We start from the raw sequence: 72,089 nt of genomic DNA on the forward strand, positions 1-72,089 counted from the left end.
GAATTTTAATGTGGACAAACTAGCATTGCAGCAAGGTTACACCAAAAACGCTATTAATTAATGTACTTTGTTTACAGCTTCAGGGTTAACCCTAGATGGACCTGGCACCCAGACCACTTCATTGAGCTGAAGTGGTCTGGGTGCCTATAGTGGTCCTTTAAAGGGACACTGTAGGCACCCACACCACTTCAGCTCATTGAAGTGGTCTGGGTGCTGTGATCCTTTTGCACTTAGTGCTGCAATGTTAAACATTGCAGTTCCAGAGAAACTACAATGTTTACATTGCAGCTCTAAGTCTGCCCACACGGACTCTCGGACCTCTAGTGCCAGATTTATTTATTTTTTTGGTAAATACGATTTATTGGTGTTTGTGTGTTTTTTTTTTTCTTACAACATTTATATAGAGCGATTGAGTAATTGAGTATCCAAACAGTGAGACGCGCAGGTCTCCAATAAAGCGGATAGCTGTTGATGTGTTAACGTTGCATATATTGGACATACAGGTCCGCAAGAGTAATGCATGACATTTTCGCATTAATAAAGATATGGTATCCATCTGCAGGTGTGTAGTGTTCTTATGTGGAGTGTAGTGCCTCCATTGTGATGTGAAAATGTGATTGCATCACTTATATATAGTGAGTGAGCATCCAAACAGTGAGACGTTCAGGTCTCCAATAAAGATGGGTGCCGTTAATACGATGGCTTTGCATAATTTGGACTCGCAGGTCCACAGTAAGAATACCTAATTTTTTGCAGCGTCAGATTTTCCCCATAGGAAAGCATTGAATAATGGAGAGGTCTAATGCACGCGCGGTCATTGCCGCGCATGTGCATTAGGTATCCCGCGCCAGCTAAGGAGCGTGGGCTGACCCAGCGCCGAGGGACATGGCGCTGGATTCAGGTAAGTGACTGAAGGGGTTTTAACCCCTTCAGCCCTGCGGGAGGGAGGTACTCCAGGAGCCTATAGAGTCCCTTTAATACCATGCCTAGAAATGGTCAGGCATATCCTCTCACCAGGCAAGTGGTAGAAGTCCAATGAACCCTTTCAGTGCCACGACAGAGAGCATTGTAATGCACGGCTTTCCTTGGAGGAACTAAAAATGAAACTAGACGGTTTAATACATGCTGGGGTCTGACAGATCCCAGCATGCAATTCAAGAAAACGGATTGGCTCTTACAAATAGAAAGAAGCTGAAGTCAGGTCACTGGACTTATAGGGGTAGGCAACCTTCATCACTTCAGATGTTATGGACTTCATCCCCCATAATGCTCTTACAGCCATAATACTGGCAAAGCATCACGAGAGATGCAGTCCAAAACATCTGGAGTGCCAAAAGGCATCACTAATCTCTGCTGGTAGCAGACTGAGAATTAAGACAGACAGACCATGGACCAGAACGAAGAAGTCAAAATATATTTTAGTATCACGATAACGAAAGCAAATACACTCCTGCTCCAGACAGTAAAATACAACGGAATGTTAATAGGGGGTTGGAGGAGGTCATAGTGGGTCACTATGTGTTTCGAGAAGCCTTGTACCAAGTCTTTTAGGGTTATGCAGCAAAGTCTGAATACTAAGTTAATTTAAAGTGAATTTCAGATGTTGGCCTCAATAGCATATTTGGAGAGTCATCTATGTTTGAAACTTTTTAAAATCTTGCCCATTTGTAATTTTTTTAAAAAGTAATGCTTTTTCCACTCTTGCACACACGAGGGCGATGTTCTCTAAGATATAACCACACTCAGTCAGTCAATGGATTCTCAATGAATATTTTATTATGAATAGAACATCCAACATTAATGCAAGTAAAAAGTGAAGTAAAAATGCAAATACAAATGTACAAAAATGCACTTTGAGAAAAATCAAAGGCAATACAAAGCTTTTTGTAACATGTGCCACTGGAAATTTTCCACTGGAAAATAGAAAATACAAAAAAAACTGAACAAAAGAGGACTTTTATCAAAGTGTCCGGTTCTAAAAAGTAGTGCAAAAAATTTAAATGGGGAGGAGTCATCAACAGAACGTGCCTGCTGGTTCCATTGTGATTGTCCCAATTTTATACGGTTATTTACTAAAAGTGAGAACTTGAAGTGAATTTCAAATTTAAGGCCAGAGTAGGCGATCTGTGGGCAGAGCCGAGTTAGAGATTCTTTTCAATTCAGCTATTCTGAATTTAAATTTAAAATTCACTTTAAATTCACCTTGAAATGTCACTATCCTGAATAACCCTGTAAATATTTCAGGCCACTTTTTAGAACAGGACCCTTCAAATCTTAAGTTATCTTTAAAGGGACACTCCAGCATCAACACAACTTTAATGCATTTGGTTTTAACATCATCATAAAGGAACAGCCTAATCACCATAACCACTGCATGCTGTTGAGGGTGCCATCACAGAGTCCTGGATCAAACTGGTTCTGAGGGGTTCCCCGGGCACATTTTTTTGGCCCCTTGCTTGTCATAATTTACAAGTTAATTTCCTCAAAAAGCAATATCAGTTTCATCCATTTTGGACTACAATGATAGTCTGCATATATTAGCAACTAACACTTGGGTTATAGGTTTAAATCCCGGCATGGTTGACTCGGCCCTTTCCAAGGTAGATAAAATGAGTACCATTAAATTGGGTAATAGTAACAAACCCCTGGATGTTGGGCTAAGGTAACATCCCCAGGATGTACTTAAATACCAGAGTAATCTGAATGTACCTTTCCTGGTTAAATACTTTAATGGCGAACAATAGGCATGCAGTGGTTATAGTGCATAGCCTATCCCTTTATATTTAAGGGGATGTTACCTTAGCCCAACATCCAGGGGTTGTTAACTATTACCCAGTTTAACAGTATTTGTTTTATCTACCTTGGAAGGATGAATCAACCATGCAAGGATTTGAACCTGCAACCCAAGTGTTAAAAGCATTTAGTCGGAGTTTAGATTCCAATATATGTATTTGTAAATATATAATTCAGCAACTTGTTTTTATGCTTTGGGCATAAAATGTTTTGAACATAAAATTTTTAAAAAGCCACTGCTTTGGGATATAATCCCACTCCCCCACCCCCTCCTCATTGCACAGTGCCCATGTGACTCAATCCTAGACAACATGCCTATTTTTCCATTTTTATTATTATTTTTTTTTTCAATAGCAAAAAAAATGTATCAAACACATATTAAAAAAAGTATTTTATTGAATAAAAGATTTTTAAATTGATATCTATTTGCACCATCCACAGACTATGACTTGAACGCTAAAGCATTAAAAATACAAACCTGTATTCCTAATGCTTTAGTGTCCCGGTCTCTAGTGAGATTGCTCGCCCCTCTTCGTGTGAGCACAAACAGTTGTACTAGCGTTTATCCAAACGTTCCCATGGGAAGGCATTGATCAATCCTTTTCTATTGGGGCTTCCGAATCACGTGTCAGAGTTTTACTCGGTCAGTTCTGTGAAGGAGCGTCTAGTGGCCATCAATAAGACGGCCACTATAGGTGGTCTTAACACTGCAAGGTCAACATTGCAGTTTATAAAAAAAAAAAAAAAACTACAATGTTTTATATTGAAAGGTGAAACCTAGAATACCACTGCACCCAGTCTACTTCATTGACTTTAATAGTCCTTTAATGCACCTAGCCTATAGCCCAGGCATAGGCAACCTTTGGCACTCCAGATGTTTCGGTCTACATCTCCCATGATGCTTTGCCAGCATTATGGGTGTAAGAGCATTATGGGGGATGTAGTCCACAACAGCTAGAGGGCCTAAGGTTGCCTATCCCTGCTATAGCCTATTCCCAATACAGTGAATTGAGAAGCAACACATTTCAAGTCAAAATATCCAAGCAGATAAATAGAATTAAATCATAATAATATTTCCAATTTTTCTAGTTGGGACGAATGTTTGGGATTTATTCATTAAGCAGGAAACTGTGGAGAATTGTCAAAGGAACCAGAATATAAGTTTGGTCTCCTATGGGTAAATTACATTTTTCTCCTATTTCGTTACATTTCATCCCAAAAAGGCAAGGCTTCTGGCAGCAGGAAATATATAACAGTCAAGTCACAAAATCTTTACCTACACCATTTTGCTCATATCACAAACCAACTCTTGTAAGATCTGCTTGAAAATAAAAAAGGCATTGGCAAAGCCTTTACATTCATGACTTTATTTAGTACTTGTCACTACCAACACCTGCATCATATTTTTTTTAAATTATCCTTCATGCTGGGATGATTCTCAACTTGGTCATCTGAAAAGGCACACAGAATTTCAGATCTCTGGGGTGTTGCGATTACCAATAGGAGGAGACCGCGAATAATATCTGCACCGCCATCGAGAAACAAGGCAGCTGTGCAATGCTGTAGGCCACGGAGCGCGTCGGTGCTTTCAAAGCCAGCACATAGGCTGCCGTGTGGATTACGCGGCAGAGAAAGAAAATTCGGAAGTGGCTTCTGGCTATGGTAGGGTTGGGATCCAGCACGGAGTAGATAGCCCCCAAAAACAGGAAAGGAAAAATATTCTCCATATCATTGCGATGCGCTCTGAAATATCACAAAGAAAAAAAAAAATAATAATTAGGGAATGAAATTAAACACTTGTTAGAATTAAGCAAAACACAAAAAAAATCAAACGTTTTTTAAGTTTGAATAAAACGTAAACATTTTAAACTTTATACAAACTGGATGCCGGAGACTATTCACTAAACTGTGAATTGAATTCTGAATTGAAAATGTTAGGTAAAACGAGCTGATTTGGGAAAAACAAGTCTCCAACTCAATATTCACTTCTTGCATATTTTAGCCAAAATTGTGAATTTTTGGGCTTTCAATTACCAACATTGGCATTTATATAGCGCTGCCCTATTCCGGCGTGCTGTATTATACTGTAAGAAAAGGGAAATTTAAAGGGACACTATAGTCACCAGAACAACTGCAGCTTATTGAATTTGTTCTGGTGAGTAGAATCATTACCTTCAGGCTTTTTGCTGTAAACACTGTCTTTTCGTTGAAAATGCAGTGTTTACATTACAGCCTAGTGATAACTTCACTGGCCACTCCTCAGATGGCTGTTAGAGATCCTTCCTGGGTTATGGCTGCCTAAAATGTATCCAAACATTCAGTGTCTCCTCCCTCTGCATGCAGACACTGAACTTTCCTCATAGATATTCATTGATTCAATTCAGCTCTATGAGGAGATGATTGGCCAGGGCTGTGTTTGAATCATGCTGGCTCTGCCCCTGATCTGCCTCCTTGTCAGTCTCAGCCAATCCTGTGGGGAAGCAATGTGATTGGATCAGGCCACCACTTCTGATGATGTCAGCACACTTTTTTTTTTTTTTTTAGTCCAACAGCATGCAGAGCTACAGCTTCTGGCTTGAATACAGTAATATTTCTACTATATTTCTGGAGGCATGAGGGGCCCAAGGGGGCTAGATGGTGGTTTTAACACTATAGGGTCAGGAATACAGGTTTGTGTTCCCAGTGGTGTATCCTGGTTTTGTGCTGCCCTAGGCAGGCCAAAACTCAAGCGCCCCCCGCGCCACCCACAGCCAACCCTTCCCTCCGCCCCGCATTCTAAATACACACACACACACATTCACTGACAGAAACACACACACACTAACAGACACACTCACACTCACTAACAGACACACTCACACTCACTAACAGACACACTCACACTCACTAACAGACAAACACACGGTCACTAACAGACACAAACTAGCAGACACACACACTCACTAACAGACACACACAGACACAGTCAGACACACACACACACACAGTCAGACACACACTCACTAACAGACAGACACACACTCACTAACAGACAGACACACACATTCACTAACAGACACACACACACATTCACTAACAGACACACACACATTCACTAACAGACACACACACACACTCACTAACAGACACAGTCAGACACACTAGGAGACACACACAGTCAGACACACACTCACTAACAGACAGACACACACTCACTAACAGACAGACACACACACTCACTAACAGACACACACACACACTCACTAACAGACACACACACACACTCACTAACAGACACACACACACATTCACTAACAGACACACACACACATTCACTAACAGACACACACACACATTCACTAACAGACACACACACACACATTCACTAACAGACACACACACACATTCACTAACAGACACACACACACACTCACTAACAGACACACACAGCCTCCTAACCTTTGGGAATGCTGGGGGGGGGGGGTTGCTGGGCGGGCGGCACGGGCAGGCAGCTGGCGAGGGAGCACTTCCTCTGAGCGGTCTGCTCAGCTCCCTCGCGCGCCGCAGAGTGAGGCTGGGAGCCGGAATATGATGTCATATTCCGGCTACCAGCCTCACTCTGCGGCGCGCGAAGGAGCTGAGCAGACCGCTCAGAGGAAGGGCTCCCTCGCCAGCCGCCGGCTCGCCCAGCATGTCTGTTAGCCGCAAGGCTAACAAGGCATTTGCCCTGGGCATTTGGGGGCGGCATTTTTTGCCGCCCCCTGGAAAATGCCGCCAAGGTAAATTCCTTGTTTGCCTCGCGCCTAAAACGCCCCTGTGTGTTCCTGACCCTATAGTGATCCTTTAACAATAAATGAGACCATTACAAAATGTTACAGGAACATTTTCCCCAAACTGGAAATTAGCCAAATCATGGCATTTTAGGACAAAAAAAAACCCCCAACAAAACAAAAAAACTAAACCTAAACTGGGAAAAATAAAATAAATCTATTTGTCCAGCTGGACTATATTAGCTTAACATCGAAAATCCCCAATGTGAACAAGAAATACATTTGTTAAAAAGTGTTTTGCCCCTAGAGGTGACATGTGATAATTACAGAATTAATTAACACTCCAGGCACTATAACAACTTAATCGAAACAGTGACTCCCTATTCATAAAACTAGTTTGAAATAGGTATATTTATTTTCGAAACCACTTTTATGAAAGAGGAGTCACTAATGGACTGAGCGCGTCAGCTGACCGCTCGCAGCTATTGAGCGGCGCCTCTGCCGAATTCTGCAAGAGCCTTCCGGTCTCCCTATTTTGAGAAAACAGAAGGACAGAGAGAGGCAGGAGGGTTTGGAGCTAAAACAGAGACTTTGTGTTTAAACCGTTCGAGAACTGTTTAACCCCTTAAAGTGAGCAAGCACCATGGATGTTCTGGCACCATAACAACTTAATTTGATAAATTTGTTATGGTGCCCAAACTGGTTCTTTAAGCTGTGTTATCTCTCCACTTTCTCTCAGTAAACCTCAAACTGGGAAGTGAGACACATTGTATAAACAAATTAATATAAACATTGCCTGGAGCAGATCCCGGTTTCCTTAATACACATGCACACATTGAGTGCTTTCTATATACACAGAGCTCTGCTGTGTGTGCACAGGACAAACACGGGATTGAGATGAGCCTGCATTTCTTACATTTCTACCTGGAATGCCTATAGGGCATACAGTGCAGGGCGCTACAACTTAAAAATCCAAATCATGTCAAATCAAAATGGGAATTTAACAATGAGGCCAAAGTAGTCAAAATGGATAAAGAGCAGAGTTGGGAAAGGTTTAAGAGTTGGCTATTTTGGGTCTAAACCTTTGAATTTCCTGGTCAATTTTTCAAAATTCTAATTTCAGTAGAAAAAAAAATATATTCTTTAAAGGGTCAGTTAGGTCGTAATACTAGCATCACAGAAACAAATTCAGACATGCAGGCAATGCTGCGGGACACGTTTTCAACAAAAAGCCCTGAATCATATGATAAGCCAGGTGATGACAGATGCAGGGAGACAGACACAAAGTGGTAAATTGATTCACATACAGTTTGTTAGGATGCTCCCTATCGGTCTATAATTACCCACCACCGTGAGGAACATGGCCTTGGTTTGCTAGATCTGCCATGGTTTATGTTTTCCTCCCACCAGAAATCTTATTATGGCATCACATCTTTACAAAGCTCTCAGCAACTGCAAAGGAACCAACAACGTGGAGTTGGTTCCATGGGGGGTGTTGCGGTCTGGTTTGGGCGACTGGAGCCAACAGTATAGCATTACATTGTCCAAGCTGGAAACCATGCATGAGTAGGCTCCTTTCCAGATCATTTCCTGCCAAGGTCATATGTGCCTACTGGAGGGCAGTTCATGAAAAATGATGCCGAGAAAAATTTAGAATTCACATAACCATAGTAGAGCTGGCACCCTTGTGCCCAGTGTGAAATGAATTGACTAATCATGGCGGTTCCTTTGGGATCACAGTCCTAGAACATGCAAAATTGATCCACATATAGGCCATCAGCAAGTAGGACAAATTACAAATCTCTCTTTGCATGGTAGGACCGGGAAAGGCTACTTTAACAAAATGAGAAATAGGGATATAGACAGAAACACAGATATACACTCAATGAGATACATGCATTAACAGATACATACAGTGACACTACGAAACTAAACACAGAGAGAAATATAAAGACGACACGTATTTATTGCCACCTTTCTATGGGTCCTGGAGCACCTACAATGGCTGTACAAAAGATAGTTCCACCCATGGAATGGAGGGCAGGTCTTACAACTCATCTTCACTGGGACAGTAGCCCAATCATAGGACAGTCCCACTAAATTCAGGACACTTTGCAACTATGCAAATTAAAGCAAGGCCCCCAGGCCACCAACATACATCGTTTGTGAACTTCTGCCTCATATTATTCATGTACTGCAGGACATTTCCACATGGACTGCTGGCTGCCAATTTCAATGGCCTCCTGGCTTGGACTGGCCCAACAGAACATGTCCAGGAAGATGGCCATATTTTAGGCTGATCAGCTGATAAATACCGGTAAGTGTTGATGCCCTTGGAGACGTTTACAAGTGGCTGCCGGGTGAGATAAGACAGGGCTCCTGACATAACACAAACACCAGTAGTCATTGGTGCCAATGGAGTTGAGGGAAACAGTCTGTGTCTCTTAGCCATGCACAGATATCGCAACCTCAGCAGCCTCCATCTATCAAAATCGATATCAAAGCAATTCGCAAAGGACCACCTACACAGATCTGGGATCTTTGTGGGTAAAAACGTATTACTGGGCTGCCAATGTCACGTGTGCTGATGATACAACTAGCCCCCAGCAGACACACTGTACACCCAGACTCCTACCACCATGACCACTTCAAATCACTGAAGTGGTCATGGTGGTTTTTAAGTAATCCTTTAACATAAATGTCAGACATCTCTTTGAAGTTAGCATGACAGCATGTATATTTTAACGAAAGCTCATCCATGCACGGATTTGGTATGTGTAAATGCTGGAGAGATATAATCAGTAGCAGTGTAAGAAAATAATAGTATAATGTTTATTTTTATCTGATCAGCAAAACGCTCCGGGAGGGGGCCGCAATCAAACATACAAGATGAATGATTAATAAACAGCCCCTAGGTCTACAGTTAGGATTTTACAGTCTTACTGTATGTTTACTATGGGAACGGAACCTTCGATGAAATCTTAGCTGTCTGTGTGTAATGAATCAGGAAGCCATGATTGTGATGACTGGTTTATCCAACAGAAAGGAGTTAGTCCTTGCTAAAAAGAAGGGATAACAAGTGGCTTAAAAATGCTACAAGGCGGGGGCGGAGCCTGACGCCAAGCCGTGCGGACACACAAAGCACAAGCTCCTGCCTGGCGGGCAGAAACCGGGGTAAAAGCGACGGCTACCTCGCCCAAGGACCACCGAGGGTGCACCACCCTCGTCAGGGGTGTGCCACGGACCCGATCGAGACCACCCCGGAGCCTGTCGGAGCTACAAGAGCGGGAATCCAAGTGCGGCCTACTGGGATTAGGGCCGGGGAGAGGCAGCCGCTCTCCCCGACACCCTTAAGAGACCTCGCATCACCCAACCCCCCCCCCCCGGACCGGTGGGGGACATCGCGGTCCATACTGGACAATCTGACAGGCAGAGATGGCAGCTGAACCGACCACACAGCAGGCAAGGGCACCAAACTGCCAAGACACAACTAAAATGGCCACCCAGCGCAGGCCTAACAAACGGAGTACCTGCGCCCAGCCACCCACATACCTCCTGGGGGCCTTAGACCAGATCTGCGCAAGCTTCTGGGCCACACTGCACAGCCACGGAGTGACTCTCCAGCTGGCGGTGAAAACTGTAGCATCATGGGTCCGACCCACAACGAGACGCCGCTACTACAGATACCTACCTCAAGCTCCCAGGACAGCCATCCGGCGACGTAGATATCTGCGATCCCCACGGCGGGAAAGGGCACCACGATACTCCCCCTCCCAAATACACATAAGCGGAATAGCCTACCAAGCACATCACGCAAGCACCCCACCTCACCTGAAACTCTGCATCAAGCGCTGCACGACCCAGCTCATCATAACCAGCGCTGCACACCAAGCAATCAAGCGGCTGCACATTCTACAGGTCACTACAAGAGCAGACTCCCAACACAGAAGCACCAAAGACAGGACATATCAAGACAACACGAGAGACTTCCCTGCTATGGGCATAGGCTGAAGCCCTCACATCCATGTCTAACGGCGGGCACACCGCTCCAGCATCCTGGGAGCCCCTTCTCAACTACCACTGTGTGGACAATAAGCACCTAGTATTTACTGATAACATAGATACTAAGCCCTTATGATCCTCAATTACCTGTAGCAGACTAGCTAAGCTGAATGATTGACAGGGAGATCAAGCATCAATTTATTTACCTGACCTAGATGTATTCTTGTTAATATGCATAGCTGTCTCGCACTCGTTACACATGTTCCCCACTGTCAGTTAGATAAGCCTAATTAAGCTTAGGAGCCATGCTGCCGGCACACTGACAACAGCCTAGGCCTGCTTACACTACCATGCCCCTAGCTTGAGCCACTAAATGACACAAAGCTTTGCCTCAACACTAGACGCACTTGCCCAGCAGAATACAAGCAGGGTCAGTCGTCAGCCAGTGAAACGCGCGCTAGGAGACTAACGCTGCCATTGTAACACCAGACAGTAGTACCAGTATTCAGTTAACGCTATTGAACTAGCAACATTACATGTATAAAACTTACACATAAGCAACTTGACACAAGAACAATTTATCATGTTAAGATAAAATAGTGCAAGTATTGCCATGTACCCTTCTGTTTGCCGTCGGGGTACCACCCGCACGTTCAGATTTATCTATGCACTGCAAAAATAAAGAATTAAAAAAAAAAAATGCTACAAGGAACAGTGGTATCTAATGGAGGGTCTCGCTGTTTATTCATTTCCATTGTTTTCGCGCTCTTTTATTGATGTAGGAAAACATATCGGAAGAGGATTTAGTTCTGGGAGGTAAAAATCAATGCAACATACCGTGTTTCCCGAAAAATAAGACCAGGTCTTATATTATTTCCTCCCCCCCCCCCCCGAAAAATGCACTAGGGCTTAATTTCGGGGGAAGTCTTATTTTGCAGAAAAACGGTAGCAAGCAGGTCTACGTTCGGGGAAATTCCCCCAAACAGACGAGTTCAATAGTGCATGGAATCCCGCGTATCTATGTTCGGGAAAACGTCCCCGAACATAGATTACTTTACTCGCGAATGGAATCCTGCGGATCTATGTTCGGGGAAAATTTCCCGAGCATACGTTAGCAAACAACTAGCTACTAGGGCTTATGTTATGAGCATCCCCAGAAAATAAGCTAGGGCTGATTTTTAGGGGATGTCTTACTTTCGGGGAAACACAGTATAAGCATCATAAATTGTAACAATATGCTAACTTATTGGAACTAATTTAAAGGAACAATGTAGTCACCCAGATTACTTTATCTTGATGCAGTGGTCCTTTTATGTTAACCTTTCTATCTAAAACTTAGTTTTACATTCCAGGGTTAAATCCATAAGTGGCTGTCAGAATTCAGATCAGGACCCAACGCAGAGAGGTGAGCAGCACCAAGGAAGATTTGATGCTGGGAAAAAAAAAACAAAACTTTTTTTTTTTATTCGTTTTTATTGCATGTTGGGGATGGGACACCTGGATATAACTGGGGACATATATAAAAAAACAAAAAGTTTTAACGCTATAGTGTTCCTTTAAAGGGATACTAAGCAACATAGAACTTAGAATAGGTTTTGTATTATTAAAGGAACACTCCAGGCACCATAACCACTATAAATACTTCATGTCAATTAAGTGGTTATGGTGTCCAGAGTACCCTGGCGCCTTCATAAGTATTAAACCATGTTCAAAACGGTTATTATTACTATTGTCATTTATAAAGCTCCAACAGATTCCGCAGCGCTGTTCAACTCTGAAGTGAAGACCCCTGATATTGGCTGCCCTCAGCCTATCACTGCTTCCACATTTACAGCAGGAGAGGAAGCAGGATTCTGGGAATTCACTTTGTCTGAATACAGTTTAACATTGGAAGGTAAGGCGGCGCTGGGGGACTCAGGGAACCATAATTACTTAATGAAGTGTTTGATCCCCAGAGTATCTTTTTAATAGTTTTTGAGTGTAAAAATCAGGGCTTTTCCCAGTCCCTGCAGAATGCGGACTACACTTCTACATGTTTAATGACGGTAGCAATTGGTGGAAGTGCTCATCATTCTGAAATGAGCTCAATTAGATATTTCTCAACATTCCGCAGTATCAGTTTGTGACAGTCATTCAGCCACAAGGCAGGCTGAGTGTCACACATGTTGGTATCTTTGTCAAGTCATAGCATCATGTATATCATTTAACTATATCAAAGACAACAAACCATTGCATTGTCATATGACTAATCATTACTTCGTTATTAACCCAGTGTTGACATTATTTCTTAGAAATAATATTCAGTATGTCTGCTTACTGTGCAGCAATCGATAATCAAGTTGTCTAATTTCACATCAGTGAGATCATCGAAGATACAGTGGTTTCACAGGATCCATCCCAGACCGGCAATGCATGCACTACTGTACAGGCAAGTTTAATCAGTTACCACCACTACAACACTGCTGACATATCTTTGCGATAAAATAGGCTTTCCTCATGGCAAAAAAAATAATGTTGCGTGTGTTTTCTTTGTTTCTTTTAAATCCATTAAATTGAAAAAAAAACAGACACTATAGTCAACAAAACAACTTTTTGTCATTTAGGAGTTAAATCACTTTTGTTTCTGTTTATGCAGGGTCCTTCAGGGTCTAACAAGCTATTAACATTGAGATTAGAAATATTAAATTAAACAGACAGTTTAATTAAGGCAGTACAAACATTAGATCTCACTTTACAGGAAGTGTTTAGGAAGGCTGTGCAAGTCACATGCAAGGAGGTATGTCTAGGGCTGCATAAACAAAGTGATTATTAACTCCTAAATGGCAGAAAATTGAGCAGTTAGAATGCATGTGCTGATTTATACACCAAAACTGCTTCATTAAGTTAAAGTTGTTTTGGTAACTATAGTGTCCTTTTAACAAAAAAGGTTGGAGTGTAGTCTCAAAGTACCGAGTGAGTATTGGCATACCTCCCAAGTGTCCTTATTTAGGAGAGACAGTCCCTATTTTGGGCACAAATACATCTGTCCCACTTTTCTATCGTAATATGCCACTTTTCTAGGAGCTCCATATTGTTAGTGTGTCTGAGTGTATAACAGAGCTCCACAGCAATAATACAGTAATTGGTTTATAAACCACAATAACGGTGTTTAGAACTCGGTGTACATAAGATCCATTAGTTGCATAAATTGTGAGGAATGTGTATAGGGCACTAAGAAGGCTGAGCCCGGGGAGTACATTATTCAAACTACCAAGAGCCACGAGCATCTAGGCCGATCCTTCTAGATCTGGATATTGTTTGTTAGTTTAATGAAATAAGAACATTCCAGCCGTTACATTCCTCTTACCTGCCAAAAACTGAATCCATTTAAAAACAATCACAAAGTTGCAAGCCTTTCCTTTATTAGAAACCCTGAACTATTTTATTACAGACACAGCAGAGCAAGACAAAAGGTTCCTGTCAGCTACCGAGCTAAAATCCTTCAAGGGATCAGCGCAGAAGGTTACAAAAGGAGCCAGATGAAAAGAAACATGTTCCAAAATTACTTTTTTGGCCCAAACGATCAATGTTTAACAATTCACGGTTTAGTAAATAAACCTTTACATGTCACATCTGGCCTGCAGATTTCTTTTCCACATTTCCTACTTTATGTTCGACGTGGGATTCCTCAGAAAATAAAAAATAAAACAAAAATTCAGGTCATAGTTAAAAGTGGCTTTAAGTAAATGAAATGCAAAAATAAATACATTTAAAAATAATCATAAAATCAGGACAGCCCGTGTGCTGAATGATATTACATGAATTGTAATACCCTACATCTTATCCAGTGGAGCAGATTAGTGATGTCCCGAACGGTTCGCTGGCGAATAGTTTCTGGCGAACATAGCTTGTTCGCGTTCGCCACGGATGGCGAACATATGCGATGTTCGGTCCGCCCCCTATTCGTCATCATTGACTAAACTTTGACCCTGTACCTCACAGTCAGCAGACACATTCCAGCCAATCAGCAGCAGACCCTCCCTCCCAGACCCTCCCACCTCCTAGACAGCATACAATTTAGATTAATTCTGAAGCTGCATTCTTTTTTTTGTGTGTGTTTGTGTTTATTATACATTATCCGCCATAGCCAGTAACCTGTGTTTATTATACATTATCCCCCCATAGCCAGTAACCTGTGTTTATTATACATTATCCTCCCCATAGCTAGTAACCTGTGTTTATTATACATTATCCCCCATAGCCAGTAACCTGTGTTTATTATACATTATCCCCCCATAGCCAGTAACCTGTGTTTATTATACATTATCCTCCCATAGCCAGTAACCTGTGTTTATTATACATTATCCCCCCATAGCCAGTAACCTGTGTTTATTATACATTATCCCCCCATAACCAGTAACCTGTGTTTATTATACATTATTCTCCCCCATAGCCAGTAACCTGTGTTTATTATACATTATTCTCCCCCATAGCCAGTAACCTGTGTTTATTATACATTATTCTCCCCCATAGCCAGTAACCTGTGTTTAATATACATTATCCTCCCATAGCCAGTAACCTGTGTTTATTATACATTACCCCCCCCCATAGCCAGTAACCTGTGTTTATTATACATTACCCCTCCCCCCCCCCCCATAGCCAGTAACCTGTGTTTATTATACATTATCTGGTGTAACAGTAGTGTACATTTAAAAAAATAAAATAAAGGGGGCTGGTTGTCACCTTTCGGGGACCTTTGGTGTTGTACGTGGCTGGGTGGAGGAAAAGACCTTCAATGACATCAGTGAGGACAAGGAACGGGACATGGCTAGCTTGGTATCCAACCTTGTGCAAATGGGGAGTTTGCGGTTGTGCAAATGGACTGTTTGCGGTTGTTTGCGGTGCGTTAAACGGGGAGTTTGGTCTGTCACTGTGAAGCGGGCGTAACCCTTACACTACCTGATCGATACAACATCATACCTGATGTTTTAAAGCACGTTATTCCAAACAATTTAGGAATCTAAGGTGATTTATGCCCTTTATGGATTTAAACCAGACTCTGCATCAACTATGTAATTTTCCATGGGAGTTTTGCCATGGATCCCCCACCGGCATGCCACAGTCCAGGTGTTAGTCCCCTTGAAACAACTTTTCCATCACTATTGTGGCCAGAAAGTCCCTGTGGGTTTTAAAATTCGCCTGCCTATTGAAGTCTATGGCGGTTCGCCCGGTTCACGAACATTTGCGGAAGTTCGTGTTCGCCGTTCGCGAACTGAAAATTTTATGTTCGCGACATCACTAGTGCAGATAAACAGAGGACCCCAGTGTATCCCTCTATACCAGGGCTGTCCAACCTGCGGCCCCCCAGATGTTGCTGAACTACAACTCCCATGATTCCTTCAATGAAACAGATAGCCAGGGAAGCATGGGAGTTGTAGTTCAGCAACATCTGGGGGGCCGCAGGTTGGACATCCCTGCTCTATACCTCTCTTTCAATTATAGAGACACTGTAAGCACCATATTCACTACAGTGCTCTGTAGTAGTCATGGTGCCATCAGTCCCCCGGTGCCATCCTGTGGTTTACCCGTTACACGTATCTGTCTCGGTTGGGAATCTAAATTCCTTCTGGTGGAATTTTTGTAGAGGGTCCCATTTGACCAATAGCGTTAAAGTTGAATTAAAATTAATGTTTCCAAAGACAGAATAATACTGGATGGAGAGTTAGAGACTAAGAGGCGGAACACCCTGTAGCTGTGGAGGGACCCAGTATTGTATGTCATTTAGTGATCTAACAATGGAACAAAAGAAACTGGTTATTATATTGATCATTTTATCTTGTCTTTAAACACCTTGTATAGTACTTTCCCTGTCTCACAAGTGTCACTCCCTGTAAGTAAAAGCACTAAGCTACAGCCAAATAGTTTGTAACATGCTGGAGAAATGATATATTATAATGTCATAATATTAATGCACGCACACCCACCCACATACCAATTTAGGAAAGAATATGTTGGGAAAAGACTTGCTATCAATTAAAAGGAAATCATGCAGATTGTGCATTCCGTGTCAAAACACTAAGAACAAGGCAGGAAATCCGGAACAAATTGCGATGTTCAACTGATGAATGGAAATGTAGCTTAAGACAGGCATTCTAAGCCGAGTGATCACTGCGGTTTAATGTAGTGATAATTTTACCTAGACCACCCCTGGCTCTATCCCCCCATTTAATGTCAGTCTGTTTAGGAATAGTTTAATGTTAGAAACCCAGTTTACATGCAAAGATTCCAATATGGTCTTATTATATCAAACATAGGGACAGTGCCAGGGAATTCTATTAACTATGACTACTTTAATGAGCTGGGTTAGATATGTTACTTAGAGTGCCCCTTTAACTCCTTAAGGACACATGACATGTGTGACATTTCATGATTCCCTTTTATTCCAGAAGTTTGGTCCTTAAGGGGTTAAAGGAAACCTTGTCCAATCACATTAGCCAAGGATATAAAATGAATACAACAGTTAGCGTTTTCCTTTAAAATGTTTATTCTAGTTTATATATAATTGAGGATTATTTTCTTTGTATAGAAATGATGTTTATTATTATTGTTTTGCACTAGGCAACCTTGCTCGTGACGGTCAATAATCCACTGTGCCCATCGGATATGCCATTAGCACAGCTAACCCAACAAGTGTCTCCTGGCAACCACTTATCACAATGAATGCAACAGCGCTACTTTGAGTGTAAAACAGATGCAATAATGACAAAAGTCACAAACTCTTCCGTATTGTCAACTGTCGGGAAGATTGGCATTTCATGTAAACAAACCGCAATCTTGCCAAATGTCCTGATTTGGTTGGACAGTCCTGATAATTTCACCTACTGTATATATTCATTCTGGCACGCCAACTGGTCTGTGCATCATCTGGACATCACCTGGTTGAGTGGTTAGTGTATAAATAGAGCCAAAGCATGTGAGCAAATAAGCATAGAGTCGGGCAAACGTTCTTAAAGTCCCCTTTGCACTTACAGGGGTCTTTTTCATATTTTGCAGAGACCCCCAAATGTGACATCTCCAGTTAGGGTCTGGGGGCTGTAGAGTGCAGTGAAAGATCGGTTTACTTAACCGAAGATGTCCCTTGCAGCCACCGCCAATTCCTGCAGATCTTCTTCAGCTCCTGATGCTTCATGTGCCTGAAAAAGACTACATCACGGTCGGAGGTGTATGAAAGATCGGGCTAGAGCAAGGAGTGAAACTATGCCTGAATCCCTAAGCCTGGGATTGGACACAAATTGATGGTGGAGATACACCATGTCAACCTCAGGTTTGTCCATAAGACAAAGTAGTCCCTACTTTGCAAAGCCGCCATCAGAATTTATGGAGCCCCCCTCACAAAACTACAGCTTTGGCCACCCAACACACTGTAAGGCTACTCACAAGCAAGCATTCTCATGGATACACACAGATACAACTCAATGCACACTGACAGGCACTCACACAAATACACATTGAGACACACACACACACAGAACTAAAGACACGCTCTTAAACATACAAAAATCACACTGATACACACACACAGCTACTCACACTCTGCTGTACACATACACACAAAAACACAAACTCTGATACAAACATACACCATCGATGGTGGTCCTGATATATTGTCACATGGTATGTTTGGATTGCATTAGAATTGAATAGATTGAAATTCCAGTATAATCAGTTCGCCAATTGCAGCAGATATATCAGTTTTGGCACAGCAGAACATCTCAACCAATAGATTCTGTCCAATCTTGTCCATTCATCCTGCACTTTACTGATCATTGTTCAGAGGAGCAGGGTCGGGGGTACCCAAGGATCCCAGGTAAGTGTCAAACCATTCAAAATGGTTTAACCCCTCACGGTGGGATAAGGTTTGATCCAGGAGACTCCTCCCACCATAACCACTACAGTATGTTGTAGTAGTGATGGTGCTTCATGGACTCCTTTAAGACTTGGATCCCAAATTAGTGCTCTTTCTACACATACCTTCTGCAATGTGGATGTCTGAACAAGAGAAGCTGGCCAGCATAAAAACCTCTTATCCATTCCAATGCATGGGTTCAAACAAAAATGAGAAAACAGATAGCGGAAAGAGACAGACAAAACCAGTTAAAGAGAGAGACATGCACACACACACAGTGAAAGAGAGAGGCACACAAAAACAGTGGATGAGAGAAACGTACACAGACCGTGAACAATAGAAATACACACACAGACCATTAAAGAGAGACACACACACACACACACACACACACACACACAAAGACAGTGAATGTAAGATGCACAGAGAGCAAAAGAGAGTCACAACCACAGACCATTAAAGAGAGAGACACACAGAGACCGTGAACAAGTTAGAAACGCCCACAGGCAGTGAAAGAGAAACGCACACTGACAGTTAAAGAGAGAGATACACAAAGAGACAGCAAAAGAGAGAGACACATAATGACACTGAAAGAGAAAGAGGCAGAGCAAGAACAAGAAAGACACCGAGAGAGAGAGACCAAAAAGGCATAGAAAAAAAAAAAGAGACAAGCAGAGAGTGTGTGAAGAAATCGGTACCATTGTCTAAAAACAAATGTTAACACTCACGGCCCAGTATTGCGTTAGGTGTGAAATTCAGAGGAAAGACAGAAATTGTAAGCTTCCTTGTTTATTTCAGAGGGACGTTTTTCACAATCTGGACAAACAGTACTGTGGTTAAACTTAGCCCAGCTCTGGTCAGCCACAGCTAAGAAGAAATAGCTTTCTCTGTGGGGAAAGTTTGACACAATGTAACAGAGACCTTCTGCTGGTAACATCTGCAATCCATCCTCCCGGCCATCACAGCCTTATACGGAATGTCCTCTTCACTACCATCGTCACATACCTCTTCACTGACTCAGTCATACTAATGTCTCATAAGACAGACCAGGTTGCCTTTTATTTAGTAAAAAAACAAGCCCCAAATGACTAAATAATGAAGAGAATAAAAACGTTCCATCTTACAAGCTCTCACGGGCGGCTCCTCTCCTTTGTAATAACTTGCCTACTGCCATCAGACTCTCCCCTAGTCTTCAATCATTTAAGAAGGGCCTTAAAACCCATCTCTTCAGGAAAGCGTATGGCCTCCCAGAGTAATCTCTCCCTTACATACCTGTCTCTTGCTCTCTCCTATGGGATAGTGCTTTGCTCCTCCAGCTCTGCTTCACTCCTACTTGATATTTCCTATCCTAATGTTTCTAATACCCCACCTCCTATAGACTGTAAGCTCATTTGAGCAGGGTCCTCTTCAACCTATTGTTCCTGTAAGTTTTCTTGTAATTGTCTTATTTATTGTTACATCCCCCCTCTCAAAATATTGTAAAGCGCTACGGAATCTGTTGGCGCTATATAAATGGCAATAATAATAATAACAAGCTCCCTCAATCTGGTCCTTCTCTCCATTTTCATTTCATGTTCTGCAGCTCACTTGGCAGTAAAATAATTGTTGAGTGCTGTGAAATAGAGGCTACTGGCATATCAGAAAGGGCAGAGAGACAAAATAAAAAAAAAGACACTCTAGGTTCCATAACGACTTCAATTCATTATTAGCAGAGGACTCTTGCCATTGCTGGCATGACCAGATCTGGCGTAACTCTGCCTTAGCCATTCTGTCCATCGAGGTAGGGAACCTTATCCACTTAGAATCTGTTTAGCAATCAGACAGGGCATGGTGCCCGAGTATTGCAGGCACTATAACGGCTTCAAATGGTTGAAGTGGTTATAATGTCTAGAGTATCCCTTTAATGCAGTTAGCAGTGGAAAGTAACTGTGCGTGTATGCATATATGTTTGTCTGTGTATTTCACAGCAAATGGAATGAGAGAGAACAAAAACCTTAAACCCCTGGGGATGTGTTACATAGTTATTTAGGCTGAAAAGAGACAGGTGTCCATCAAGTTCAGCCTTCCTCACATTTGGTTTTTGCGGTTGATCCAAAAGAAGGCAAAAAAAAACCCACTTTGAAGCACTTGCAATTTTGCAACAAACTAGGAAAAAATTCACTCTTGACCCCAGAATGGCAGTCAGATTGATCCTTGGATCAAGAAGCTATTACCCTGCAGTTGAAAAATTATATCATTGAATATTCGGTTTTTGAAAGTATGCATTTAGTTGCTGTTTAAACATCTATACGGACTCTGATAAAAAAACACTTCTTCAGGCTGAGAATTTCACATCCTTATTGTTCGTACGGTAAAAAAACCCTTCCTTTGCCTTAGACTAAATCTTCTTGCTTCCAGTCTAAATGCATGACCTTGTGTCCTATGTATAGTACGGTTTGTATTGGCCCCGGATATATTTGTATAATGTTATCATATCCCCTCTGAGGCGACTTTTTCTAAACTAAAGAGGTTTAAATTGGTTAACGCTAAAATGTTAGATTCCTTTTATAACATCCTTCTTTAGAACAGGTGCCCAAAATTGCACAGCATAGTAAAGATGTGGTCTTACCAGTGATTTATAAAGAGGCAAAATGATATTCTCATCCCGAGAATTAATGCCCTTTTTATACACAACAATACCTTACTGGCCTTGGTTCTAATTGACATTGCACATTGTTACCTAGTAGATATGTGCAATTCATTTCAGACTGGGTTTTTTGCCTTCTTTTGGATCAACAGCAAAAGCATATGTGAGGAAGGCTGAACTTGATGGACGCAAGTCTCTTTTCAGCTATGTAACTATGAATGTACATTCGGACGAATTTCGTGCAATTCTGACATTCGGACATCATCGCTGTACTCACATGTGAGAGAATACAACACTGAGGTATGTAGAGGATACCGCAAGACCGTCAGAACCTCCATAGACTATGCCCTTTCCTGCAACAGCTGTCACTAATCACGGTTGGGGAATTCACAAAACTTCAAAACGGCAGCTGTGCCTTTTCTTAAGTGTAGGAAACCTACCAAGATAAAGTAGCCTGTATGTTGTCTCAATATAGATCTTTTGACTGTGTTGGAAATCCAGTTAAATTGCAAAACGATCAGTGCGAGTATCTCACAAAAATGTGATCTTTCAGAAATACGTATTTTGGAGGATGTGGGGTGAAAGTGCTGAGTTGAGAAAGTGGTTTCACATTTTCCACTGTCCCCGAGTCAGACCTATAGAATGAAGGGAAGGGGAACATAGAAAAACAAACATACTGCTAAATGGTAGACTGAACAGCCTAAACTTTTTTTTTTTATCAATATTACCAACAGTATAGCAACAATTCATCCTCCCCCCCCCCAAAAAAAAAACTATACAGCCCCTGCTTCAGCTGTGCCCTGTTATGAAACAGGCCGGTCATTTACAGCAAAATAAGCCGGAAAGACGGGTGTAAATATACGTTCCAAAGTGTATGCTTGACTCATGCGCAGGGCCAGATTAACATAGGGGCTGATGGAGCTGCAGCTCCAGGCCCAGGCCCATGGAATAGGCCCATTTAAAAAAAAAAAAAAAAAAAAATTATTATTTTTTTTTTTTTTTTTACACACTACTCTTAGGTTTGCCACCTGACTGGTATTTTACTCGCACAGCCGGTATTTGAGGCTGTCTGGCCGTGCCGGTATTGCAGTAATACCAGCAATACAAATGCAGGTATTTTTCTCAGAATAAAGGGAGATTACTCTGCAATACCAGCACCGGCCAGTAGGGGTCACTGTGTGTGGAGAGAGGCAGGTATAGGAAGTTACAGCATATCCCTGCCTCTCTCTACTACTCACTGATCCATGAGGGAGCAGCAACACAGCACAGATTCCAGACAACAGCTCTACAGTAAGTGAGGGATGGGGGGAAAGATAGTAGGGACACGTGGGGACACTGATACACTAGGGGACACTGAGACACTAGGGGACACTAAGGGACATATGGGGACACTCAGACACTAGGGGACACAGACACTAGGGGACACTGAGACACTAGGACATATGGGGACACAGACACTGGGAGACCTGGGAACACAGACACTTGGGGACACTGGAAAACATGGGGACACTGAGACACTAGGGGACACTGGGACACATGGGGATGCTGAGACACATTGGGACGCTATGAGACATAGGGACATTGGGAGACACTGAGACATTGGGACACGGAGACACTATGTCCCCATTTCTCCCAATGTCCCCCAGCCAGTGTCCCTAGTGTCCCCAAGTCTCCCAGTGTCTGTGTCCCATGTCTCTCAGTGTGCCTAGTGTCCCCATGTGTCCCTATATGTCCCAGTGTCCCCATGTCTATGTCCACAACTGTCCCCATGTCTCCCAGTGTCCCCACATGTCTGTCTCCCAGCCAGTGTCCCCTAGTCTCGCAGTGTCTTTGTTCCCATGTCTCCGTGTCCCTAGTGTTTTAGTGTCCCCATGTCTCCCAGTGTCTGTGTTCCTAGTGTCTCAGTGTGCCTAGTGTCCCCATGTCTCCCAGTGTCCTTATGTGTCCCAGTGTCCCCATGTCTATGTCCACAACTGTCTCCCAGTGTCCCCAAGTGTCTGTCTCCCAGCCAGTGTCCCCTAGTCTCCCAGTGTCTGTGTTCCCATGTCTCTGTGTCCCTAGTGTCTTAGTGTCCCCAAATGTTTCAGTGTCCCCATGTCTCAGTGTCTGTGTCCCTAGTGTCTCAGTGTCCCCATTTCTCCCAGTTTCCCTAAATGTCTCAGTGTCCCCATGTCTCTCAGTGTCCCCGGGTCTCAATGCGTCCTAGTGACATGGAGACACACTGAGACATTGGGACACTGGGAGAAATGGGGACACTGAGACACTGAGAGACTAGGGGACTGGGCGACATGGGGACACTGACACTGTGATACATAGGGACACTGAGACACTGGGTGACTTGCGAGACTGAGACACTGGGAGACAGGGAGACATTGGGAGCAATCCATCTATACAGCAGAATCAAACTGTGAGAAGTTTGTTGGTGATTTTACAGAATTTTCTCTGATGTCACTCCTTGTGATTATACAAATGATTAAGGCTGGTATTTTTTCCCAAGAAAGGTGGCAACCCTAACTACTCTTCACATACTCTTGCTTAAAGGAGCACTACAGGGTCAGGAACACAATCATGTATTTCTGACCCTATTATGATAAAACCACCACCCTGGCCCCTTCTTGCCTCCCTAAGTATAGTAAAATATAACTTGTATTCAAGTCTGCAGCTGCTGGCTCTGCCTCTGAACTGACTCTCTGCTGACATCATCAGAAGTGGTGGTCTGAGCAAATTACAATACTTGCCCATAGGATTGGCTGAGACTGTTAACTAGACAGATCAGGGGCAGAGCCAGCACAAGTCCAACATAGCCCTGGCCAATCAGCATCTCCTCATAAAGATAAATTGAATCAATGCATCTCTATGAGGAAAGTTCAGTGTCTGCATGCATAGGGTGGAGACACTGAATGGCAGTGCTGCACACTATGCAGTACTGCCCCAGGAAGCACCTCTAGCAGCCATCTAAGGAGTGGCCAGTGGAGTTATTTTCTCTGAAAAGACAGTGTTTACTGCAAAAGGCCTGAATGGAATGATTCTACTTACCAGAACAAATACAATAAGCTGTAGTTGTTCTGGTGACTATAGTGTCCCTTTAAGTTTGGAAGCTTAAGAGGGATGTATGGGAACAAAACCTGTGTGGACTGGCTGGCAATAAAATTAGTTTAGGTAATGCTGTTTGTCTCTCTAACACTGTGGTATGTCCCCTCCTTTCTTCTACACTCACTACATACACCTTTTCTCCGTCTCAGACTGTATACCAGGAACTTCTGCCTGCTAGTAAGAAGGTAAGGAGACAAGTGGACCAGCGAGTGCTAGGGGACAGTCCTTAGAAAGCATGGAGTGAGCGCATCATTAGACGCATTTATGTCAAGCTCAGAATGCTGCCTGCATAGTATGCCCTTAGTTGGCCAGCCTGCAGGATTGGAGGGCAGCCTGACGTGCATTCATGCCAGGCTGTCCTTCAAATTCTTTGGACAGACATGCCCCCTTTTTGGGCAAGTTCTGTGACGTGATTTGCACCAGCGGCCCACCCTTTTACCCCGCCCATTGACTTCCTGCTTCACTGGACACTGCTGTTAGGGGGTATGGAGTTACTTGAACGATGAAAGCATAAATTAGAGAGAGATTAGCATAGAGTATGTGTTTTCTTACAGCTGCATCCTATGAGTTTCCCTCCAGCACCATCTCTATCAGATACATGACGCTTGGGAGGTATGACTGTTTTAGTGTTTTTGGTCGATAAGATTCTGTAATTAGGCCCATCATAATTGTCAGCACCAGGCCCAATGTGCTCTTAATCCGGCCCTGCTCATGCGGTAGCGAGGAATATCACATGACCGTATTTTACACCATTTACGCAGATCAGCAGCCGTCTGCTCTCAATAGTAAATAAATATTTCTCTCTCTCTTCCAAACAAACCAAAACACACTGAATATTTGCTTTGAGGCGGTTTGCTTTTGCGAAAAAAAAAAAGTCTTGATATAAAAGCCCTGATTAACTTGGCATAAAAGTGGCACACTGCGTCAAATCTTCAGTATTCTGGTCATGTTAGCACTGATCGTGGTGTATAAATTTACATGAAATTATACAGTGTAAAATAAAATGTCCATAGCCAACCTTGCAATTTTGTTTCAATGTAGGTTAGTAAGTACTTTAATTCCGATTGGTTATTTGGTTGTAGACTGGAAGCCAATAAGGTGAATGATTGGTTATGTGGTTAAAGACTGAAAGCCAATCAGGGGAATACGTGGCTCCTGGAGTTCTGTTGTTGTTGTTGTTGTTCCGTTCATCAGGCCGGGCTTTTATCATTTTGATATTACCTATTGTGTGCATGTTCTTACAATATAGTTGTGACATTATTGCTTTTAGGTAATGAATTGCTAATGTCTGGGCTAACCAAGAGAAACTGTCAAAAGGCATTTACAGTAAACAAAAAGAACTACTGGGTCAGAGTCAGTGTCACTGCAATAATGGTAATTTTAACCACAATAAAACATGCCACCACAAAACACAGACAAATTTGAATGGGTTATAAAGATCAATGTAGCCTAGGCTAAGCATTAAAGGAACATTGTAGTGTAAGGAATAGATATCTGTATTCCTAATGCTACAGTCCTGGGGCCCACTTATTTTGTCTCCCCCCCAACTGTACAAATATTAAATCAAAATAAATGAAAATGAAACAAATTACATACCGTTTCTCCAGCGCAGAGTTTCCCTTAGCGCAGTCACGACGACCGCCATGGCTTGCATTCTCCCAGATGATGGGCCAATCCAATGCTCCTCATAGAGGGGAATGAAGTCACATGCGTGGAGCTCAACACAATACACCTACAATTCCTCCATAGAGAATCCGTGTATTCAATAATTCTCTGTGACCAACTATAACAATGCACATGCGCACGACGGCACGGTATGTTAAGGTATGAGAAATCGGTAAGTAAAATTTCCTGCTCTGATATCCAGAGGGCTTAAAAGGCATGGCTTACAGCCGTACTACAAAGCCTTGCAATTAGTTTAATATGGGGTTTTGGTGGTAGAACAGGGGGGAGGGCAAATCTGCAGGCACTATAACAACTTCAAAAAGATGAAAGTGCTTCCAGTGTCCCTTTAATACAGAGAAAACAAGACTGGAGTCAGGTTCATATAACAATGATTCAATAAGAATTAGGCTAAAAAAAAGTGTTATATATGAGGAGATTAAACCATATTTTAAAAAAAAAAAGGGAAAAAAACTTGATTTTTACTATAATGTATAATAACAAGTCATCATTTATTTTAAATCTCCTGACAATTTTGTGTGGTGACATAATTTAAAATCTCTGAGCAGAGGACCCCATATTTGCCAAGATCACGCTAAATGTGAACAGATGAAACCAACTCATAGCACATTTTTGAGATGTCACTTTTGCAGATCTGAAGGAGTGAATGTGAACTCTCTCTCTCTCCGTTAACAGCATGGACATTGTATAAGTGATGCTTCTGACTAAAGATTACTTAAAATGGCTGCCCCCATGGAGCAAGTGTACACCGAAGGGACCAATGAAGAAAGGCATTGCTTTATATTTATACATTATAAAATAATACATGCAGATGCTATAATAAAAAGCTATGTTTAAGCTTTGTTTGAAAAAAAAAAGGGGGGGGGGGAAGGGATAGGTTTCCTTTAAAGTATTGGTGTAATGCAATAAAACCGTAATAATAGCTGTAACTTTGAGCTTTTAATGGCTTCAAGCCCAATAAAATCAGTAAAGAAAAAAAAAATCCTGAAGAACTGAACTATAGGTTTGGGGGTACGGATGCCTTCTTTTGCCACACCTTGCCCACAGTCATCCGGTCCAGCAATCATTTAGGATTTTTTTCCGGTGACTTGCCTCAGAGTGTGTTAGAATTTGTCCAAAAGAAGTGAAAAATTAGATTGCATTACACCTTGTGGAAAAATAAAACATATTCCCACTGATTGCTTCATGACGTGGGTGTTTGCCAAACTACACATTAACATTTAAGAACTGCCAGGTTTTAATACTTCCCAGACATAGCGGTTTTCAGGGCTTCACTTACTAATGACATTTGGAGGCCCCAACGGGTCTGCGTTTTGGGGGAGGGAGGGCTTAGAGTGGATACAGACGGCAGAGACGGATATTAGATTGGCTCAAGGGTGGAGAGGAAGATTTCGATAAAGTAAGCATTCCTGCTGTGAAATTGCACTTTATCCTTTCCAAATACCAACTTAAATAGTAATATAGGCTGGAATAAAAGATTAAAATCATCAAGGTTTAAAATTATATATATATATATATATATATATATATATATATATATATATATATATATATATATATACATAGATATATATATATATACATAGATCACACCCCCAAAATGGCGGTGACCCAAATGGCTGCAAAAAAAGAAAAAAAATCCTAATTTGAAGCGATTTCCAATTTTGCCCCAAATTGTAATGGGGGGTAATCAATTGCAACTCCAAAATGGTTAAAATGTGCCAAAACGGGGGGGCGTGGCCTGGCAGCCGACGAAGATGGCAGCCTAACAAGGGAGCTCCCGCGAATCCACACTAAATCCAGCACCGGCAAACAGCATCGCAACCGCTAAAAGGTACTCACATGCCCCACAAAGGTCCCAGAGCCACCCCACGCAAGAAAAAACAGGGGGGACCGCAAGAATCCTCTCCCACAGTGGCCGACATGTTCGCGGCCTCCAGATCCACACAGGCCGCACAAGATGGCCGCCGGGCGGGCACACGAGGCTCCCACTCCCCATCCTCCAACACAGATAGGGGACAGCCCGAACAGAGTGAGGATACCGCCGCACAAATCTCGAAACAGCTTGCAGAGGTGAGGACCTATCTGGCGGGAGAGATCACCCGTAGCGCCCGAGATATCAAGGCCGAGATTCAGGCCCTAGGCGCCCGCACCGCTGTACTGGAGCAGCGCGTGGAAACCATAGTGCAAGGCCATAACACAGTGATACAGCACTCCACGTCCCTAAACCTTTACATCAGCGACCTGGAAATGCAAGTGGAGGATTTATCAAACCGCACGAGGCGGAATAACCTCCGAGTCAGAGGATGGCCAGAAGCAACACACGAGGGCCCCCTGGCACCAATCATGGAGGCATATTTCAGCAATCTCCTACCAGAAATCCCTAAAACCCAATGGACTATGGACCGGGCGCACAGAGCCCTGCGGGCCCGACGCTCGAACACAGAGGTGCCACGAGACATCATTATATGCTTCCATCACTTCTCAACCAAAGAGGCCCTACTGCGGTATAATCGGCAACATGAACTCACACACAAAGGCAAATCCATCGCATTATACCAAGATCTGGCCCCGAGCACTCTGCAAAGAAGGAGGGAATGGAGGCCGCTGACAGATATATTGCGGCAACATGAAATCCGCTTCACCTGGGGACACCCATTCAAAATAGTGGCCTTCACAGCTGGAAGAACACTTGCCTACACACCGGGAGGAGACCCACACAAGTTCCTCAGGGACCTAGGAATCACGCCACCGCAAGACTTCGCCCTACCTGGGCCTACCCGACCAGCCCTTACACCCCTCCCGAGAGAGTGGTACACGATCACGGCACAAGCGGACCGAGAGGACTGAGACCCGCAAACAGCCAGGCGCAACTCCAAAAGAGCGCTCACAAGACTTATTGCAGCAATTTTGGCGCTCTGGACGATTAAGCTCTTCTGAGAGCAGACACCAGGACTCACACACCCCTTAAACCCCCGACAACCCTCTCCTCAATTTGTTTAAAACCTATGGATGGTACTGTCTTCAGTAACACAAGGGGGAGAGAGAGGAAGGAGAGAGCAGATGACCTCACTGTATGCTGCACAGCGGCACTGACACCAACAGCACTGCAGACCACGAACACAGCCTGAATGGACTTAACGCAAGGGTGCTGCTTGCACTGGGAGTGATGCACTGAGACAGTTCAAATCCCATGTCATCACGTCTTAATATATTACACCTTTAATACATTTTACTACTAAGGAGCCGGGATGGTCACCCGAGCACAAGAGGGAGGGGGGAGGAGGGGGGGGGGTGACTCTCAGGTACAGATTGCACACAGGTAGAGGGACGCTCCTAGGCATGCTGAAACACTCCCAACTACACCTTACTCAGCCATCCCATTAATGTGCCTAACACACAGGGCGGGAATGTTTTCCTAATGCACTGACGAGAAACAATGATGGAGAGAGAACGGGAGGGCATACAGCAAGACACACAACACTCCTGTAAACCTTAACCACACCCTATATAGACTAACTCAGGAGGGTATGAAAGTTAGAGCGAACACTCGCAGGGGAGGTCCCACAGGCCCCAGGGGCGACAACACGAAGATGGTTGTGGCTCACACCACAGTGGATTAACGCGGGGCAATCACCGACTCCGAGAGGTGATTTTTTTTACGCCACTCGGAGGGGGTGAACACCCCCATTCTCATCTGGCACAGGTTAAGACCAGATGGTTCACGAATGTTTATGTTAATTGTTTATGTGAATATATGATGCAAATGTTCTTTCTTACTCAAGTTATTTTTCTTTTTCCTACTCTATTCTTTAAGACAAGTACAGATTCTTCACCCGCTCTCTCTGCCTGGATGCTGCCTGCGCCCCCGAGGAGGAGCCCCGTAAGCAACTCAGCGCCCACCTCAGCCCACGGTTCCTGGAGGAAGGGGGACCCCGCCACATTCAATGCCCTGAATACATCTCCAAATGGCCCTTAAGGTACTATCGTTAAATGTCAAAGGCCTTAACTCCCCCAACAAGCGCAGATTGCTGGTGAGGGACTTAAAAGCCAAAAAAATTGACATAGCACTAATACAGGAGACACACCTCCCCAGGTCGGCGACCACTAGGTTGACGGACAGAAACTACACGACAGTTCACGAAGCACGAGCACTACGGAAACGGGCAGGAGTAGCAATTCTCCAACATAAAAACTGTCCCCTAAACATTACCACCATTCAAGCCGACCCAGAGGGGAGATTTATATACATAGGGGGCACACTCTACACCACTAAAATACACATCATTAATGTTTATGCTCCCAACGAGCCAGACCAACAGTTCTGGGCGAGCCTGGAAATGCTGGTGGCGGGAACAGGGGGAGGGGTCCTCCTGGTAGGGGGCGACTTCAATGCTGTACCCAGCCCAGCAGCTGACAGAAGCACGAAACCAGGCACCGTCAGATCACAGGGCAGAGGGAGCCAGGACAAGCAATTACACACATTCCTGACACACACAGGCCTCCTTGACGCCTGGTGGCTGCAACACCCAACCACAACAGACTACACGTTCTACTCAGCACCACACAACACATACTCCAGAATAGACAACATATTTCTCAACGGAGCAGGGATGGCCAAAACAATCCACACGGAAATTAACAACATCACATGGTCAGACCACGCAGACATCACACTCACACTCAGCAATCTATGCTACAAATCCAACTGGTCGTGGAGGCTCAACAATAGCCTCTTAAGGGATGACACAACACGAACAACCATCCAACACGCCATCACAGAATACTTTGACATAAACACGACCCCCGAGGTTAGCCCCACCACGGTATGGGCAGCACTTAAAACAGTAATACGTGGACACTTCATAAAACTGGCCACACAGAAAAAGAGGGCCAAAACGAAACAGCTACTTGACTTACAATCTGCTCTACGCAAAAAGGAGCAACAACACAAGACAAACCCAACAGACCCACTCCTCAGGGAACTCAATGACATCAGACACTCAATCAGGGACATCACTCTAGAGACGGTCTCACGGTCCATTCTATGGTCAAAACGACTTTTCTATGAAAAGGCCAATAAGACAGATACACTCCTAGCAAGAGTCCTCCGCCCGAGACCGCAAGGCAAAATCATAACAAAAATACGCACAACAACAAACACACTAGTCAAAACTCCTGAAACTATAAACGAAGTGTTTACATCCTACTTCTCCAACCTTTACAACCATTCCCCCCAACTCAAGACCACCAACACGACATATATGGCAAACGTGCGTCGCTTCCTCTCCGAACTCACTATTCCAAGGGTGAGCGGAGCCGAAGCCGATGACCTGCAGGCACCAATCACACAGATGGAGGTAGAGGCAGCAATAGCATCCCTAAAAGGCAACAAAGCACCAGGACCAGACGGCTATGACATTAGTTACTACAAACAATTCAAAGACGTATTGGCCCCACCCCTCACAACCCTTAGCAACCACTTTCTACAGGGAGGGACACCCGATGGCGACATGGCAATGGCAAATGTTGTTCTTCTGCCAAAACCAGGGAAGGACGAGACACTGGCCCCGAGCTACAGGCCCATCTCATTAATCAACACCGACCTTAAAATATTCGTAAAATCCTGGCATCCAGACTGACCCCCCTGCTCCCGCGCCTGATCCACCCGGACCAGGTGGGCTTCATGCCAGGCCGCCAACTATATGAAAACACACGCAGGGGAGTTAGCACGATCTGGCACATGGGGGCTTCCAAGGCGCCTTCTCTGGCACTCTCTTTAGATGCGGAGAAGGCGTTTGACAGAGTGCTATGGCCTTATTTATTTGAACTACTCCAATTTCAAGGGTTCCCAGAGGCCTTTGTCACAGCAATACAAGCACTATACACAGACTTAAAAGCGCAAATACTCATCTCAGGGGCCCGCAAGAGACCCTTCACGCTAGGGAACGGCACTAGACAGGGTTGCCCACTGTCCCCATTACTCTTTGCTCTAACCTTAGAACCACTATTACAAGCCATTAGACAGCACCCAAACATACAGGGCATCGTAATAAGAGACACTCCATTCACAGTATCAGCCTATGCTGACGATGTCATGATAACGCTTCAGGAACCCATGCAGTCTCTCCGACACCTCACACAAGTACTGGAGCGCTTTGGGACGATTGCGGGGTACAAAGTAAACTACTCCAAATCCGTGGCCATGCCCTTCCACTTAGAACCCACGGACGTAGCCCACATACACGACAGGTATCACTTCAAGATAGCCACTGACGAATTCATGTATCTGGGGATACGACTGACAGCAAACACCTCCTCATTATTTACCCGCAACTATACACCCCTATTCCGAACTCTCCTTAAGGAACTAGAACAGTGGACAGACAGGCCCATCTCATGGTTGGGAAGAGTAAACTCTATAAAAATGAACGTATTACCGAGGATCTTATTCCTCTTTCAGGCTCTCCCGATACAGGTAACCAAAGGGGACCTAATAGGCATCCAAAGAGCGATAGATGCCTTCATCTGGCATAATAAACGACCAAGGATAGCGCGCGCCCTCATGTATAGACCAAAACCTAGGGGGGGACTGGGACTGCCCAACATATACGCCTACTACCTAGCTGCACAGCTGACACAGATAATACAGTGGCACGCACCACCAGGAAAACGAAGATGGGTGGACCTGGAGTCGCTGATGACGGGTCAGGACCTCCCACAATTTTTCATATGGGCGCCCAAATCCCAAAGAGCCATGCTAAGAACCGCGAACCCAGCCATACTCAACTCCATTCAGATCTGGGACCAAACTAAAACGAAGTACACCCTCAGTACCCAATTATCCCCCATGACACCGATCCTTAGAAACAGGGCCTTCCCCCCGGGAATGAGGGCAGGTGACTACAAGGGGATAGAAGCCACAGGGCTCCAAAGATATACCCACCTATATATAAACCAACAAGTAGTAACTTATGATCACCTAGCCACCAAAGCCACCTTACATACCAGAGACTACTTTAGATACATGCAAATCAGGGACTTTGCACACAAACCCGACGTAAGGAAAGCAGCCCTAACACCATTGACTTTCTACGAAAAACTATGCTACAACGAGACAACACAAACCAAACTCATCACACTAATGTACAACCATCTCATAGGGGCCCCGGACGGAGAGGACGCACTGCGTTATACCAAACAGTGGGAAACCGACCTGGGGGAGACACTAGAGGGCACGGAGTGGCAGGAGATATGGGAAGCATGCACCAAAACCACAATCTGTATAACACTTCAAGAGCAATCCTATAAAACACTATTTAGGTGGTACATGACACCGGTAAAACAGAAGCACATGAGACTGAACCCCACAGATGACTGCTGGCATGGATGTGGGGGGAAAGGAACATATATTCATATGTGGTGGGAATGCCCAGAGGTAGCAAACTACTGGCGCAATATAGTAGACCTTAGCTCCCAAATCCTACAACGACGACTGGAAATGGACCCTTGGGCGTGCCTACTCTCGAGACCCACTGAAGGCCTCCCCAGGCATGAACAAAGGCTACTCAATATGCTCTACCTGGCGGCCCGCAGGGCCTTGGCACAAAAATGGTCTTGTCCAGACCTCCCGAGTATTTCCCTGGTCAAAACTAAAATGCGAGATAACTATATAATGGATAAATTAACCGCCCAGGTACGAAACTCAATGCCTAAGTTCCAAAGAGTATGGGACCTATGGGAACAATACGACACCTAAGGGAGCAACCCGGGGAGCAGGGCAGCATCCACGCAGCTCAAAAAGCGGAAATCTAAAAACACGATTACTACCACTTATCACCCCATCACCCGGACGGGTGGCAGCGGCACCACCACCGGACGTGTGAGGGATCAAACTCGAAAAAAAAACAACAAAAAAAAAAAAAAAAAAAAACGCAACCTCAGCAACAACGGATATCTATGTACTTGTCTCTTACTACTTACCTTTTACTTTCCTTTTAACTTTCTTTTATTGAATGCAAGCTCTAGTAATTCATTAACTGACAAATGAGGGAATAAATCACAACACCTATTAGCAGTAGCAACTAATGGGAAGCAGGTAAACGGTCACACACCCTCCGGGGCCAGGGACCGAAACACTATTTCCCAACCCTACCCTCTAGCTACATGCTATTGTACATAGTTGATTTTGCTTGCCAACAAAATAGAAAATAACAGACGAAATGTATAACGGAAAAGCAACGTATAAAAAATGTATAATGTAACTTATACCGCTGACTCTCTGTAAAACTATACCAGCAAATGTGATATCAAATGCATAAATGTAAAAGCTTATACGGTAAATCTCAACATCGTCTGCTCAAAAATAAAGAATTTAAAAAAAAAAAAAAAAAATGTGCCAAAACATTTTGTGATTTTTTCTTTTTTTTTGTCTGTGCAGAAACGTTGGGTGATTTTTGTGTCCTCTTTTGACTGATGAGGTACAGGTCTTGTGCAGCAATTGATGAATTTATTTGCTTATTTTTAATCTAAATTTTTCTTACAGTGGAGGAGTTTATTTAAAAAAAAAAAATGTTGCTGTGTTTTGTTTATAGACTATATAGAGAGAAATTATGCATATAGTATAAATTCATTGTATATCAACTATTTGATTAATGTTCGATGGGTGTATAAAGATTCATGCGCAATGTATTTTAATCTTTGATTGTGTAATATTTGCATTTTACATACGAGTGCAGGTTAGTGATGCACCGAACTGCTCCCCTATGGAAACATTTAGAAACTCTGTGCTTTCTCTAAGTCTACTTCTTCTAAACCAGCAATGATTTCACTTAATTCCTGTGCCTTACTTTATCTTTATACTCCTAATAGGCGTTCAAAATATTTGTGGCTATTGGGATACCGCAGTGGAAGGTACCCGGACGAAATTTCTTTGCACAAAAGGCAATCCCCAACCTGTACTCGATTGTGCAAAAGGAAGTAATGGCATGTCTGACACACAGTGTTGGGGCAAGGGTCCATCTGACCACTGATACCTGGTCTGCAAAGCATGGTCAGGGCAGGTATATCACCTACACTGCGCATTGGGTAAACCTGCTGACGGCTGCCAAGCATGGAATGCGTGGCTCTGCAGAGGAGTTGGTGACACCGCCACGACTTGCAGGCAGGCCTGCTGCCACCTCCTCTACTCCATCCTCTTCCATAACCTCCTCGGCTGAGTCCTCTTCTGCTGCTGCGTCTTGCTCCACATCAACGGCACCCCCCAGCTCCCCAGGTACTATTCCACATCCCGGATACGGAAGTCACGGGGTTTGACTTGCTTTAAAGCAGAGAGTCACACCGGACAAGCACTCCTGTCCGCCCTGAACGCACAGGTGGAAAAGTGGCTGACTCCGCAGCAACTGGATATCGGCAAAGTGGTTTGTGACAACGGAACAAATTTGTTGGCGGCATTGAAGTTGGGCAAGTTGACACATGTGCCGTGCATGGCACACGTGTGTAATCTGATCGTACAATGCTTTGTGCATAAGTATACAGGCTTACAGGACGTCCTGAAGCAGGCCAGGAAGGTGTGTGGCCATTTCAGGCGTTCCTACACGGCCATGGCGCACTTTGCAGATATCCAGCGGCGAAACAACATGCCAGTGAGGCGCTTGATTTGCGACAGCCCAACACGTTGGAATTCAACACTCCTAATGTTCGACCGCCTGCTCCAACAAGAAAAAGCCGTTAATGAATATTTGTATGACCGGGGTGCTAGGACAGCCTCTGGGGAGCTGGGATTTTTTTTGCCACGTTACTGGACGCTCATGCGCAATGCCTGTAGGCTCATGCGTCCTTTTGAGGAGGTGACAAACCTAGTCAGTCGCACCGACGGCACCATCAGCGTACCATTTGTTTTCTTCCTGAAGCGTGCCCTGCGAAGAGTGCTGGATCAGGCCGTAGATGAGCGTGAAGAGGAAGAGGAAGAGTTGTGGTCACCATCACCACCAGAAACAGCCTTATCAGCATCGCTTGCTGGACCTGCGGCAACGCTGGAAGAGGATTGTGAGGAAGAGGAGTCAGAGGAGGAATGTGGCTTTGAGGAGGAGGAGGAAGACCAACCACAACAGGCATCCCAGGGTGCTCGTTGTCACCTATCTGGTACCCGTGGTGTTGTACGTGGCTGGGGGGGGGGAGAACATACCTTCATTGAGATCACTGAGGAGGAGGAACGGGAAATGAGTAGCTCGGCATCCAACCTTGTGCAAATGGGGTCTTTCATGCCGTCGTGCCTGTTGAGGGACCCTCGTATAAAAAGGCTGAAGGAGAACGACCTGTACTGGGTGACCACGCTACTAGACCCCCGGTATAAGCAGAAACTGGCTGAAATGCTACCAAATTACAACAAGTCAGAAAGGATACAGCATTTGCAAAATAAATTAAAAAGTATGCTTTACACAGCATATAAGGGTGATGTCACAGCACAACTGGAATCTAACAGGGGAAGAGGTGAAAGTAATCCTCCTCCTCCCACGACCACGCCGGCAAGGACAGGACGCTTTACAGACATGTTGTTGATGGAGGACATGCAGAGCTTTTTAAGTCCTACACATCGCCACAGCCCTTCGGGATCCACCCTCAGAGAACGACAGGTAGCAGACTACCTCGCCTTAACTGCAGATATCGACACTCTGAGGAGCGATGAACCCCTTGACTACTGGGTGTGCAGGCTTGACCTGTGGCCTGAGCTATCCCAATTTGCGATAGAACTTCTGGCCTGCCCCGCTTCAAGTGTCCTGCCAGACAGGACCTTCAGTGCAGCAGGAGGTATTGTCACTGAGAAGAGAAGTCGCCTAGGGCAAAAAAGTCTAGATTACCTCACCTTTATTAAGATGAATGAGGGATGGATCCCGAAGGGACTGACAGTGGGCGATACATTCGACTAAAAAAGGCCTGATGAGATGAGCTGCCTTGGGCTAAAAATGGTGACCCTATGTAGGAGGAACAGTCCCTATTCTGCTCTGTGTCTGTGTGTATCAGGGTCCCTGAGGACAGGTGTCAATCCATATCTGCCAAGTGACCCTATGTAGGAGGAACAGTCCCTATTCTGCTCTGTGTCAGTGTGTATCAGGGTCCCTGAGGACAGGTGTCAATCCATATCTGCCAAGTGACCCTATGTAGTGGGAACAGTCCCTATTCTGCTCTGTGTCAGTGTGCATCAGGGTCTCTGAGGACAGGTGTCAATCCATATGTCAAGGTGTCAATCCATATCCATTGGGATTTAGGAATGTTAGGTGATTTATGCCCTTTATGGATTAAAACCAGACTCTGCATCAACTATGTAATTTTCCATGGGAGTTTTGCCATGGACCCCCCTCCGGCATGCCACAGTCCAGGTGTTTGTCCCCTTGAAACAACTTTTCCATCACTATTGTGGCCAGAAAGAGTCCCTGTGGGTTTTAAAATTCGCCTGCCCATTGAAGTCAATGGCGGTTCTCGAACGTTTGAGGAAGTTCGCGTTCGCCGTTCGCGAACCGAAAATGTTCTGTTCGCGACATCACTAGTGCAGGTACTTCTTTGAGATAGGAAGCCACTTGAGGGGGTGGTGATTATACCCTTTACCTTCAGTTTCTATTTGCACGCTGTACATTAATGGGTTTCCCCCTACTTGCCTTAATTTAACTCCAAAATGGCAAATAGATTACTTTTTGGATCAACAAACTAAACTATTATATTTAAGAAAATTCATTTTTCCCCAAAAAGGCATCCACACTTTGTTTAAAATCTGTACAGAATCTGCTAAAACAACCTATTTAGGCAAATTTTACAAAACACGGACAATTATTCACTAAAGTGTGAAATGTTGAGAATTCAAATGTTTACCCAAAATGAGCTGAATAAGAATAATTCATCTTGAAGTCACGTTCGGTCTTATTCACAAAATTTTGAGGTTTAGTGAATTGAAACCCAAATGGCAAAATTGATACAAACATATTTGGCTACATTATTCTTACATTTTACCACTTTGATTCCAATTTGCAATTTAATGAACCACTCTTTTTTTGTTTAATCTCTTCTAAGCGTCTGTTCAGCACAGAGCTCCACAGCAGTGAAGCTTGCAGCATTATGCATCTTACAGAGCTCCACAATAAAACCATTTCAAATATTGGACTGGACAGCGTGCTAGTGTATCACTGAGCCCCACAGTTTTAAAACCCACAGTAGTGCATCACAGAGCTCCGTAGCATTTTTGGTCAACATTATGGATATCCCAGAGCTCCAAAGCATTTTTTTTTTTTAAACTATGGTATGTGTATGAATTAACTTCAAAAGCTTCACATCAATAAACCATGCAATAACAGTGTTAAACAGCAAGAAAAGTCACAGTAATTCGCTATAAACACAGAACTCCCTGGCTATTAAAAACACACTACGATGTGTGTTTAAACATCAGTAAATGTGTTTATAAAGTGATTTGCGCAAGTAAAATAATGTTCCCACTGTCTAAACAGCTTAGATCAGGTCATAAACAGCTGTGAAAAGGCATTTTAAGGAGTGATCCCATAATTAAAAGGAAACCGGGTTTTAAAACATAAAAACGAAAAAACCTGCATAAAAAAAAAAAAATATATATATATATATATATATATATAGAAGGCGTATGCCTGAAGTTGTGGGAGGGATTTTAAGGCTATTTAAACCCAGCAAACCCCTTACTCACCTGTCTTCGACGATTTCGGAAATTCCCGCCTTCATTTCCGCTTCACAGGACCTCTGACGTCAATCTGCCGCGACGCTCGTACACAGCCCGCCGGTTTCGTGAGTATTTTCATACACATCGGTAGCCATTCGCCGGTTCATCAAAAACGTAAGTCCATTCGAATATCTTCGTTGCATACATACTATCCGTACACAGGATCATCCGTCGGTAAAAAATACTCTGTACTGCCAGTTCGTCACACTCGCTATTTGGGTATGTTTGTTTGTTTATATGCCTCTAACACACGCATAACAACTCGAAATCGCATTTCCATGTATGTCTAACAGCTGTTCGGCGATATTGTTGATCGGTTCTTGTGTCAAGACAAATGTACTTTTCGGACATCTACCGGCCGCACAGATAGTACAGAGAGCCGGAATAAATCACGTTCATTGGGTTTGAATGACTGTCCAGGCCAGTGCTGGTCTCGAGTGGGCGATAGATCTCAAGGGTTCCTACCAAGGCATTACATTGACGGGAACAAGCCTATAGTGTTGGAATGGAGTGAGTGGCGCCATGCAAAAGCCACATTCATAGTTGTTCAAAGGGCTGTATTGAGGTTAGACATATCTCGCTGAGAGAGTAGTGATTAGACTGAGAAACGTTAAGATCATGTACATAGGTTTCACTATTGTAGGGTACACGCTTGTTCAGATTCACAGTGTTAGATTATGCATGGGGCGCACAGACTTTATTCAATATTAAACTGGTCTCACAAGAATAATCTACATGCAGAAGGAGTAGAGTGGTACAGACTTCGCATAACACTTTGTAGGAGTTCTGTACTGCGCATCTGGTGGCTGTGAGATGATTAGGTTTAAGAACTCACCCTGAAAGGAGAGCGCTGTCTTTACATCCTTTTAACCCTTTTCTTGTAATTTTTTATGGTGTGTATACGCCTTGTACCAACTATAATTCCTGCAAAATTATATGTAGGCTCTGCGGGCAAGACACCATTCTAACACGCCTATGTTAATAGACAGACAGACGTATTAAATGCAAAGCACAGAGCATTTTACGGGCTATCCTGTGTAACAGAATGGATAGCGGGTTCTGCAAATTAATGTGACTTTCTAGCAAACATGTCATTCACATGTCATTTAATACAGAGCAGAGAGTTGTATTCGTGCTCTAGGCATGAAGGGGTTACAGTACCCCCTTTGCTTTCTGTGTTCCAGTCTTAGCGGACATGTCCGCGCAAATGGCATGGATCTACGCACCTGTTGGATTGCAATCTCTCCAGCCTTAGAATACTATTAGTCTCATTCTGTGCTACCTACAAAGCACAGTCTCAGGGCCGCAAACACGCTGCATACGGATAGTCTTTGTATACAGTCTTATCTACATTACACTGTCTGTATACTGAGTAGGAAGGTGTTCCCCCTCTTCTCCCCACACCCCCCTCTCCCATTGTCTGCCCATTGTCTGTACACGGTTGCACATTCATGGTAATAACATAGAGGGTTTCAGTACGCGGAGTGAATGCTCCCCTCGGCTGCGTTAGATCCTTTCATACATTAACACTATCCCCACAGAGGGCTTGTTTAACATACTGGTGGCGTTGCGGGAAGCCATACAGGCATCCGATTAGGAGTACTGATCATATGTAGATATGAGAGAACGCCGCTCTGACTTTCTTTGACCTGCTCATCATTGTGGGGGTCTTTGAATCAATGTATTTACACTACAAACGGAGCGTTGTCCGAACCAGTCCTAATTCATCTTCAGTCAGTGCAGCCTTATACGTTAAATGGAAAACCCGGCGTACTCCTACGCAGACGAGCACATAGGTTACTGAACAAGTGCATCTACGTTCCCACTGCAGTTCTGGTGAGCGAGCCTCGGCGAAGGCAAGTACGTGTTTTTCACAGTACTATGAACAAGATCAGCATATAATAATAAAAAAAAAAAAAAAAAAAAAAAATGTGTTTATTCGTATTACATTTCAAGTCAAGGCCACGATTTGGGCACCTCGAGCCCCGAGGGCTCTACGTACAATCGTACACGCATTCTAGTTTATACGTCCCGACCGACTGGACCCCGGTTTCGGTCAAGCCGTACGATCCTAACTCATTACCACCCACTTTTCGTTCAATGGTATGTCCTCTCACACTAACTGACCTTCCATCTTAGTTAGCAACTGCTGGCTGTTAGGTTCCTAGGTGTCCACTAGTTATTATTCCCCCTGGCTTCTTTGCCATAGGTTAGTGGTCCCGCGAGGCCAACACCCATCCTCGTACTTGGAGGTACTACGCCCCTCGGGCCAAATCATAGTTAGTCGCCTCGCATTGTGGCATAGAGAGGGCCTCACCTGTCACTCCCATTCTATCTTATGTTTAGCTGTCACCGAGAGGCCGACACCCCGCCACTACGTTTCAGTGGCCACGTTATCCCCTCGCGCCAACGCATAGATAGAGCCTCTCACGCCGCTTGGCGTCTAGCAGGGCCTCACCTGTCACCAACCTAGAGTAATCGTTTCGCCGCATTGCGGCACTAGCTAGTCAGCCAGCACACACTCACTCACACTCTCGCTCGCACTCCTAGTAAGCTGGGGGGGATGGCACACTGCAGACCCGTCTCGCATGGTCACTATGTTTTAGATCCTATGACCAAATCAGGTATTCCTAGCACTTTGTTTCCCGCTTTGGTTTCGGTTGTGAGTTACATACTCTTACAGTTATGCAAACAGTATGTCAGGACTATCATACTAGGCTAATCCTGTGCTTTCAATACGTTATCTCTTACGGGCTGAGGGTTTGCTAGATACTTAGACATTGCAGTTCAGGGATACCAATTATATATTACCCCAACCTGTCACTCGCTGGTGATCCTTAAATACCACATACACTACGGGCCCAGGCCAAGCTAGTAGAAACCAAGACCAGCGGTTCCTCCAATCAACTTATTTCAGGCATTTCTTACATATATTCAGTTAATTACGTACGTTGGGTCTCACGTTGCCCTTCACGTTACACGTTGTACAGGTTAGGCCTTGTATTGGACCATCGTCGGGTCCTCCAGACGCTGACGTACATACAGTGACTGCTTCCAGACTCATGTATCACAGATATACTATTTATTACTTTGCAACCTATTGGGGGCTTTTAGTACATTGAGTTATGAATTACCATTTATCGACTCATACTATCACTTAATTATCACATCGACGTCACTTATACAAGCAATGCAGGATAAATATTAGCAATCTAGTTAGGCCGGGTAAACAGAATTCCCACTTGTTTCATATCGAACATCGAGGCACCACTCTGCCTCCATTTCGTCCAAGCGAATTCCATTCAAACCCGCTTGACATTCACAGGGTCCTCCATGCGCATTCAATTCATTTGTCACGCATTTGACGTCGTACACATTTCACGTTATTTAAGTTTACGAAGTCCATCAGGAGTTACTTTCGGTCATGCTAGATGTTTTCGGTTTAGGTTGTAACACCTTAAGCACCCTATAATACTAGCATTTACGATCCCAAGCCTACCATGTGACTGCTATAGGGTACTTGCTATACAACCACATATCGACTTTGAATTTAAACTACAATCAAAGCTCCTTTTCAGGTTCCTCTCTTGTGCAAGCATTTCCCTACGGTGAGTCACGGATTTGCATTCTATTCTTCGGTTCGCATCACAACAGTTAGTTCCATCAGGTGCCTGTTACAGTCCTTTTCGCTGTGGTTCAATGCAGGTAATCACACGTGTACGTCAGGTTAACGCTTGTCCACAAGAGGTTAACACCCTGCTGCGCGTAGTTAGTACAAGTCCACTTGGCCCAAATCATAGGTAGGGCCTCTCTCAAACACAGGGCTGACGGCACGGCCTCGACTCTTATAGGATAGTCCTTATCTTCACCTATGGGTACCCATTAGTTAGCATCTCTACTACACGTGAGTTTCCATGGGCATCTGAGTTTTGCATATTTTAAACATGTTACGTTTCCTTCCTCCTCACAGCATGCTACGAGAACTAGCTCCAGGTAACGAATTATCTTTAATAAACACAAACCCTGTCGTCTCAAGTCCCCTGCAGCATCCCCCGCCTTTGCCACTTCTGAAGTCCTGACATCAGACCTTTGCTTAAATGTAACGGTTAGGATAAAAGAACACGCAGTCCAGAATTCCTCTGCTGGTCAAAAAGGTATCGGTCATGCCCGGAGTTAGTGTCTACGCAGGTAAGATTTATCTACTAATACTAAGCAAACGTACTCTACGGCTTACGATACGTGTAAGTATTGTATGTGGTTCAAGATAATATGTGCATTCCGATTATAATGGTTGCTTGTACAATTTTTGGCACATCTCTCAAACAGTTCATGCTATACATTCGCTCCTCGTTTATTAGTCTTGGCCTCAATCCAAATTCCTTCTCGGGACATTCATTCCGTATTAGGGCCGCCACAGCAGCCTCTAGTTGTCAAGTTCCAACTCATCTTGTAGAGAAGATGGGACGCTGGAAGTCCTCGGCATACAACCGGTACATTCCAAGTCCAGAGAAGAAACCAGGCTCGCTTTCTATAATATGTCTAAATGATGTTGTTATATTTAATAAATGTTACATACTTTTTGGCCCTCTTTTTGCAGGCCTAACCTCGCGTCGGTTTCGGCACACCTCAACCGACTCTTATATATTATAAACTACACACACTTTAATGTGCGCCCCTTCCATAATCCCGTACACAAATAGAAGGCGTATGCCTGAAGTTGTGGGAGGGATTTTAAGGCTATTTAAACCCAGCAAACCCCTTACTCACCTGTCTTCGACGATTTCGGAAATTCCCTCCCACCACACCCTCTTTATATATCATCATATCTGGGTGGGCCCTCTTTTTGCAGGCCTAACCTCGCGTCGGTTTCGGCACACCTCAACCGACTCTTATATATTATAAACTACACACACTTTAATGTGCGCCCCTTCCATAATCCCGTACACAAATATATATATGTATATATATTTCTGCATTAAATGAGCAATACCAGTTTGGGGATAAGTCAAAATTAAATCGGCAGGATTTTTATTATTATATTTACTTATCCCTATATTTTCTAAATATGTATTTATAAGGTGTGGAAAATACAATTTAATGTAGCGATCCACAATCCTTTATCCGGTTACTGGGCGGCTCCATGTTGGCACCCTGACAAATATTATTATTATTATAAGCTCTGTCCTTTGCACCTGACATTCAGTGTAGCGAAAACAAACAAACAAGAGGAACGAAACAGTGCGTCTGTCACCTCTTCATTTGCAATGTTTGCTCTGGTTTTACCTTGTTTGAACTGGATTAAGAGGTAATTTTCTAAACATTTAATATAAATTTAAAATAGCATAGAGCCTTAAATGGAGAAAGGTTAACACTAATTATAGGTGTTATGGTGTAAAGGCCAGAGGAGTGACAGTTCGACTTTAAATGTCACTTCTATACATAAAAGGAGAGCAATTTGAACTAAACTCTGCTAATTATTTAGCAGTCAATCACATACAGAGACCAAAAGGTGAAACACAGCAAGAATTCAGGTAGGTCAATAACCAACGGAGTCACATACGAATGCAAGGTAATGTCCGATAATCAGTCACACGCAAAACAAAAACCATTTAAGTTAACCTGAAACTATTGGTCATTTTGTTTCCTAATGTTATACCCAAACTACGCTCTCTCATTGAAAGTGTGAAGGTACACTTTAATGTTATTTCATTGTGAGTTTGTAATAAAGTTATTGAAAAAAAAACAACAACAACAACTCGGCATAAGTCTACTCAGAATTTCGAATCACTCTCGACACAATGAACTTAGTTTGTTCTTGGCTGTTCATTTTGTCTAACTGTTAAGCACACAGTATATAGTAAACTATATTGAGGTTTCAAAAAAAAAAAAAAAAGATAGTAAAATATATTACTAATAAAAATAAAATAATTTATGTGACAGTAGGAAGACAAGACCAATTTAACAGCTTCTTCCGCTCTCATGCCATACAATAATAACAAAGTATTTAACCAGGAAAGGTACATTCAGATTGCTCTGGTTTTCAAATACGTCCTGGGGATGTTACTTTTGCCCAACATTCAGGGGATGTTACTTGAATATATTTTCTAAGTACACGTTGTACCAATCCTGAAGGGTATGTTTAATTATTGACCAGAGAACGATTTTCTGCATTGTAAATGGAGAATAGGATTTTGAATTGTGGTAAGCTTACCTACGATATCGTTCCACATCAGGGTCTTCTCGAAAAAACTCAACACCTCCATGTCTCCTCGCATCCTCCGGATTTGCAAATGCCTAAGAAGAGAGGCATAATAGTGGTTTATTAGTCCTGACAACTACATACAGGAGTTCACTTATGGTCCTTTTTCCAGCGCCTTGCATTCTAGTGACCTGGCCTGCAATAATTGTACAAAATATCAATTTAAGAATAAAGTCTCGAATTGTAGAATCACCACTTTTAGTAGGCCACTTACAGTGGATAATGAACTCAGGAGTTGAGTGTAGACTAAATTGAGTCTCCACTTTGGACATGACCCCTTTAGAACAGTGAGGTATAAATAAGCCTATCGGTTCATCCACTTTGTTCTCAGTTAAAAAAATAAACCTAGAACTCCATATAAAATGCAACGCTTCAGACCTATACAAGACTTTTTTCCTCCTCAGCCCTGTAACAGGCAGATAAATAGGTTATCTGGCACGTGCAAATTCTTTTCATTAATAGCATTTATTTGTACAACAACAACAAACCACACTGTGCTAGATACACAAAGTAAACTGAAGAACATAGGTTAGTATGACAAACTAGACCTAGACATTTGTTTTTAGATGAATGCAAAATCTGTCCGTATTTCATGAAATTTGTTAAAAATGTACAAAACACGAATTAATGAACCAACTGCAATATGGACGGAATGACTGAGCAACTGAGTAAACATGGATGAAAAATATCCAATGAACTTCCTTCATTCAGTATTCGTCTCATTACAAGGAGGGATCTACAAGCCACCTCCTTGCAATTAGATTATTTAAAAATAAACCTCATAACACAGATGACTAACCAAAGAGGCAAGTGGGCTATAGCATCTCCACAGCTGAGGTACTTCCTCTTTATCGCTCCTCTTTATTTGGTTACTAGTTAGATGGGATTTAGAAGTTTTGGCATTTATACTCATTTGTTAGCAATTAGGACCCATAGAGTAGACCCTTTGGGGGTAGTTTACTTGTATACTTAAGTCTGATTACTGGAGCAATGATTTGTGACACGTTTGGGAGTTCTGGAGAATTTAGATGTTCGTTTGGGCATTTTCCTTCCTCAATCTTTTTTACAGGGGCTCCCAACCATTTGAGTATCGTTCTATTTCCTTGAGATTCCCCATAACCTCTATATACGCGGATTCAAGCAACTTAGCAATATAATATTCCACTGACCTTACTTTCAACTGATAGCATTTTTGGGCTCGGCTCCTTATTACACCATAGATAATCTCATCTTGCGGTTTGTAGGCTATTAGGCCTCCTGAAAACTGAAGTAGTAATCTATCTTTTCTCAATGTGTGACATTTTGTGTCAACCTTACTGGGGTGTATTTATCATCATAACGATACACATTGATAAGATATACCAACATTCCAGTTCTATACACATTCATGGTAGTCACTCTATAAGCATTTATACACATTCTAACACTCTAAACTGCATTCACACACACACACTAACAGCATTTTAACACAATGTGTATAAGCACAACTATCGAATTACATTCACACCCACACTATGCATATATAAACAATACGTCTCCGGCAAACACCCTCTACGCACTCTATCTTTACTTAACCCCTTAAGGACCAAACTTCTGGAATAAAAGGGAATCATGACGTGTCACACATGTCATGTGTCCTTAAGGGGTTAAAGAAACTGTGTATTATAGAGTAATAGAGCACTGCTCCCTCTCCTGCATTTGTAGGATGCGCTGTCTCAGGTCATAGGAAATGGCTGTCAAAGTTCAATATGTGTTTAGACATTGATTCTGTCTTTTGTGCATGTATTCCTGATGTGGAATATGGCTGACATTCACAAGATAAACCCAGCAGTAATTTATAAGTTTACTAAATTGGCAGACAGACATATTTAAACCAAAGGCGGGGGGCGGGGCCGGACCGCCGAGCGGTCGCAGGGAAGATCAGCTCCCGCACACATTGACCCTATAAGCCTACTAAAGCCGATCTAAATCACCCAACTTACCCATCACTGCGACCCTCGATGGTTGAGGGCCAACCGGACCGGGGAGAGGCTTGCCTGATGGGTTTTAGTCCCCCGGAGGGGAGTTCTCTGCTGCAACGGGCGGGAGCTCTCTTGGCGGTGAGTGGAGTGGACGGCCGCCGCTCCACTATCCTGCCACCCGGAGCCTGATAATCACGCTGCACCGGTACGGACCCGGCCCTGACCTCCCCCCTACCCCCCCTGGGCTGAGGGGGTGATCCCAGCCCTCACCCTGTGGCCGCACTCGGAGACCTCGCAGAGACGGCCTGAAACCTCAATCTAAGATGGCGGAAACATCGCCTGACACAGACCGCTGATCCCCGCGGAACAGACATGCCAGGCACCTCACAGTGAGTAGGCAGAGCGGAGCCCATAAGAGACACCTACCCCCAGAGGCTGATGAGAGAAGGAGGGGGAGATGCACAGCGAAAAGCGGCATCACAGATACTGCCACCGGCGCCACGCGCTGAGCTACCTCACCTCTACCAGAAACGAGGGCCAGAGCCCTAGACACAATGCTGCATTCCCCCCCCCCCAATCAATCAACCCTCCAAACAGCATCCCCTGTCCAGCAGCAGCCTAAGACCAGCAACAAACCACGACCGCAGGATAGGGAAAGGCTCATGGAGGGAGAACAACAAGCTACAGCTCAAAGAGACTATGGGCAGATATGCCTCACGTGAGCAATCTACTGTCACCCCATGATGAATCAACAGAGTGATGTGGATTAATTTAGAAATAAACAAATATGTTTAAATGTCTATCTGTTCCTGTCCAAATCTGAGATGATTAAATTGCGTATACGCAGAAGTAAGCTCACACTGACACATGGAGTTCAGGTTAAAAGCACTTCAGAAAATGTAATGCAATCTGGTTGGAAAACAGTTGTGCAGATCTTTTTAAAAGCAAAATGACATCATCATTGAATATCAGATAATAACAAATAAACATCATTAATTGGATTAAACATTATGTGACTAACTTCGTGTCCACCCACCAAGAGGTGGTATTATTTTGGACACGGGTGGGGACAAGGGGGGTCTTGAGCGTCATTTTACACGGTCAGTGATATCAGGCCTCATGTCCAGGTGCAAGGTCTCTTATGAATAGAACATTTCATTACTACTGTGTTCTCGTGGCCTTCAAACTATACTATCTTACAAGTTTAGGGAGTAGTCAGCAACTCCTGTGTCTTTGCAGGAAATACAGTCTTTGTCTACTATACTAATTGGGTTGGGAAATTCAGTCACGTAAGGTAGTTTTAAAATGAACAAGTTAAGTCATGAGGACAAAATGGAGGATTGAAGAAGTCAGGTTAGGAGGACAAAATGGAGGATTGTCACAATATAAGGTTAAAATGGAGTTAGTACAATAATTCAATACAAGTACAATAAAGATTTTTAATAATCCCACATCAAGAGCATTGCCACTAATGCAGTGCTCTCAATCTGTCAGGCCAGTCAGGCTCATCTTGATTCCTAACTAAAAAGAGAATTTACACAGTCGTAAACATGTCAAAATTGTTAACGTTTGCCATCCTCAGAACTGCAATGCCATAGACATGACATTTAATATAATCTTAAACATAACTAAACTAGACAATTCATAGGCTTGTATAGCTTAGTGTGTCTACATCTATCTACTATTGTCATAAAGCCAGATATTTGCTTGTTTGTTTAAAAAAAAAAAAAAAAAAAAAAGTGCTGTTTAATCTGCCACAATTTTAATTTGTAAAAATGATATGAAAAGCCTGCAGCTGCTATCGTGGCTCTGCACGCCTGTTATTTCATGCACAATGAAAAGGCGGATTTATTAAAAATAAAATTAAAAAAATACAAATTTTTAAAATTACAAAATTAAAATAATAAATTGTGTACTTTGTGAAGGTCTATATAAAGATAGGACCTATGCCATTAAGAATGTATTTTGGAAATTCCTCTGGGCCTAGACCAAATAACCCTTCATGCACATGCTCTACGTGTCTTAGTACATGATATGGTCAATAAATGCTTTAAAGAAAAAACTGACTATAAGAATGTGGAGAACAAGCACAAACGGTCACTTGCCTTTCAGTTAGGTCTCAAACAAGTATTTGTTTGCTTGTGCCTTTACAAAGACATACTATTTTCCTATCAGGCTGATCCTGCTCATTTCTTAAATCAGAATGTTTCTCTTTTTCCACAATTTATCAAACAATCTCCCAGGATTAGGAGAGTAAAGTTAAAGATTTACTCCAAACATCATATCATCTTGTGTGTGCCTTGCAGCAGTTCTCCAGTGAGGAGGCAAACTAGTTTCACAATGGTTTGCCACCTAGGATTGGCTTGGCAAGACCTCTACAGATTGGCAGCTTACACCTGCAAAAAACATATTTCTGTGAAAGAAACTTCAAAAACAGGAGGCCTTGAATGCATCTCACGCTTTCATTAGTTTAGAGGGTAATCCAGACATGGACCCCTTGCTCACGGTGCCTAGGGAGATATCAGCTATGCCTCACTGATGATGCCTAACAAGGCTGAAACGATCGTCTGGGGTTGCTGTATCTCTCGTGCAGAGGGAACTTGCTGGCATTTCAGATCTGGACTGCCTGTATGGGTGGGACTAGTTTGATATGTTTCAGAGATGTTCTCTCTGTAATGGCACAAGTTGAGCAAAAACCAGCTTGAGAACTGAGCGGGGACCCACTGAAGGGCAGGCTGCTGCTCGTTCTCAGTATTCTCTTGCGACCCATTTTTTTGCTCTCACTCTTTCATTAGGGCCAACAAGCGGGAGACACGTCGCACATGAGTTGTGAGCCTTATGAGTGTACTTTAGAATTATTTGTGTCTTTTTTTTTGTATTACCTATATAATGCATTACAAAAGGAGTGTTCTCATGCCTTCAGTGTTCCCTTAACTGTGAAAATAAATTTCAAATGTCAGAGTTCTAGTACTTTGGCCAAACTACTGAGAAACAAGAGGAGTTTGCACCGGAATGTTTGAGAAAGAACCTTCTTGATGATTGGAAGACAGGAAAGTGCTGATTATAGAGCTTATATATACACACACACGTACAGAATTTTTCCTCTTTTTCCACTATAACCTCACAGTGGGCCTCTAGAAATAGCTTTCCCATATGATATTTCCTGTACGAAATAGCAACCACCCCACAACCTCCTTCTCCTCCCCCCTTTCATACTGGCGACTTCTCACTTAGAAAAATAAACAATTTATAGCCACGTAAACATTTATAGGTTTATACATGTATACATGTTGATAGATTTCAGTGACAACGTCCTTAGAAAGAGTTCAGGACACACATTGGATTCGTGATAGAGTTATCTGAAGGCCAGAAGCCATCACAAGGCCTTTTTGTAAGAATAAGACATTTTCACTCTCAACACATCACAACAACCACACACACATTTAAAAAAAAAAAAATATTATTTTTGTGATTCCCTAGATTCTATATTACTAGATGTTTGAGATAAAAAGATTTTTTATTTTTTTTTATTTACTATGTTGACGCCAGCATTATTAGCATTTAAATAGCGCAGCGCTTTGCAATGATAGCAAATGGATATTTGAGAGATGCTCAAACAAGCTTACAATCTACGTAGATTTGTGGTAAGTGTCTTGCCCAAGGAGGTGGTCTGACCGGGTTTCCCTGTTCTACCTGTGGTCTGACCGGGTTTCCCTGTTCTAAGGCAGTTGCATTAACACTGCTCTAACCATCAAGATTTTTCCCAAAATGTATATAAATTCTGCAATTCTCAGTGCATCTCCCTTGTTGGATAGGGCCAAAGAAAACTGCACCCCAATTTACTAGATTATTTAGCAGGACTCATACAGGGACAGTGGAGACCCAGGAAAAACCTTATGACAGTGGTTTGTAAAATAGTTTAGTTAGACTAATGCGATGTTCATTATTTGGATATCTGTCAAAAATAAATAAATAAAATCCCACAAAAAAAAACAAAATTCTAGGTAGGACAACTCTTCCTGACCTCTAGTAACATACTGTGAGTGCTATTCAATCATGATTGAACTGCTTGAAATTCAATTCTCAAATTGAGGTCAAAGTAGCCGATCTTAAAAAAACAAAAAAAAACATTCAGACTTTTTTGGAGGAAGAGTTTTCCATTTGTGATCTAAAATTTTAAATTATATAGTTACGTAGCTGGAAAAAAAAAAAAAAAAAGACACGCGTCCATCGAGTTCAGCCTAATCCACGATGAATTGCTGACAATTTAGACTTTAGTGAATAATCCTCTCTGACTATATGTCCTGCATGACTCTCCATGTGTAAAATACGTGGAATGTTTACTGTATTCTGATAAGATCCATATGCTATGCATATACTCCCAGATGGAATGCTAAATAGTCTCTGCGTATTCATTGTTTTAGGAAATAGCAGGTTCCAGTGCCAGCAGGCATCCTGTAAGTATTCTGGGAATAAAATCTACTCTGCATCCAGTTGGACTGACCTTCTAGTAACCTTGTCAAAGCTCGATCTTTGCAGAGGAACACTCAAAGATGATAAATAACACATTTATTAATTATGGTGGAGTGTCGAGAAGGCAGAGGGGGGCCAGGAGTCTCCCCAATATATGTAAAGAAAGGGTTTACTAACCTGGAGTCCACCTGTGTGATGGTCCCTCTCCTCAACTCCCCTACGCCAATTCAGTGCTTCTAATGAGGAAGCATTGGATGCTGGGATCATGTACGGCAATTGTACTTAAATTGTATTAATTGAGAACTTTATTTGAAAGCCTCCATTATTTCCTGCCCTAGCTAGGTCCAAATGCAGGTACCGTGAAAGTATTACATTTACAAAGTTCATCATTCTAGATGGTTGTGTAAAGTTTGTCGCAATTTGCAATTCTGGTTTGCAAATGACATGCTGAAAATGTTTTTTAATGCACGGTTGGTGTTCATAGGTGTTCCTCCTCATCTTAGCTAATGGTGCATGGGAGTCATCCTTTCCTATCTGCTTTCTTTCAGCAACACAGCCCCCACAGAACTCACAATTTTTATCACAGCCTTGATTAAACACAGAGATCGGACATGAATGTGTAATGCAGGGGTTATCACGTAGCAGACAGGGTGGCGTGCATCTACTCCCTCGCAGATATTACGTCACGTATTACACACAGTTATAGAGAAGCGATTTCAACTCTTGTCCTTCCGGCTGATTTTGGATTACAGCACCCAGTATTTTCTGCCAAATCAAATTACGAGAGTGGTATCCCAACAACTGACAATCAACAGAGAAGGCTTTCCATCTATTGATTATCTCTATTTGAAATACAAATATATATTACGTATTTCTCCCATTTAGTGCCATCAACCAAAAGGAGGTTTAAAAAAAACAGGGACAAGTTCACCACTTCAAGACAAACTCCCCCGCAATGGAGGACCCCACAGTTGTCGAGAAGCATGGCGAAGCAATGTGCATTAGATGCTGCTTAACCATTCATGAAGGGTGATATTAAAGCTCTGATTTAAGACATGAAAGTTATTTACCTCTGTCTTACCGCTGATGAAAGAAGACAGATGGTATGCATCCTGTTTGAACATAATCTGTATTATAAACATATATCCTTGGAACCCTCAATTTTTAGCTACTAGGCCAGCATTAACATTGAGAGCAGGGGGGAGGAGGATGGAGAAAAAAAAACTGCTTTGGCAGCTGGGAACAATATATACTATTATAGACATGTGAATTTTACTAATATCCGCACAGACATTAAAAAAAAAAAAAAATTGTTATTAATGTAACTGTATATATTGTCCAACGTTCTGGTCCAGTTTTGCCTTACTCTGTCAATGCCAGATTTGAAAGAAGGCAGCTTCCGGATCATCGGTATGATAAGTGCATGTATGTGCCATTTTATAGATTTTTAATTTTGCTGAATACCGCTACGTTTTTAGGGTTTTAATTGTGGTCCTTATTTTCATTCAGGAGGGATTGGAAAATAATGTATTTTCTTGTGTCCTTTCAAATTGTGTAGTAACAGATAGACAACTGTATACATTTTTGGAGAAGGGTGTAGGTGGCACCTGAAAGTGAGCTCTTACGATATGGAGAAATATAGGTATTCTGTTTCAGGGTAATAGGCGTGTTGCTCACATCTACCACACATCCACTGGTGCTCCCAGACAATGTATAGAGAATTAAAAACTTCTCCATCACTACTGTCACTAAGCAGCAGTTGTCAGCTAGCTTGACATTAGTGGTGATGGATAGAAGTGTTTTTTTACGGAATAAGAATAATCAATACTTTATCTATCCCTCTACGATAGCAGACGCACCAGAGTTGTTATGATCTCATAGGATTTTCCTCTCTTCTTGTCCTCAAAGGGTTACGAAGATGCATAAGTAGGGTGATTACTATTTTTAAGAACCATCACAAGGCTATTTAGTAAAGTGAGAATTCTGAGACGTTCAAATTTAGGACCTGCATAACGGACCTGCAGTCATTTTTCATGTTCAATTTTTTCAGTTGATGTTAAATTTGAAATTTACTTTGAATTCCCAAATAGTCTCTTTTTTTAAGGAATAACCATTCTAGTATTTCCTATGACATACTTTTTTTTTATATATAAATCTATTTCTAAGAGTTTTAAAATAATTCTTAGATTGTTTTCTTTACAGAGGAATTTATTTTAAGCCCCGTAACTCTGGGTTTGCGTCCTTGTAAATACTGGTTAGTTATGCGCGGTGACATCGGTTAGCAGAAAATAGCTTGAGTGCCGCCAAAGCGACATGCTATGCACCAGAACTAAGAAGGGGTATGGACACATTTTTAGAACGCTGCGTAGAAAGTTCAAACCTTGTGAAAAACAGAACGCTTGTACATGCATTGTGATGGGTGACAAAACAACATTTTGCTTATAATAGAAGCACATTGATGTCAGCAATCCTTTGCGAGAATGGTATATAGCTGTACATACAGAGCAGGTCAGAAGATGTACATGACCTTTCACAGACAGAAGCTATGAGTTTGTGTCTGAGAGGAGGATTAGCTTTTCACTCAACGAGATTAGCAGATCAAAGATTCCGTAAGAGGCAGGATAATGCCTACAACAAGTGATACTTTAATAACGTTGCACTCAGTGGCTTTCTTAAGAACCCCCTTTGACTACTTTACCTGCAACATGTAAAGACAGCGTAAGAGACTGTATCCTGCAAATAATAAAAACATGATTCTACAGTAAACAAAGCATGTCAAGTCTAAATGGCATATGCTTTAGCCTCTCTTTCTGCATATTAGGTGTTGAATAGCGACTTTTCAAAAACAACGTGGAGCGGCCGGAAACACATAGGCTGAGGGTCATATGAGTTTCAGTTCTGTAGCAGCCCAGGCCAAGGACACAAACACAAGGCCAGATTGATTGGTTCATCCTTGTGTGTTGACAAAAAGATGATTAACAGTATAGGAGCAGCTTACCAAAGAGAGGACATCCAAGGGTTATTGCTAGACTTGTGTACAAATCCTTTTCACCTGTGATGAGCAAATCAAATTCCTGTTACTACGCCCAAACTAATCGATCGGTCACGGATTAACAATTAACCGGAATTTGACTAGTGTGGTGAAATGGATTTGTGCAGAAAATCGAGGTATTGCCTGCAAAAGGATTATGTTTAGCGCTGGCTAGATCAGTACAGAGTTGGATGAATGTGTTGGGAGTGGATGTACACAGCAGCTGGAGTATCAGAGGTTGACCCATATTTTATTCCCCCTGGTTCAGCACTTTCCAATAGTGTGCATAGAACCGAACGCTAGCTCCCTGGCGACCATTCGCATGGACCAAAACCACGAATAGACTTCAGGGGGACTTAGCAGCGAAAGCCCTGGAACTATTTTCAAAACTATTTTCGGCATGAAGACTTCGCAGTGCCCAGTTGGTCCCCAGCGGCACTTAGCCGAGATTCTCTTTAACTGTTTCGGGCATGGGACCATGTGTGCGGTCGGTCAAACAAATGACTTTCAGGAAATTCCTGAACTGATCTGGGTGATTTTTGGATATGTTGGTCACCCAGATCAGGGCTATCAGAGGATGTAACTTTTGTGGGAGTTTTATTTATTTTAGGGTACTTTTGGGGTGTTTGGCACAGGCACAGGGGAGGGATTATCTTGTTTTGTATGGGAGTGTCCTGGATCTGATAGCCAATGTAATTGTGTATTTGTTTCTACTGTGGTTTACTCTCAGGTCCAGGGGGAGTGCCCCTTGCATGGGGACATGCATATAAGGCCAGTTGTGGCTGCCATTAAACGTATTCCAGCTTGAACTCCCAGAACTATGTGTCGTCTGGATACTGGGAGGGGAAAGGGCTATTCTAAAATCACTTTTCCAGTGTGGAGGATTCAGTAGGGAAAGTCCTTGTAAGGACTAGAGCTCCCAGGACTGAGTGTTGTCCAGTGCGAGTTCCCCATTTGGCTCCAGGAGAGCAGTTTTGGGACCGCAGTCAAGCCATGGTGACTGTGGGCAGAAGTGCTGCAATTTATCCCCTATTCCAGCTAGGAAGCGGTCCTTGGCGGAGGTACCCTGCTGGGGTACAGGAAGCTCCGTTACTGCGCCTACTCTTCCAGAACTCAGTCTGGGAATAAAATGCTGCCAATAGTAGCATTTGATTGAGGTGTTTGACCGCGCATGCATACCTCCAATCCATCCTCTATCAGAATCAATGGATTAGAAGCATGCTGATGACTTAAAAGGCGGAGCGGGTGGCTGCAGCAGAGGAGTGCCAGGACTGGAAAATGAGGGGAGTAGTCTCTTTTGATCTTTAAATTTTCATTAGCAAAGGGAGGTGGACAGAAGGGAATGTATAGTCCTGAAATAATGATTGGTAAGTAGGGACTATAGTTTTCCTTTAAATGAGCACCCTGATATTAGTAGTACGTTTAAAAAAATAAATTAAAAAAAGTTTAACTTTTAAAATCACCATTCCCAACTCTCCCTTCACCGTAACCTACTCCTCTCGGCTACATGCTCCAGTACCACATCTCTTAAGTCATTTGACAAATAAGCCATACTTGCCTTGAAACTTCCATATACAGACACCACACGCCTGACTCGACCCAGGTGCCTACATACACACACCAGATGAGACGCTGTGAGCCGACAGTTCCGTGGTTTAAGGAAACCCATACCCCTCACGACCTGTCACTGTTACCCAGAGCTCATTTACGCATAATATAAAGTGCAACCGCAGTGACGACTGGGCTGGAGGGACCCATGGGAAACTGTACACACTCACATACCCATTTTATCCAATTTTAGTTAATAGAGCCCTTAGTATGCAACTATGCTGGAAACTGGGTCACATGACCACAAAATAGATAGGACGAGCAAAATTCACCAGACTCACTTACGCAACTACTAATGTATGATGTTGATTGTTCTGTAAAGGTCCTGCAAGACCAAACGTTTTTACTGCATTGGGACCTGCAAGGTTATTTTGATGTTCTTATAATTCTGTTCTATTAACAACAAAATAAAAACTAGATATACAAAAAAGGAAAAATAATAATAATTCCTTTTCTAATTAAATTTGAAAGTTTAGATGCAGGCCTACTTTTAAAAATGAATAAAAACTTTTTCCAGTGTCAGGACAGACGTCTCATACTCATCAGTCCTGATAACTTGGCCAAATCGGATGCAAAAAGGACACAGGGTACATGCTTCTGAATCCATTGCTACTTTATGGGAAGCATTGTCCATGCATTGAGCGATGACATTGAACATGGAGAATTTCTCCAATTCGACTATTTATCTGAAGATTTTTAATTCCATGGTTAACTCTTAGCAGTTCAGAGTTTAGTGAACAAACCGCTAAAAAAGACTCCACACTGTAAAGTTGCATACAATTAATTTGGACCCGACAATGTTTTGCCCCAAAAGGGCTACCAGGAACTTATTAAACACCCCCCCCTCCCCTCCCCCCCCCCTCCTCCCCTCCCCCCCCCTCCCCCCCTCCCCTCCCCTCCGCCACCTCCCCTCCCCCCCCTCCCCTCCCCGCCCCCCCTCCCCCCCCATGCATAGAAAATGTTTTCAGGTCCACACTCTGGTGGAATAAGTCAATTTTATGCAACTTTACCCAATGTTGTGACTTTAATTATTTGAGTGCACCTGAAAAGATGCTCAGCTTGATTTAGTGCAGTTTTAATCTGTCTTTAGGACTGCAACGGGCACTTGGCAGGGCTGCTACTGGGAGTGTGTGCCCTCAGGGACACTAATGGGTGTGGGTTAGGGACAGAGACACTAATTGGGTGGGGCAGGGACACAAATGGGGAGGGCTAATGCAAAGACATTAATGGGGTTTGGTTAGCGGCAGGGACACTAATTGAGGATGGTTTGGGGGCAGACACATTAGTGGAAGTGATACGGCTGTTATGGGGTTTGGAGGGAGAGACAACCTGGGGCTCATCATACACACAGTAGGTGCACACTGAATACCCACACTGCACATATTACACACACTACACTCATCCTGCACGCACACTTACTATGAGGGGACAGAGGGTGAAACACTCAGGGTTAATAACTAAACATCACACAAATGAAATCTGAATGGAAAAACGGAGGCAAAACGTTGTAACTATTGCTGTGTTGGAGAATTTTTCCAAATTAACTTTATTTTTGTCTCTGTTTTTACATTTGGATTTATTTAGCGAAAAAATGTGGAATTCAGTAAATAACCCTGTTTATGGCCAGGGGCTCTAGGCAGGTACAGCACTCTAAAAGTTTCCACACACGTGACACACATAATTCACATTATGTCATATTTTAAAAAAATACTCTTTACCATCTTTAATCCATCTTGTTCAATAATATCAGCGTCTTCACGTTTCATTTGGAATTTAAATTATTATAAATTACTTTCTCAGAGCAGGGGTACTTAGGAATTATTATTATTTTTTTTTTTACATGCAGGGGTCTCCATAAGAGGTTGAGAAACACTAGTCCAGGCTTCCCCAAACTCCGGCCCTCCAGATGTTGCTGAACTACAACTCCCATGATTCCCAGCTTATCTATTGCATTCATAGATTCATGGGAGTTGTAGTTCAGCAACATCTGGAGGGCTGGAGTTCGGGGAAGCCTGGACTAGTGTTTCTCAACCTCTTATGGAGACCCCTGCATGTAAAAAAAAATAAATAATAATACTAGTCTATGGAAACAAATGGGTTAAGCATTTAGAAAAGCCGAGACTATCTTCCCTTGTGAAATGCATTGATGCTAAATAAATAGAGCCTTATGTTAAGCAGGGACTCAACACTTTCTAATTGGCAATAAACACAAAGATACACTTGTGAAATTTTGTGGGGAACACTCTGGTTGCAAGAGATCACAAACAGTTATTTGCCAACTGCAAATGTTATTCACAGAACTCTGTAACACGTTACTGCATATAATTTTTAACAGCTGTATTTACCCAAAATCCCATGTGGCAGACTTCCACAAAAGCTAATAAGTTATAAACAAGCCTCCGATATATCTTATTTAGAAAAATATTTCTATTTAAAAACCTGCATGAGATTTTATATGGTTTTTGGATAAATGTCATCATTATTAAAAAATAAATAAAAAAAATCACAATGTGGGTTTTTAAGTCAAACAATTTTACACCACTTAATACATTTGAATTTCTATACGAGACTCCAAGTACATCTGCTTGCCAAGTGCCAACAGTGTCACTTTAAGGTAAAGTTTTTTTTTGGGTTTTTTTTTAGCTCGTTCTAAAACAGATGATTTTTAACCCCTTGGTGGGGACCATTTACTAAGTCTCCATGCCATTTCATGGTTTCCATTGGTGTCATGAAATGGAATAGAGGCAATATTTTGTGCATCTGTGGAGACCCCTCTGACATTTGGAAGAGTTTAATTTGTTTTGCAAGATTTACCTCAATATGAAAAATACAGCTAAAGAATGTATTTTCCAATCGATGACTAAGTCACCACCCATGTACATAATTTGTATCCCTGACAAATGAGGTTACACAGTACTGTAAGAAGCAGGTTTTGAAATGCACACAGCTCTCTGCCTCTTCTGTTTTAACTTCCAGAAATCGAAGAGCATGCAAAAAAACAGATTAAAAAAAAAAACTTTGTACAAAAAAACCCTGTGCAAACAGAGTGAGACTTACTTTCTTGCGGAGTCGAATCTGTCCTGTTATTATAGCCAAGAGATACATCTTTAGGATTAGCAGCGTGCTATAAAGCGTAAAAGACATAAAAACTTCATTGTCCATTTTGTGTGATGTGCTGTTAGCTCTCACACTGTAGACTCTGCAAGAGGAGAGCAGCACATACCCATTGTCTAGAGGGGAGGAGAAAGAAATGGGTTGTGCTGGGGAGAGAGACACCCTTTAAGGAAATCTAATGACCCCTTTACTGATTTAAAACAACACTGTATTGCACAGATAAAATGGCACACTATCATTGAGAAGGCTGTAGATAATTTCAAAGTTGACTTAAAGGGACACTGTAGGCAACCAGACCACTTCTTCTCAATGACAATGTCCATTCCAGTCCTGTACTGTTCGGCAATAGCAAGAAAAAAAAAACCTTCAGGCACTCACGGAATTAAAGCCATAGGCAGATTTATTGGATCAGGAAAGCAAAACAATGTTTCGACCTGTAAATAGGTCTTCATCAAGCTGTCCTCTTCTGTAGGCTCAAATCTTTGAAAAAAATTGTATATTTCCCATTTCAAGCATTGTACAGGAGTTGTGAAGAAAGAGAGGAATAAAAGAGGGAATGTATAGGTCAAACTTAACTTGTCGTGTCTCCCTAGGTCAAATTTACGGTATCTTTCAGTCTCTCTACTGATGTGCCCCTTTAAAAGAACACTACAGCCTAAGAGTGCCCTGGGACACTCCCAGCAGGCCCGGACTGGCCATCGGGCACACCGGGCAAATGCCCGGTGGGCCGCGGTGGCCATGGGCCGAGGCCGGCAGGGGAAGGTCCCAGGATCCCCCCTGCCGGTCTATGCAGGGCCGGCACTATCAGAGATCTCCCTCACCAGCCCCCTTGGAGAGACATGCGGCTGGGGAGGGAGGTAGAGGACCCGGCGGAGCTCTATCTTGCAGCTCCGCCGGGTTCCTCTCGTGAGATCCGACGCATTGCCATGGCAACGACCGGATCGCGCGAGAGTGAACTCTAGCTCTCAGGTTAGAGTTCACTCACCACTGGACCACCAGGGATGGCGTCGGAGTGCCTGTACCCCCTCCCACTCACCAGCATGCCGGTCCCCCCTCCCAGGCTAAAGGTAAGAAGGGAGGGGGGGGACATAATGCATACTCTTTTATTTTATTTTACCCCCCCAACACTCAATCCCTTCTAACATTCACACACAGCACACACATCACTATCACACACAGCACTCTCACTCCCATCACACACAGCACTCTCACTCCCATCACACACAGCACTCTCACACCCATCACAGCACTCTCACACACAGCACTCTCACACACAGCACTCTCACTCCCATCACACACAGCACTCTCACACCCATCACAGCACTCTCACACACAGCACTCTCACACACAGCACTCTCACTCCCATCACACACAGCACTCTCACACCCATCACAGCACTTTCACACACAGCACTCTCACACCCATCACTCTCACTCCCATCACACACAGCAGTCTCACACCCATCACAGCCCTTTCACACACAGCTTTCTCACTCCCATCACACACAGCACTCTCACACCCATCACAGCACTTTCACACACAGCACTCTCACACCCATCACACACAGAACTCTCACACACATCACACTCAGCACTCACACACATCATCCACAGCACTATCACACTCGGCACTCTCACACACATCACATTTAGGACTCACAAACACATCACACTCAGCACTATCACAAAACACATCATACACAGCACTCTCACACACATCACACTCAGCACTCACGCACATCGTCCACAGCACTATCACACTCGGCACTCTCACACACAGCACTCTCACACACATTACATTTAGGACTCACACACACATCACACTCAGCACTATCACAAAACACATCATACACAGCACTCTCACACACATCACACACAGCACTCTCACACATCATCCACAGCACTATCACACTCTGCACTCTCACACACAGCACCCTCACACACATCACCCTCAGCACTCACACACATCATCCACAGCACTATCACACTCGGCACTCTCACACACATCACATTTAGGACTCACACACACATCACACTCAGCACTATCACAAAACACATCATACACAGCACTCTCACACACATCACCCTCAGCACTCACACACATCATCCACAGCACTATCACACTCGGCACTCTCACACACATCACATTTAGGACTCACACACACATCACACTCAGCACTATCACAAAACACATCATACACAGCACTCTCACACACATCACCCTCAGCACTCACACACATCATCCACAGCACTATCACACTCGGCACTCTTACACACATCACATTTAGGACTCACACACACATCACACTCAGCACTATCACAAAACACATCATACACAGCACTCTCACACACATCACACACAGCACTCTCACACATCATCCACAGCACTATCACACTCGGCACTCTTACACACATCACATTTAGGACTCACACACACATCACACTCAGCACTATCACAAAACACATCATACACAGCACTCTCACACACATCACACACAGCACTCTCACACATCATCCACAGCACTATCACACTCGGCACTCTCACACACAGCACCCTCACACACATCACCTTCAGCACTCTCACACATCATCCACAGCACTATCACACTCGGCACTCTCACACACAGCACCCTCACACACATCACCCTCAGCACTCACACACATCATCCACAGCACTATCACACTCAGCACTCTCACACACATCACACTCAGGACTCACACACATCACACTCAGCACTATCACAAAACACATCATACACAGCACTCTCACACACATCATACACAGCACCCTCATACACAGCACCCTCACACACATCACACACAGCATCCATCATACACACATACTGCACCCCTCACATACACACCGAACCTCCCCAACACACTGCACCACACACATACACAATACTTCCAAATATATATATATATATATATATATATACACACTCACACACACACTACATTCCTGACATACACACTCTGGATACCCTATACACACACTAGATTCCTTGTAAGCAAACACATACTACACCCCTAAACACACACTCTCTACAAACACTACATCACATATACACACACACACACACACTATAGCCTGTATGCACACACTTGCTACATCCCCTATACACACATTCTTTACAGACCCTAGCCACATATGCATTACATTACACCACAAACACAACACGACTAAAACCGACCTTATTACACAATACCACACCACAATCAGCTCACTCTATACACACACACAATCCCACAAGCAGGCTCCAAACACAGCACGATACTCTTTCCTGGCATTTTTGTCTCCTGGTATCGATTTATAGAGACACCAGAGACAAGTTGCAAGGAAACACAGTGCAAGCATGTTATTAAATTTGCTTGCACTGTGCAGAACAAATACAGGGCTTTTTTCTCATGCTAGAGCTCTTTAGCAGAGCTCTGCGCATGGTCTGCCCTGGCCTGCACTTTGAGAAGGGGGCGTGTTTGTCGTTAGTGACGACCAAACACACCCTCTCTGCACCGCCCCTTCTTAGTGGGCCGCTGTGATAAAAAAATGCCCAGGCCGAATTTTTATCCCAGTCCGGCCCTGACTCCCAGAGTAATTTGTCAAATTATTGTAGACTTTTGTGAGACTACAGTGCACTGTAGTGGTTATGGTGCTTGAAGTGCTCCCTTCAATTAGTTTGAGTAGATTTACGAGAATTCCCATTTCTGTCTCATTAGAGATGTCTTTAAGCTGCAGACAGCAAATTTGTAATTTGTTAGAGTGGAACTCACCTAACAGGTTTGCCTTTAACGTTCATGACCATTGCTGTGATGTTAACAAGGGTCTCGATTTAATATTTTTGTAAAAACTTTTAAAATGATTTAAATATTTTGATTTTATTTTATTTTTTTAGAATATGTATGCAAGTTACATACAAGGAGGTGGGACTATGGCTGCATAAACAAAGTGCTTTAACTCCTAATTGGTAGAGAACTGAGCAATGAGATTGCATGGGGCATTATCTATAAACTAAAATTGCTCAATGAAGTGGTCTGGGTGTCAGTTCCCCCAGGTTTTAACTCTTCAGATCTAAATATAGCAGTTTCAGAGAAACTTTTATGTTTACATTGCAGGGTTATCCAGCCTCGAGAATCGCATTGAGCACGCAGAACGTCCATAGGAAAGCATTGAGAAATGCTTTCCAATGGGCGTTTTTAATGCACGTGCGGCTCTGGCTGCGCATGTGCATTCGGCTCCACTCGGGAGCTGACGTCGGAGGGGGAGAAGAGGTCACCAGCACCGAGGGAGCCCGGCGCTGGATAAAGGTAAGTGGCTGAAGGGGTTTTAACCCCTTCAACCCAGTGGGAGGGGGGACCTGAGGGTGGGGGGGACCTAAGGATTATATAGTGCCAGGAAAACGAGTTTGTTTTCCTGACACTTTAGTGGTCCTTTAACCCCTTAAGGACTGAGCCAAATGTACACGTTGTGAACAAAACAAAACGTAAATAAAACCTGGCATTTGCGATATATGTCTGTCCAACCATATTACATAGTTACATAGTTAGATAGCTGAAAAGAGACTTGCGTCCATCAAGTTCAGCCTTCCTCACACCTGTTTTTTGCTGTTGATCCAAAATAATAATTCACCTCTTTCATATTAAATGCACCTTCCCTTATTATATATCATTTTATTCAGGGGAAACAGGTCTTTCATTTAATATCAAATATTTAGCTATGAAATATATTTTTTTTAGTTCTACATGACATTTTAACTGTCAATGTCATAATACTGTTTGCTTTTACTGCAATAAAATACACATATTTGTATTCAGCAAAGTCTCACCTGTAAAACAGTACCCCCTATGTACAGTTTTTATGGTGTTTTGGGAAGTTACAGGGTCAAATATAGCACGTTACATTTGAAATTGAAATTCGCCAGATTGGTTACGTTGCCTTTGAGACTGTATAGTAGCCCAGGAATTAAATTTACACCCATAATGGCATACCATTTGCAAAAGTAGACAACCCAAGGTATTGCAAATGGGGTATGTCCAGTCTTTTTTAGTAGCCATTTGGTCACAAACACTGGCCAAAGTTAGCATTAGTATTTGTGTGTGAAAAATGCAAAAAACGCCAATTTTGGCCAGTGTTTGTGACTAAGTGGCTACTAAAAAAGACTGGAAATACCCCATTTGCAATACCTTGGGTTGTCTACTATTGCAAATGGTATGCCATCATAGGGGTAATTTTCATTTTTGGGCTACCATAGGGTCTCAAAGGCAACGTAACCAATCTGGCGAATTTTAATGTGAAAAAAATGAAACACAAGCCTTATATTTGACGCTGTAACTTTTGAAAAACCCATAAGACCTGTACATGAGGGGTACTGTTGTACTCGGGAGACTTCGCTGAACACAAATATTTGTGTTTCAAAACAGTAAAAAGTATCAGCAATAATATCGTCCGTGTAAGTGCTGTTTGTGCGTGAAAAATGCAAAAACCGTCACTTTTACTGGCAATATCATCGGTATAATACAGTTTACTGTTTTGAAACACTAATATTTGTGTTCAGCAAAGTCTCCCGAGTAAAACAGTACCCCCCATGCACAGGTTTTATGGTGTCTTGGAAAGTTATAGGGTTAAATATAGTGCTATCAAATTAAATTCCCTATACTTTCGGCATGGGTTGTCATCCAGCTCCCGCTAATTGTAATTAATTAAGATACCTAATTATGTAAAAATATTACATAAATATATATGTAGAATTAATATATTTATATATATATATACGTATGTGTATATATATGTATGTATATATATATATAGTTTTTTTAAAATATTTTTCTTTATATATAGGTATATATATAGTGATATATACGTATATATTTATGTATATAGCTATATGTATTATTTCGTTCTATGTGTAATTTGATATAAATATATATATATATTAATATTACAATACAGTTAGAACGAAATAACACACATCTATATATTTTTTAATTATTTTTTTAAATTATTTTTTAATTTCATTTTTTTTACGTATTTACATATTTTTTTATACTATATATAAATATATATATATATATATATAACAAAATTATATATATATTTAATCAGTATCAGTCTACGTGTAATTTGATATTAATATATATACTTATATATATATTAATAGTAAAATACACCTAGACAGTGTATGTGTGTGAGTGTATATGTGTATATATATATTTTTTTACACTTATTAACTTTCTTTTATTTTATTTCCAGCCAGCAGGGGGACTAACTGTCATTACAGGCAGTCCCCCTGCTGGCAATGCACCAGGCAGCTAACCTGGCCATGTGATTGTGACTTTTGTGAGGTCCTCCCAAGGACCTCACTCTCACATGGCCGGGGGGGCTCCCAGGAGGAAGGACGTGCCGCGGGGGGCTCCCTGGGAGTCCCCCCAACCGCGATCGCCGGCGACCGGGTAAGTAAAAAAAAAAAACGGAGGGCGTACTATTACGCCCTGCGGCGTTTAGAGACGCTTAGAATAGGGCGTAATAGTACGCCCTCCGGTTTTAAGGGGTTAAGCTAAACTTGTTTTGGTGACTATAGTGTCCCTTTAAGGTCAATTTGAAAGCATAACTAGATTAGATAATTTTTCCAGCTATTCTATTTTCATCTTAGATTTGAAATTCACGTTGAATTTTGTGAATATTTAATGAAACTTCTATTAGAAATGAGAATACAATTAGAGTGGGCTCTAGAATTGTGATAATCAAAGCATGTGTATAACTGACAGCATTGTCAGCAATATAAGTGTAGGTGTCAAGAAATCTTTTCTTGCGTGTGTAGTCTGTAAAGTATATCACATATCCTGACATATTAGTACCGTACATAGGATGGGATAGTGCACGATAGCAGCCAAATCAAAATGATGAAGTAAATTGTTGTATGTTTAGAAATATTTTTACACAATAGATGTTCAACTGTATCCGCTACACAAACCATATAATTAAAGGTACAGAAACAGCTAGAATTCTAAAGAGCTTGTGTACATATAAATATAATGTAACAGCCTATACTGGGTTGTTTTAATTACAGTCAATAGAAGGTTCAGTAATTGTAAGTTTTTAAGAACCAGTTTAAAAGGACTTTGTCATGCATAACATGATAGCCTTCTATTATAACCTGCAAACAAGCCAGTTTCAATCACACATCTTTATAAAGACGGTAGTTCAAGTTACAGATCTGCTTTTGAATACTCTAGACTTACAGCTCTTAATCCTACCGTCACTTCGGTTGTTTATGTTACCCGATCCCCCTGTGATTGCACTTCCCATTTCTCTGGAAGTGTAAAGAACTGTAGAATTGACGCAGTGAGTTCCAATAAATACCCTGATATTTGGTTAGAACCAAATCTCTTATTTGACTTATATATTGAAATCCTATCCCCCCAAACTCGGTGCTCTGTATCAATACATACGTTGTTAGATTTTTTTTTTCCATGAAGAAAAAAAAAAAGAGAGAGAGATTTTCCAACGGATGTTAATGCCTCCAGAGGCTGTAGGAATTGGAATGATGAATATAGTCAAGATGGCACTGTGCCCAAACACCTACATTTGTTTTAGCCCAACCCATTGAGAGACCTCGTATCCTTTTTAAAAAGACCTTCATCTTCATTACATTATGTGGCTCATAGGAGGATACTAAATGTCATAGACTGGCATACTCTCATATTCCTGTCGAGACACAAAGGAGGCTTAGCACTCATGGACACAGAAGTGAATTACCCAGCCGCACATTTGTTTAGGGTACTAGTTTGATAGCACCGGACCATCTACCAAACTTTGGGTGCTGTTCTCCAACCCCTATTGTGGTTCTCTCAAAGCTTGTTGAGGCAGGAAAGAAAGGCAGTGTGTTCAAACACATTTGAGAAAGTTATCTTACACATATTGGACAATTGTAGCCAGGGCCGGCGCTACCATAAGGCGGCCCAGGCGGCCGCCTTAGGGCGCACCTGCCCTGGGGGCGCAAAATCAGGGTGACCGGAAGGAGGGAAGCGCACTGCGCTCCCCTCCAACCGACGACCTATTGTAGCGTGGCCGAGCGCCCGGTTCTGCGGGCGCGCGAGGGAGCACTCTCCCATGTGTGCTTCCTCTTCAGCTCCCTCGCGCGCCGCATACTGATACCGGAGCCGGAAGATGACGTCATCTTCCGGCTCCGGCATCCCTACGCGGTGCGCGAGGGAGCTGAAGAGGAAGCACACATGGGAGAGTGCTCCCTCGCGCCCGCCCGCCAGCCAGCCAGCCTGCCTACCCGCCCGCCCGCCCGCCAGCCAGCCTGCCTACCCGCCCAGGAGCCCAGCAGCACCACTGGACCCCAGGGAATCCCTTCAGCACTCCAAAAAGGTAAGGAGGCTGGGGGATTAAATAAAAAAAAAAAAAACGTGTTAGTGTGAGTGTTAGTGTGTGTGTGTGTGTGTGTCTGCTAGTGAGTGTCAGTGTGTGTGTCTGCTAGTGAGTGTCAGTGTGTGTGTCTGCTAGTGAGCGTCAGTGTGTGTGTCTGCTAGTGAGTCTCTTACTGAGTGTGTTTGTGTGTGTATTAGTGAGTCTGTTTGTCTGTTAGTGAGTGTGTGTTTGTCAGTGAGAGTGTATGTTTTGTAAGTGAGTGTGTATGTATGTCTGTCACTGAGTGTGTCTGTCAGTAAATGTGTGTCCGTTAGCTGGTGTGTATGCATCTGTTCGTGAGAGTGTGTGTGTGTCTTCAGCACTTACCTTTCTCCCTTGGCGCTGGGGATTCCTCCGCCTCTCAGCTCCGAATGCTCTTGCCGCGCACGCATTCAAACCGCCCATAGGAAAGCATTACTCAATGCTTTCCTATGGACGTTCAGTGTTTTAGAATAGCGGAAGCTCCTCTAGAGGCTGTCAGTGAGACATCCACTAGAGGCTGAATTAACCCTCGGTGAAACATAGCAGTTTCTCTGAAACTGCTATGTTTTCAGCTGCAGAGTTAAAACTAGAGGGACCTGACACCCAGACCACTTAATTGAGCTGATGTGATCTGGGTGTCTGTAGTGGTCCTTTAAGTGTGTGTGCATCTGCATGCACTGGCGTACATACCGCGGTCGCAGGGGTCACAGCCCTGCAACCCCTGCGACCAGGTGCCCGCCGCCATGTGTTGCGGCCCCGGCCCGCGCAGAGTAAGCGCGAGGGGGGGGGGGCACGGATCAATTTGCGCACTGGGGCCCCATGGGTCATGTACGCCACTGCACCTACCCTGGTGTCTGCCGCAGGCTGTGTGGAGGGGGCGAGGATATGAATGACATCATATCCCTGCTCCCTGTGTACCACACAGCGTGGCTGGCGCCCTGTGATGGGGCTGGGCTGCAGGACAGGACTCCAAGGAGCCAGACAGCATGCATCCAGGGGACAAGATTGAACTGATGTAAGTATGTAATTGTGTATGTCTCTGTATGTATGTATGTATGTAGGTCTCTGTATGCCTGTATGTCTCTGTATGCCTGTATGTCTGTACAAAATGTATGTGTCTGTATGTTTCTGTATGCCTGTATGTCTCTGTATGTACAAATGTATGTGTCCGTATGCCTGTATGTCTCTGTATGTACAAATGTATGTGTCTGTATGCCTGTATGTCTTTGTACGTATGTGTCTGTATGCCTGTATGTCTCTGTATACCTGTATATATGTATGTGTCTGTATGACGGTATGTCTCTGTATGCGTGTATGTCTTTGTATGCCTGTATGTATGTGTCTGTATGCCTGGATGTCTCTGTATGTATGTTTCTGTATGTCTATGTATGTATGTATGTGTCTGTATGACGGTATGCCTCTGTATGTATGTCTTTATATGCCTGCATGTCTCTGTATGCATGTATGTCTCTGTCTGTGTCTGTATGTCTCTGTATGATTATTTCTGTGTTTGTATGAACCTTATTTTAAACGAGGGTGGGGGGCACCAAAATGCATCTTCGCCTGTGTAACTAAAAATCCTAGCACCAGTCCTGATTGTAGCACCAAATACTCTTAACCACTGATCCTAGAACATGGATGCCCCAATGGTTAGCCTGGACTTCCATGCTGCCACCAAAGGCCACTTAAACAATATACTTCCTGATCTGCATAAGTCTGGGCTAAAGAACATCACTCCATTGGCAACTTACATGCCTGACATTGGCCGGACACTACTGCATTTCTTATCATACCCAACATACCTTACCTTGAACCATCAAAAGCATCCTTAGAACACGTACCCTCCATCTCAATGCAATTTAATTCTATATTTAATCTTACATGACAAACATGTACCCTTTTTTACCTCAAAGCACAAATATGCTGTCAGGATTCCTCCATATTGTCTCGGAACTCCTCCATGTTGAATTAATCCTGATCGGCATTACCCGTACGACTTCCGGGTTTCGCCGCTCAGTCTCCGCCCATGCATCTGATGTCACGTGCTTCCTTTCAAAAGGAAGCCGCGACCGCATCCAAATGGCTCAATCAATCTTTCTGGTTTGATGTGCTCTCGCTTCTTGCTACATTGCTGCCGCTGTGCTACAGAGCTCTGCTAAACTGATTTCCTGCGTACCGAACCTCTGACTTTGATCCTGACTACGCTCTACTCCCTCTCAAGGAACAGACTTAACTTCGGATTCCTGCCTCTCTTCTCTTACTTTATTATTCTACTCTGGAAAGGACGTCAACTCCCATCATTCATGAAAGGAGAGATAAGTTCTCCAGTGATTGCAATTATTAATTGGTTCTTACCTTAAGTTATCTGGGAAGGATAAGGAATACTAAAGTCTGCCCCTGGGATTCCCCTTGCTATCTCTATTGAATGTAATTTGCGAAATTGCTCAAATGTTAAATATTGTTATTTGAGTCTAATGACTACAACCACTTCTGATACCAGGATATATTTAGTTAACAAGTATATTTCCTCAAGTTAAAAGACTGTTAATTAGTACTACAGGAATCACCTACTCTGTCAACTTTATATTGACGTATAATGGACTATACTGCTTGCTGCTAATTAAGCATTCCTTATTTCCATTTGCAACCAATTACTATTTTCTTGTGAAGTTATACTTAAACAAGATCCCCATATCTTATGCATTATGGTTTTAAAACATTATTGCTGCAGAAGACTGCCAAGGTTACATTTCTTTATTTAAATAAAATATATTTTCTTAAAGTGACAGTATCCAATTATTATTATTTTTTTTCACCTGCGGTTGAGTTCCAAATAATTTTCTCATGAGAGTATTACATATGCAGAATGAGGAATTTAACATGGGGATTCTTACACACAAGTGTTCCACTTTACCAGTTTAAAGGAGACATCACACAAACGCTTTACACTGTGGTGTCAAATGCTTATATCCATGAATGCCAGGATTCCCACAAAGTGTGGCATTTGCCGAAGGTTTTTCCAAGGAGTGGGGAGCATGGTCCTTATTTGATAGGAATAACTGAAAGTCGTACACTGTAGGAAATTACCGTACAGAGTAATTTGGAAATTTACAGAGCTTTCCCCCGTTTTCTATACTCTTGGAGAACTTTAGGGATCTCACAACCTGAACTTGATTCTTTAGTTCCCCACTTTTGGGTTTACAATACAAACACGAGCAACGGCCTACGCGTTTTGTACTGACCTATACAACTAGACAGCATAGTATGTGTCTGGGAGTCCACAGTCTATGAAGTTTGAGCACTTGGTCTAGGCCTCACACTTTGTCAACAACAAGCATTGGTTTTACTCTCTGGACTACCTCCCCTCTCCTGGAGCCAAAAAGCTAATTTAATAATTACGTTTTAGATTGGATTGACCCATTCATCATGGAGACTGATTCTCTTTTTACGAGATCTCCCTAAAACGCCTGCCTTTCACTCACTTTTTCTCTTTGATTTTCACGCCTAAAGTTCTGCTTTTTAGTTTACCCTTTTTACCACATTTTTTTCCCCTATCTCCTTCCCCCTATTCTCTTTATTAAGTTTTACCTTCTCTTTCCATTCACTTGTCAGTAATGACTTGTGCAATGGAACCTCGGAGCTGATCACACAGACTGAGTCAAGTCGATGTTATTACACATACAGATACTGCAAGGTATTGCCAATAAGTCTTGCTATTTCTTTGTTTTTTCTCATTCACATTGTTTAACTGTTTCTATTCTGTGATGTATAGAGACTACATTTTCTTGTATTAGACCATGCTTGAGTCAGATTAAAGGAGCACTATAGGGTCAAGAAAACAAACATGTATTCCTGACCCTACAGTGTTAAAAACACTATCTAGCCCCCCGTGCCCTCCTAAGTACAGTAAAATCTTACTTTTAATACAGTCTGCTGCCTCTTCCTGCTGGCTCTGCCCCTGATCTGCCTGCTTGGCTGACATTATCAGATGTGGTGTTTAAAGCCAATCACAATGCTTTCTCACAGCATTGACTGAGACTGTCAAGGAGGCAGATCAGGTGCAGAGTTAGCACAAGTCAAACACAGCCCTGGCCAATCAGCATCTCCTCATAGAGATACATTAAATCAATGCATCTATATGGGGAAAGTTCAGTGTCTCAATGCAGAGGGTAGAGACACTGAATCTCAGTCACACTATGCAGCACTGCCCCAGGAAGCACCTATAGTAGCCATCTGAGGAGTGGCCAGTGGAGTTATCACTAGGCTGTTCTTTAAACACTGCATTTTCTCTTAAAAGCTGTAGTTGTTCTGGTGACTATAGAGACTACTTAGAGCTCTGAGCAGGGTACCAATCTAGTTTCACATCTCAAACAGGAAAACCACATTGCAGTGCAAGACTCCTCTATTAGTTAAAAAGAAGAAAATAAACAAATACGCATAAAACCAAACTTTTATAAGTATCTGTGAAAACACAGCGTTATAACTTTACAATTGTCACACGTGTATAAAAATGGATTACTATATATTGTATCTCTATTCAATACAAAACACATCATATCATTAGTTACATCAACCTGTGATAGGTATGAGGTCTACTAAACAGTTGATCACTATAATGAAAATATAAAGATAGTGTTTTTTTTTTTAAAGGTTATCGTCTTAAATAAATAAAAAGAGAAACCGGC

The 72,089-nt window shown here is 42.9% G+C and overlaps 1 protein-coding gene across 1 annotated transcript; it reads right to left on the reverse strand.

The window, feature by feature from the left end:
* Positions 1-3,951: 3,951 nt before the first annotated feature.
* On the reverse strand, positions 3,952-59,133 carry PTGES (prostaglandin E synthase). The gene is made up of 3 exons (XM_063431438.1): positions 58,957-59,133; positions 44,779-44,861; positions 3,952-4,536 (listed from the first exon to the last, which is right to left on the reverse strand). The coding sequence occupies exons 1-3, from the start codon at positions 59,059-59,061 to the stop codon at positions 4,287-4,289; spliced, it is 438 nt and encodes a 145-aa protein (XP_063287508.1). The 5' UTR covers positions 59,062-59,133; the 3' UTR covers positions 3,952-4,286.
* Positions 59,134-72,089: the final 12,956 nt, after the last annotated feature.

The sequence above is a fragment of the Pelobates fuscus genome, chromosome 9 (assembly GCF_036172605.1).
Source record: "Pelobates fuscus isolate aPelFus1 chromosome 9, aPelFus1.pri, whole genome shotgun sequence".
Taxonomy (NCBI): domain Eukaryota; kingdom Metazoa; phylum Chordata; class Amphibia; order Anura; family Pelobatidae; genus Pelobates; species Pelobates fuscus.

Coding starts and splice junctions, on each gene's coding strand:
- PTGES (XM_063431438.1), bottom strand. CDS start 59,061: ATGGACAATGAAGTTTTTATGTCTTTTACGCTTTATAGCACGCTGCTA. Junction 44,862..58,956: donor AGATTCGACTCCGCAAGAAA/GTAAGTCTCACT, acceptor CTCTCTTCTTAG/GCATTTGCAAATCCGGAGGA. Junction 4,537..44,778: donor GATGTGGAACGATATCGTAG/GTAAGCTTACCA, acceptor GTGATATTTCAG/AGCGCATCGCAATGATATGG.